This window comes from Cupressus sempervirens, chromosome 5 (genome assembly GCF_028749045.1).
Source record: "Cupressus sempervirens isolate cs-2001-9-10 chromosome 5, ASM2874904v1, whole genome shotgun sequence".
Taxonomy (NCBI): domain Eukaryota; kingdom Viridiplantae; phylum Streptophyta; class Pinopsida; order Cupressales; family Cupressaceae; genus Cupressus; species Cupressus sempervirens.
The window spans coordinates 906,426,341-906,498,429 of NC_143122.1; positions in this window are offsets into that span (position 1 = coordinate 906,426,341).

The following is a 72,089-nucleotide window of genomic DNA, read 5'->3' on the forward strand; positions in this document are numbered from 1 at the left end:
AAGACTTCATAAAATTGGAAAATAATTACCCTTCATAGCTTCTCCTTTCTTCACCAACATCCCTCAAATCTGACATACCTCTAGGTTGAATTTGAGTAACAATCTCAAAAGGTATTTTTCTAGTAATCTTATTCATAAAATTATTATATGTAAACTCAATTGGTTCCAATACGTTATCCCAATGAATCATCTTATCTCCAACTAAGCATGTCAACAAATTACCCAAGATTCTATTCACAACCTATGTCTGTGGATGGAATGTAGGACTAAACCTTAACTTAGTATCCATCTTCTTCCACAAAGTCCTCCAAAAGTAACCAAAAAATATGCTGTCTATGTCTTAATACTTCTTGGTAATCCATGCAATCTAACAATGTATTTGAATAAAATATCATTAACATACACAACATCTAATGTATTCTCACATGGTATGAAATGTATCATCTTAGAAAATCTATCCATAATAACAAATATGGAATCATACCCTCTTGTTGTCTTCGGTAATCCAAGGAAAACATCCATACTAATGTCACTCCAAGGTTTATCAAGAATAGAAATTGGTGTATAAAATCTAGTATTTTGACTTTCTCCTTTTGCAACTTGAACAATTCCACAACTCCTTACAAACTTATGAAGATCCTTATAAATATGTTCTCAATAATACTTATCCTTAAGGAAACTCAATGTCTTATCAATTTCAAACTATCCAACCAATCCATAACAATGATTTTCCTTAGTCAAATTAACTCTCATATAACTTCTTGGTATACACAACTAAATTCCTTTGAACACCATATCTTCTTGAATGAAATAATCATCATACTTACTCAATTGATTTGATAGATTTTATTCTCTACACTCTCTCCATGCCATAAAAAATTAGGGTTGGTATCATATAACTCCTTCATCTCATCAAAACCAAGAATTTCAACCTTCATCTCAATCAACAAAGAACATCTTATGCTCAATGCATCTACAACTTAGTTAGTGACTCCACTTTTATGCTTTATCACAAATATGAAACTCTGCAAATATTCAACCCACTTCATATGTCTCTAATTCAACATATGCTAAATTCCCAAATATTGTAAATCTTTATGATCAATATACAACACAAACTCTTTAGAAAACAAATAACGTCTCCACATTTTCAAGACTTGAACATTAGCATAAAAATATTGATCCTACATAGAATACTTCTTTTTAGCATCATTCAACTTCTCAATAAAGAAAGCAACAAGTTTACCTTCTTGACTCAACATAGCTCCTATTGCACTACCACTTACATCAAACTCAATTTGAAATACCTTATAAAATTAGGCAAAGCCAATACATGTAACTTATCAACCTTTTGTTTCAAAGTCTCAAGAATCTTTTCATTTCCATGTGTCCACTTGAAATCCTTTTTATGTCCCTTCACCATCTTATTCATAACATTAAAAATAGAATTGAAATTATTTATAAACTTTATGTAGAAACTAACAAACTTTGAAATGATCTTACCTCACCCACATTCTTGGGTGTAGGTCACTCCAAAATTACTTTAACCTTGTTAGGATACATTCTCAAACCATCACCTAGAATCACAAATGCCAAATTCACTATATCATCCTGCATAAATGAACACTTTTCCAAATTAATCAACAACTTCTCCTCTTTCAATCTCTACAATACATTCCTAACATGCTAAAGATTTTCTTCCTTAGTCTTACTAAATATCAAAATATCATCCAAGTAAGAAATCAAAAACTTACCCAAAAATATCTTTAAGACCTCATTCATCAACCTTATGAAAGTATTAGATGCATTAGTCAAACCAAAGGACATTAGCAACCACTCATACAAACCATCTTTTATTTTGAAATAAATCTTTTGTTCATCACCTTATCTGATTCTGATATGATGATAACCACGCTTTAGATTAATCTTGGTAAAATGCTTTGCTCCACTCAAATAATCCATTATATCATTCATCTTCAGCATAGGAAACCTATATTTTACCATGGTCTTGTTAATAACTCAAGAATTAGTAAATATTATTCATTCTCCATTCTTCTTAGGTTTCAATATATTAGGTATAGTACATAGACTCAAGCTTTTCCTGGTCAAACCTTTTTGCAATAACTCTTGCACTTGTCTATTAAGTTCTTCATCCTCTATAGGTGTTAATCTATATGGTTCTTTATTTTGAAAACCATCTCTAGGAATTAGATCCATATAATGACTTATACTTCTTATTGGTAGTAAACCATAATGTATATCTTCAACAATAATATCATTATACTCATTCAACAACCTTCCAATTTTTATTTGCACTGGGCTGAAACAATCAGTTTCTACTATCACTCATCCTCTACCATCTTCTAGTGCTTGACCATTACTACTACAACTTGGTCCTCCAGGAATTATAGTAAAATAAACTTGGTTCTTTTTCATCTCTTTCTCAAATTATTTCCCATTAACCATACAAAATCTAATAGTTGTACAATTTATTTCATTAGGAACTTCAATCAAAGGAAAAAAAATTTCCTCACCACATTCACCCGAAAGAGTGTATTGATCCAATCTACCATTATGCACAATATATCTATCATACTACCAAGGTCTACACAACACAATATGAAAACAATTCATAGGCATAACATCACATAATATTTCATCAAAATAGTTTCCAATCTTGAATTTCACAACACATTGTTCACTTACCAACAACTTATGCTCATCCTTTAGGATGTCTCAACCTCTGCATCTATAACATTTTAACCAGCTCCTTTGATGCCAAATTTGGTGAGTTGTCACTATTAATAGTCACTTTGCAATATTTTCCAACCATCTTTTATCTAGTCTTGAAAATACTTCTCCTTTGGATAGGTTACTCATTAGCCCTTTTATTACACATAGATATCCTTTCCATTAGGTTTTCTCTAATCTCAGGTCCACTTAGTGAACCCTTAACATATCCTTGAATCACAACATTTTTGTTACCTTGTCCATTCTCACCAAAGTATCTAGACTCAAAGGATTTATTTCCTTCTCTACCACATATGAAATAATTACCATGAAAAAAACCTCTAGAATAAGAATTGCATCTTCCTTGGTACTAACTAGTACCTCCTCGATAAGAACTAACACCCTTCCACTCTATCTTACCTTTCTCATTAGTTTTACATTCAAATTTCCCTTTAGCTTATGAATAATTATCATATCTACCACCTTCTCCATATGATCTAAACTACCTTTGTTCATGCTTCTTTGTCAAGATATCTTTAGCTTTCAAGGAATATTGATAGGCTTCTTCCACACTATCCAATTTCAAAAAACTTGTTTCGTCTTGATTCTAGATCTCAATCCATTCAGGTACCTTGTAACTTTCTCCACTTCATCATTCACATGTCCAAATTTGATGTCTAATCTATAGAATTCCTCAATGTATTTCTTCGAAGCCATATCTTTTTATCTCAAATTTTGCATCTTTCTCAACAAAATAAGTTGGTAATCAATAGGGAGGAACTTCTTCTTTACCTTGTTTACCATCAACATCCATGTTCCTACAAGATTGTAACCTCTACTAGTTATAGATAAGATTTGTAAATGTGCCACCTTACAACCAAAATTAATCATGGTTCTACATGATCCAATTCCTCAAGGAAGAACCTCAAGCTCTGATACACCTTGACATAGGGAGGGATGAAAATCTAGGGCTAGAGGCACACCTAAGTATCCAATCACCTCGTCGAGTAAACATAATAGAAGCACACAAAAAAGAGCAACACCAAGGAGAGAAGAAAAAAAATTAACTTATAGATTCATACTATTATTAGTAAACATTCCTAACTATGAGGCCTTATAGGTTGCAACCAACAAGATTTATGAAATTCTAGACTCGAGATTTTTCACCAATCCTCCACCCCAACTCTTTCAATTTCCTTGACTTCATCCCACTCTCCCTCTTTTTAACCTAAACCTAAATACTCCTTTTTATACTTGCCAAAATTTCTTATAAAAGATTCTAGATCATTACATAATATAAGGACAACCTCAAAATGTTCTACACACATCCCAAGACTAGAACCTTACATTAAATTCATGACCCAAATTAAATACATGAGTCATCTCACACTAGGAACCAATCATATACAAAATCAAACAAAAAAGGAACTAGTATCAACATATGCCAGGTTCACTCAACACATGAAGGAAAACTCTGTTAGTTTGTGGTGACTAATCAAGGAAGCATTATACATACTTCATAAGAAATTTTGGACCATGACTGACATTGTGGCTGACATATGGCTGAAATGTGGCCGACATGTTGTAACCATAAAGTGGCATAAAATTACTTGTATAGAAGGGATTAGGGTTAGAAATTTTCATAAGGCATGATGTGAAAATTGGTTCTTGTAGTAGTATTGAGTTGTAAGGGATTACAGGTTGTAATCAGGTTGTAATCACTGGATCATAATAATATTAGACTTATTGTTTGGTGGACATAGCCCAAGGATTAGATGAACTATGTTAAATCTTGGTGTTTTGTGTTCTTTTCTATGTGATCTATTATTTTTTGATATTGGTTATATTTGCATGTAATTGTTATTTCTTTCTAAGGTTTAATCTTAACAAGTGGTATCAGAGCAAGGTTGTTTTTTAGTTATCCTCTATAGAAAAATCTCATGGTTGAGTGGGAGTGATGGATGACAAGGGTAAGATAAGGGTTGAAAAGTTTAATGGGCATAAATTTTAGTTATGGAAGATGAAAATAGAGGATTATCTCTATCAAAAGGATTTATGGAAGCTGTTGGAAGGAAAAATCAAGAATTAGGGATCTATGTCAAATGATGACTAGGATCTTTTAGATAGAAAGGCACTTGAAAATATTCTATTATGCTTGGTACCATCGGTGGCATTTAATATTACAAAAGTGAAGATAATGGAAGAGTTGATGGAAACCCTAAAGAAATTGTATGAAAAACCCTCTACTTCAAATAAAATATTTCTCATGAAGCATTTATTTAATATGAAAATGAAAAAAGGTGGATTTGTTATAGATCATTTAAATGAGTTTAATACTATTACTAGCTAGTTATCTTCTATGGGTATTAATTTTGATAAAGAAATTAGGGCTCTCTTGATTTTGTGTTCTTTTCTTGAAAGTTGGAATGGCTTGGTAATGGCTATGAGTAATTCTATTTCTAAATCTAATACCCTAAAGTATGATGATGTGATTAGTGTTATTTAAGTGAGGAAAATCATACAAAATCCTTAGGTGGGTCTACATCAAGAAGTGCTTTAAACACACAAAGAAGAGGCAAAATGAATGAGAGAGGAAACAATTCTCAAAATCATGAAAAATCAAGAGGCAAGCCAAAAGGGAGGAGGTCTCAATTGAGAGGACCAAATGACTGCTAGTATTGTGGGAAACTAGGGCATAAAAACAAAGATTGTTGGACTTGAAAGAAAAATGAAGGAGATAAACCAAATGGAGACAAGGAGGAAAATGTGATAAGTAAAAAATTTGAAGAGGATGCTTTGCTTCTGTCTTTAGAAAGTGTTGATGATTCCTTGGTTTTAGATTCTAGTGCCTCATTTCATGCTACACCTCATAGATGTTATTTCATTAATTATGTCCAAGGGGATTTTGGGCTTGTTTATTTGGGGGATAATGAAGCCTGTTAGATTTTTGGAAAGAGAAAAGTCATGATTAAGTTCCAGAATAGGAATCATTGCTACTGCATGAGGTAAGACATGTTTCAAGGTTGAGTAGGAAAATAATTTTAGCAAGGAAACTTGGTGATAAGGGTTGTATAGTTACTTTTAATGATAAAAAATGGAAGGTTTCAAAAGTTTCCCTTTTAGTAGCAAGAGTTGTGAAAGTAGGCACCTTATATCTTTGTACAAGTCATATTGTTCCTTCTACTTTAACTATTTCAAAGAGAAATGAATGTTCAGGAAGAGTTGTTGCAGTTGAGAAAGGAGAACAAATAGCCACTATAGGTTTTGATATAACATTGTGGCACAATAGACTTGGGCACACGAGTGAGAAATGTATGAAAGTACTTTATTTAAAGGAAGTTTTACCAGGTCTTAAATGTGTTAATATGGATTTATGTGAAAATTGTGTATGAAAAACAAAAGAGAGTGAGTTTTGTGAAGACTAGGAAGGAAAATAAAAGGGAGAAATTAGAGCTTGTGCGTACAAATATATGGGGACCATCTTAGGTATCTTCCCTCGGTGGCTCTCATTATTATGCTATGTTTATTGATGATGCAACTAAAAAAGTATGGGATGTTTGTTTTTCAAATAATTAAGAAATGGAAATGCTTGGTTGAAAATGAGACTAGTACAAAATTAAAATGTCTTAGATCTAATAAAAGTGGTGAGTACTGTAGTCATGAATTTGAAGTTTATTGCTCCATTAATGGTATTAATAGATAGAAAAATATTCCAAGAACTCCACATGAAAATGCAGTGGCTGAACACATGAACAAGACTATAATAAAGTGTGCAAGGAGCATGAGGTTACATGCTAGGGTGCCCTTACACATGTGGGTAGAGGTTGTCAATACTATTATATATTTGATTAATAGAGGTCCCTCTACTCCTTTGGGTTGTGGTATTTCAAAGGAAGCATGGATTGGTAAGCAGGTGAGTTATTCTTTTCTGAAGACCTTCAATTGTGAAGCTTTTGCTCATATAGATTCTAAAAATAGAACCAAGTTGGAAGCTAAGTCAAAGAAATGTGTTTTTTTTGGATATGGAATTAATGAATTTGGTTATAAGCTTTTCAATTTTGAAAATCATAAAACTGTAAGAAGTAGGGATGTCATATTCGATGAGAAAGTGTTGTACAAAGATCTATTGTAGCAACATGAGAAGAAAGAAGATGATTATGTAGTTTTGGATGATACTCCCAAAGGTAATGTTCCAGCTATTCCTCATGATGTGTAAAAACCACAACAACAAATACCACACACCAGTGAATATTAGATGGTCAACAAGGCTAATTAGACCTCTCACAATATTTTCTCCTTCCTTGTATTCTATTTTACTTACTGATGCTAGTGAACCTAAATGTTATGATGAAGCTGTGTAGGTGGATACTAAGATTTATTAGGAATCTACCATGAAAGATGAAATGGACTCTTTGTTGAAAAATAAGACATGAAATTTATGAAAAGTTCTTGTAGGTAAAAGGACTTTACAAAATAAATGAATTTGTAGGTTAAAAGAAGAAGATGAAGGTAAGAAAAGATTTAAAGCTAGGTTAGTTCTAGAAGGATTTGTACATAAAAAAGGCATTGAATTTTTATGAGATATTCTCTCCTGTTGTTAAAATGACTTCTATTTGTACTATTTTAAGTATTGTTGCTATTAATTTTTTTTATTTAGACTAGCTTGATGTTAAAACAACCTTCATGTTGATTTGGATGAAGAGATATATATGGCTCAGCCATAGGGATTTGAGGTCAAAGGTAAGGAGAACTTAGTGTGTAGATTGAAGAAAAGTTTATCTAGCTTAAAGCAAGCACCTTGGCAATGGTATCTAAAATTGGACAGTTTTATTCATGAGCATGGAGATAGTAGGTGTCATTTAGATCATTGTGTTTATTTTAAGAGATTGGATGATGATAGCTACATTATTTAATATTTATATGTTGATGATATGCTTGTAGCTAGGTCTAATATCGATCACATTAAGGGGCTAAAATGCTAGTTAGCACATGCATTTGCTATGAAGGATTTTGGGGTAGAAAAAAAATCCTTGGTATAAAAATTTGTAGAGATAGGAAGAACAAGAAATTAACACTATCTCAGGTTGATTATGTTGAGAAGTTGTTGCAATGTTTCTCTATGGAGAAAGCTAAAGTTGTTAGCACACCTTTACCTAGTCATTTGAAGTTGACTAAGGAGATGTGTCCAAAGATACAAGAAGAGGAGGATAAGATGTCAAAGGTACCCTATGCTTTAGTTATAGGAAGCTTGATGTATGCTATTGTATGTACTAAGCCAGAAATTACACATGTAGTGGGAGTTATTAGTAGGTATATGAGTCATCTAGAAATTGAGCATTGGAATATAGTCAAATGGATTCTAAAATATTTGAGAGGAACATCCAATAAGTGTTTACACTTTTGGGGCTCTACTACTAACTTATAGGGCTATGTTGACTCAAAGTTGCAGCTGATACTAATGCTAGGTGGAGTACTATAGTCTATGTATTTACTATTGGTGGGGTAGCCATGAGCTAGGTTTCTAGGTTATAGAAGGTTAATTCTTTATCCACTAAAGAGGTAGAGTACATTGCTTCTACAAAGGTAGCTAAGGAGATGATATGACTTCAGTTCATATTGGAAGAATTGGAACACCCTCAAAGGGATAATTATTTGTTTATAGATAGCTAGAGTGTCATTCATCTTGCAAACAATTCAACTCTACATTCAAAGACAAAACACATATAGTTGAAGTACCATTTCATTCGGTTAGTTTTGGATGATGGAAAATTAAAGTTGGATAAGATACATATAGATGATAATCTAGTGGATATGTTTACAAAGGTAGTAACAAGAGAGAAGCTAAGTTTCTCTTCAGCTTTGGTTGGTCTTCTAGACTGCACAGGAATAAAAGAACAACAAAGTCCAAGGTGGTTTGATCTAGTGGGAGCCCCATGTGGTAGCGGTATTACTACAAGATCAATCTTCAAGTGGGAGATTGTTGTCTAGTGTGGAGTTTAATTAGTCCCCAAGTGGGAGATTGTTAGTTTGTGGTGACTAATCAGAGAAGTACTGTACATACTTTATAAAAAAATTTGGACTGTGGCCAACATTGTGGTTGATATATGGCCGACATGTTGTAACCCTAAAGTGGCATAAAATTACTTGTATAAAAGGATTTAGGGTTAGGCATTTTCATAAGGTGTGATGCAAAAATTGGTTCTTGCAGTGGTATTGAGTAGTAACTGATTACAAATTGTAATCACTGGATTGTAATAATATTAGACTTGCTATTTGGTGGATGTAGCCTAGGGATTGGGTGAATTATGTTAAATCTTGGTGTCTTGTGTTCTTTTCTACGTGATCTATTATTTTATGATATAGGTTATATTTGTATGTAGTTTTTTTTTTCGTGAGGTTTAATCCTAACACACTCAGCCACCAAAGTACTCAACCAACACTAAACAACTTGTCCAACACTGAACTTGGTAGTAACTATAGCTCGACAATTATTGGACCTTGGCACTAATAAGAAAAATGAACAAAGATGAGCATGATATCAAGGCAACCTGTGATGCTCCTACACATCAAATATCATGCATCACCTTTAGATCATATGATGAAGGACAAAAAGTGATTTTTGTATGACAAATTGAAAACATTAATGACTCATGTCTAGTGGTAGGTGAATCATTTTAAAACTATTGTAACCCTAAAATTACAATTCCTTAATGTAAATAGATACATTCTAAGTTATTTGTGAAACTACTAAATCCTTTAAGCTTTTCTCATCTTGATGATGGATCGTAGAGTGTGATTCAAAATATTGATGATAAAAATACATACATAATCAAATCCTAGAAATTATATGACAACATCTATGGATTATAAAAATCTATTTCCAGAAACTTAGTGCTAATCAAGTACGTGATGAAAGATGACATGAACAAGTTGTAGATGGTGATTGAGTACATTGTAAAGAGCCTTTAATATACCATAAAGCACATTAAAGGAAACTTTTAGCATAAATAAGGTAAAACTAATTTATTTAGATACCTTGCATTCTTAAGAGTAACATGGAAAATTAAATCAACTTGGGCTAGTGATTGAGTGCAAAATGATTGTGTGGTTTAATCCATGCAATAATTAAAGTGAAAAAGGAAAATTAAAGAGTGAATCATGAGTATCCATTTACCATAACCCTAGTTTGTAACAATGGATTCAAGATCTGCATCTATGAAGAAGAAATCCAAGTCAAATGATGTGAAATTAATTAGAACTGAAGCATGCAAGAAGCCAAAGAAAACATTATATCTGAAAGATACATCATAGATGGATGAGGTAGGTGCATTATATTTCTTTCCATCTATGGTTTTACTAGTCAATGATATTTGTTCATTCTATCATTCTAAGATTATAGATATTTGTGATTATGAGCTAAGGGAAGAATATGAGTATCTATGTGATGATGGGAATTTGAATGATAAATTCAAACATTTTGAGAGTGTCTAACTCATGCCCTTTAATTCCTAAAGGTTTTTCAAAGAAGATTGGATTCAAATTGTGCTAAGTTGAGTACACAACATGAAGATGTGGCTGGATGAACTAATTTAGATTACACATGATTTTATTCACATGGTCATTGCCTATCTGATAATAGATAAGGTCAAAACCTTCTATACTACCTCCAAGGATAAAATTAAGTGGAATACAAAGGCTCAATTGGACTGTTGGTGTTTGAAAACTACTAGGTTGCAAATGACCTAGTACCAGGATGTAGAAGACAAAAATGAGCCTAAGGACTAGGTAGATCCCATATTCAATAGGATTTTCTTCAGATCTAGACCAACTTCAATAGAATCACAAGGAAACTCTATACTTTAAGCTCTGTATGGCCAAGATGGGTGCACCTTAGGGATGAAATGATTGGATAATTTCTTCAAAAATCCCTCACTTGCACTTTCATCTTCTGATATATGCCTTATAGAAAAAAATGGTCACAATTCTTCTTAGATTTATAAGAAATCCTTGATTACAACATCTAACTATAATTTAGAGGGACACTATTACAAATAAGCAATGAACAATAGTTTAATTCTTCATACGAAAAAGTAAAGATTAATTTTTTTTAAACTATGCTTTGTGCAACCATATGAACTTATCAATTTCCATCTAAATTGATGATCAATGCCTTATCCATTGTTAAATATAGTCACACCAGTAAAGACTTAACATATTCAATTGCATTACAATTGAGATTATCAATAGTTAACTATAAATTTCATTCTTATGAATATCCCTACCATACACCTAGAAACCCTATCAATTCAATGAAAGCATTTACTTAACTCCTTGAATTAAAAGAAATAAATGAAAATATATATAACCCATCCAAGCTTCATTAAACTAAAAGAACCCTATTCATTCATTCCCAAAATTTTAGACATATAAAATAGGAGACAAAATTCAAAGACACAGATGTTGCATAACATTCCTTTGTATTTATCTTCTTTGAAAATAAAACATTACTAGTGTAAACTCAAAACAACTCAAGATATGATAGTTTTTTATTCAAGGTTCATTTGTATTGTTAGATTTACAAAAATGTATACATCATAGAGTTGACACAAAGACTCTCTATATTGACTGCAAAATAATATATTACTAAAAATATACAGACTTCCAACATTCTTCTAGCCTTGAGAACTTGCTTATATAGTGTGAGATGCAACAAGCTACATGCATAGACAAAAAAGGAAATTTGTCCTTACAAACAAAAAGATTTTAAAAAGTACAAAAGTTGTCACTATCATAACAAGACAAAACTTTGGCACTTTCTTGTATCTTTGCAACATAAGGTCCTTGTCATTGATCTTTTTGTGGAAGGATTAATTTTGTTGTAACAACTACTTGGTGATGCACTACATTTGGTGATTGGCTCTATTGCATTTCTTATTCTTGCAGCTATGCGACTACACGGCTTACACTTGATGTATCAGGTTTTGTGATCTAGATGTTTATGAAAATTGATTGGTCCATTGCCATATCATTAGTTTGAACTACCATATCCATAGTTGTAACTGGTTGTTCTTCATCTATTCCCTCTATTTATACTTATACATCAACTAACTACACCATTTCAATAGCAAAAACTTTTTCTATGTTTTCTCCTTCAACTACTTCTTGCAACAACTATGTTGTTGGAGCATAATCAGCTACCCACTTGTTAAAAGGTGTATCATTAGGCCAATTGAAATTCAATATTTATTGCTCCTTTCTCAAGACACTTCTTCCAATTCTCCTTATTTCTTCAAAATCCTTTTTAAAATAATAAAAAATTAATTTTACTTGTACCACTTCCTCTAGAGTTTTGGAAAATCAAATATATTTTTTATCATTGAAAAATGTATTAAGCTTGATGCTCATTAATTCATTCAATTCTTTAGCCTATTCCTCCTTTTCTCTTATCTGACCCACACCCTTAAGTACATGTAGAAATAGATCAAAATTTTTACCAAGGTATTTCAGGAAACATATTTTTAATTTTTCTCTATAACAAATTTCTCTTGTGATCAAATTCAAAGAGATTAGTATCCTAGTTAGAAGTTCTTTCAACTCATTCATTAGAAAATCTAATCACATGACAAAAAAGGGTTGTGATGAGATCATCCCTACTAATCCATTTGTCCAAAATTGGCCTTAATGCTGCCTCATTATTTATTAACTCATTCAATATCTCTACTGATTTTGACAATTCTAAATAAAATAAGGGCCAATCTACTTTGTCCACTAGATACGAAATTGTATCCCTGATTCTATCTTCATGCTTAATGCCCAATTATACATGCAATGACCATCATTTTTCCTTTTCATCTTCAAGTTCCTCAACTATGTACATTTGTGGCTGTTAAGGGGTATGAGGAATTTCTACAATTGGGATGGTATTGAAAGGTGGTACTGGAGGAGGAGGATAAGCAATCCTAAGAAGACTAGGTTGTGTGTCTATGTTTCTTTTTCGAAATTGTTTCTCCATTTAAGAAATTGTACCATCCAATTGGTATATCTTCCTCATTCTTTCCTCATATGCATCTAATAACTTCCAAATCTATTATTTAATTCCAAGAACTTATTTTTATCCTTGGCAGCCACAACTCCAAAATCAGCCATTTCTTTGGTCATTTGGGCCACTTTGTCACTATCTACTTCTACTGCCTTATAAACCATGAGATTGCCTCTGTGCTCAAAGTTTGAGACTTCTTGAATCCTAGCCTTGTCTCTCTTTTGGAAATACCATATGACCAAATCTTGATGATCATCACTATATTTCAACCCTTTATGAGCTTGCCAAACTTCCTCCTCAATTTTCACTTGAGTGATTTTTTTCGTTCTAACTACATCCAAAACCATGCATTATTAATGCCCCATTCTAGTAATATCATGACCCCTGTATCCTTTAGCAGTTTCCTTCTCCTTGATGGGTTATTTGTTCAAACTCTTCTATGATGCTAGACTTGACGTCTTCTTCAATTTTAGATTCTTTCCTATCAAGTTGCTCTATTTTAATTTTCTTACACTTTGCCTCAAAATTGCTAATATTACTTCTCCACAAAAATTGAGTAAATGCTCTAGATTTTACAAATATTTCATCATCCAAAAACTTATTAGATGCCTATTCCATGATAGGGTCAATTTCTTAACCTTAAAAATATCCTATAGTAAGGGCTAATGATGGCATGGGAGGCTCTTTAGGTGATTCTTTCTCTTTTTCTACAATAGTTATAATAATATTCCTTTGATCTCCCATCTGCTTCAATTTCTCCCTTAAGGAGTCTTCATCATCTATTTAGATAGGGGTATGTGAGGGAGAATACTCTTCAATATTGGAAGAGGAACCTTGCTCTAACTTCCACTTCTCTGCAACAAGTGCAGTAGGTAGACTCTCTAATAGTTGTCTTTTATATAGAGGCATAATCTAAATATTTCTTGCTAAAACATGACCAACTCTCTGTTGCAATGTGTACTAGCCTGATTTTATGATTTCTCTGCTAGCCAACATATTTTCTATATGAATTGTCTTATCTAGATAAGTTTGGGTCAAAATTACTTTCTTTTTATCTAAGGTTTGCATAAACCCAACAAAATCTCTCATAAGTATATCCATTTTGGCACCCCAATATTTCTTATCATCAAGGGGATTATACTTTGGCTCAAAAGCATTAACAAATTCAAGAACCCTACTGCACACTTTCCATTTTTCTTTTCTAACCTCTTTCTCTTGTAGTGAAAACTGATTAATAATTATATCTTTAGGAAAATAAACAATATGTTAATGTGATTTAGCTCTTAAACATATCATAGAAGCCTTTAGGATCTATAAAACAAGAATGGGACTAGGCAATCTAGTATTTGTCTAAAAATTTTTCTAATTGCCTCCAACCCTTCTTGAAAAAAACAAAATTGTGGAGAACAATAATCTGAGGGAAGAAAGTACCTTTAGATCTTTCTAAAAGTTCATTTTCTTCTAACCCTCCTATTTTCCATAAGAATTTTGCAATCCCTACCTTTAAAGGTACTTGATATGGTAGCACATGTGGTTTCCTTAAGAAACCATACTCTCTGAACACAATAGAAACTAAAAATGGGATAATGTTTCCCCAATTATAGCTCACCTTTAGTCCTTTGGCATGATCCTTTAGTCTAGTTGATTCTAGCAAGGAATGAGGTATTCTAAGGTTATCTCCAAACAATGGAAGCCTTAGCTTGGAAGCAAAATATCTGTCAAATTTGACAAAACTAGCATCAATGAATTCCCAAGTCATATCTTTGCTCCACAAATGAGCATGCAACTTCTATTTCTCTAGCTCCATCTTCATCTCTTTGGAGAAAAAGGCAACACCCTTGTATAAACACATGTATATCAACATTAAGTACCAGTAGAATGGTTTTACAATTTTAGCCTTGTTTATGCCTATTAATCCATCATGGATTTCTTCTGTTAAATATGTAGCAAAATAAAAAAAATTGAGCTCATGCCATATTGCAATGTTTGAGCAATGATAAAAGCAATAAATCCTTGGATTCAATCTTGTTCATCCATTCCAAATATTTTGTAGTGAGAAAAATAGAATGCTTGAGCCCTAGGATTGAAATATTTCCTTAACAATGGCTCTAGGGTATTTGCAGTCACCAATGGAAATTCACCTATATTAATAAAATTTTTCTGCAATGAACCTCTCCTTAGGTACACCTTCTATGCATCATATCTTGCTTGAAAATCCTCCATATCAATTTTCACATGTACTACATGATTAGGGTTAAACCTAAAAAGTTCCATAATTAGCTCTTGTGAAACCCTAAAGAGATTATCACCAACATGATTATTGACCATCCTTGATACATGGTCATATTTTATTACTATCATTGCTAGTAAGTCATCATCAAAGAAAATACTTGGAACAACTAGCTTTCCAATATCAAACTCCCATACATTATTTAGAGGATCGAGTTTTCTCTACGAAAACCATTTGTGGAAAAGCTCTAAACATCTAGAAAATGTTTGGGCATCTCTAAACCCATTTTCCTTGTCATAGAAACCCTCCTTGACCAATAACCTAGGGTTTTTTAGAATTCATTTTTTTCCTTTAGCACACTCATTAGTAGATTGTGGTAATTGTTCAAGAAAATCATCATGCACAACTCTCAGCTAGTAATCTACCTTTCCTAAAAAATCACTTCATGGAGGTATCTTATCTATACTATCTCAATTACAACTACAATATCTCAATTAACCAAATTTTTTTAGCACTTAAGCAGACAAACTATTTGCTTCACTAAAAACTCCATTTGCAATAATTTGTAGCTTTAAGAAAATGTAATTTGCACTCTGAAAACTCTATTATGTGGTACTCAATAATAAGAGGAATTAAAATTTTTATGGTTGTTGTCTTAACACAAACTTGAATTGATCATAATTAATGCTTTAATGGTTATATTTCAACCTTCCCTACAAAATTTGAAAACTAGCCATTAATTTATGCAAAATTAGATGATCAAGCTTTAAATATATAAAAGCTGCATTATTTTTTTGAAAAGTTAGACACATGTCAACCTCTCACTTCCCCACATTAAATAAACTTTGAACATCTTTAAAATCTAAGGAACTAACAATCATTTATCATCTTTGATCAATGATCACTAGTAATCCTTGTTATTACTGTATTTACTTTAAAATTTTGAGTCCACTGATCCAAATCAGCATCCACCTTTGATTACACACTATACCTTTGGAAAATTAGGACAAAAAAATTTGGTACATTATCCAACTCAACATTACTTGGAAATCCACAAAGAGGCTAACCCCACCATGTCCACATGTCACAACTTCGCTTCCCCACTTTTGTTAAACTTCAAAGAGTTTTAGAATGTAGAGATGCAATAAGCATCAATCTTAATCTAATCGACAACTCAATAAAATTTACCTTCATCTATCCTTGTTAGCATTTCATACCATTTAGAGAATGCCAATCTTTCACTCTCTCTTATAATTCTTTTTGTAGTCCACTAACTGGAACTCGGTCCCACTTTGTACACATGGTAGCCTCTCTCTTCACTATATTAGTTAAATTAAGACATCTTTAGAATGTGGGGATGTGTTAGGCATCAATCTTCATATGATCAATGATTAGGAACTTGGATGATTCACTTCTTTAAGACCAAAGAAATGGTGGGACTCATTGGGATAGGTGTCATCACCTTGCTCCCCCACATTTTTAAAACCTTGCACAACTTTAGAATGTGAGGATACACCTATCATTGATTTTAATCTAATTGATGGACAATAAAATAAACTCACCAAAGGTTAAGTGTTTCAAAATAACATTCCATAAACTGATTGAAGCTAAACCCATGTTTAAGAAGGAATTACATGTTGGAAATATGAGGTAGGCAAGGCTATTGAGAAGGGAGGGTGAATCAGGAATCAATGAAACTTTGACTTATTTCACCAATTAATCCTTCATAAAATATTTTTTTTCTAATTACATGCATGAAATAATGAAAGTAGTAAAATATTCATAACACTTTGAAACAAGATATGGTGACCCTCAAACCTTCCAAAGAGAAAGTAAAACCATGGTGGGGATGATACCCACAAGCTTTATACCGTAGTATACAGTTGGCTAGTTAAGGCTTACAAATGATCACTTCTAATGATTTTCCATATTCGAAGCAATAAGGACTACTAGGTCCACCTTGTGAAAGGATTTACAAAATATACAATGAAGTTTGAAGCTCAGTAAAGAGATTTGTCAAAGAATATCAAGTCTACCTATTGGCCAAATTTACCTTCCCACCAAAATTGCCATATTTGAATTCAAATGTTAAATGGTCACGTCCCACCTTTAATATTAAATAATGTAATGGAAATACAAAATAAATAAACTAAAAACCTTATAATATTTTTATAGTTTCCTAAGTTTATTTTTTCAGCCCCTGCAACTTTCTCCAACTATTAAATCTCCCACAGATATATGGTAGTTTCGTTCCCACATTTTGGAATTCCCCAATGTTTAATAAATGCAAGGAAGTGAAATTTTTCCATGGGTCTAAGGTGGGGCCTTGCTTCTTTTTTGTGAGCCATATTTTGACTATGCTAACATGTCGATGTAAGATGGAATATGGTTAGAATTCTATTGATTATCAGTTTCCCATATTCTATATTTTGTTAGATTTTATGAAAATGTAGGGAAGAAAAGTTATGACACATGTCCTTGTGGGCTTAGGTGGAGAGTAGTGGTTTGCAACAATGATTAAGTTGTCAATTTCATAAAGCCATCATAGTCAAGTTTTAGAAGGTGGTGTGGTTATTTGAGAAATGGGGTAGTCAAACTTGTGAAGACCTTGTGAGGTGGAAAAAATAAATAATGCTATTGGTCCATGTAGCTCATCTTGGTTGCAAGACTTTGTTTGAATATTGACCTTGTTGATTTGTAAGTCAAAAATGAAGGAAAATTGGGTGTTCTTGCACAATCTAATCTTTTTGATCGATCACAACCACTCCAAAATAATGCTAGGTTTTAAAGGATGAAAATGACACTCTTCACACCCTTTGATCATCCATTTTGAGGAGTTTTAGCATTGATTGGCACTAATTCCATCACTTCAAGGTTTTCTCCAGTCATGGTTTCCATGATTTTCATATCTCTACAAGTGTATCAAATCAAATCAATTATTTGGATCATCTTGATTATTCTCTAAGCACTTTATGGAAGTGGTTGTGGAGTAACTTAGAAATATCTCAGTTATATCTAAGCTAAAAAGATAGATTTTGTAATTTTTTGTGAAAGGTTGATCTTTCTCTAATTCTCTAGTATTGCTTCTATGCATACTACTATAATTTCTCATGCCTCGGAGCCATTGTAATCCTTTATTAAGTCTCTTTTAACCATTAACACACTATGCAAGATTTTTTTTACCTATGGTTAATGCTCTTGTCTATATTATATGATTTTCATGATTATATCTATTTTTGCATTCAAATGATATTATGTGAAATTTCTTTCTATAGCATTCTTTTGTTGTTTGATCTACATGTGGTTGTTGAATTAAGAAAAGTCTGAATCTGTATCCTTTGAGGTTATAACTAGTTAACTATGCATTTATGGGTAGAGATAAGATCAAACACTCTATTTTGGTGCATCACCCCCTTAGGTAGGTAGATTTTCTTTCATACATTCCTTCTCCCTTTTCCTCTCCAAGTGTAGTTAGGTGCATCCTGATAGTAAAGGAAGCTAATCTTCTCTAGAGACTCAACCTCACAGTTCAAGCTCCACAACTTGGAGATTATTTCCATGTTTCACAAGGTTATCCTTAGGTAAAAACTTCAAACAAGGGTGCAAAATTTTGTGACAACAGTTTTTGGCACACCCAGTGGGACTCTGTAATAAGAAGACTTCAAGTCTACTAGTTTCAAGAAGAAGATAATTTCATGATTATGCTAAAGAGATAATACTAATATTTAGTATTCAAGCCTTCATGAGGCTCATTCTCAAGTACTTGGTGAATCCAAGCTTCAAATACATCTGGTTTCAGACCTAGTCGCAGTGATTCATTCCCAAAGCTGAAACAAAGGCATCTTCTAGAGGTAAGCTTTAGTATCAAGAGCTTTTATTTTTCAATCCTATAAGAAGGAATACTAGATTATCTTTATCACTAGTTAGGAGTACAGAGGAAATACATACCCCTGCAAGCTCAATCTCTACTTCTATTGTGAGATCTCAACCTAGAAATCCATCTGCTCACACTAAGAGACCACTTTCTTATATAGCTAGAGCTCATACCTTTGTCACCTTTAATGGTGGAAGTCCACTTTTATTAGCCCAAAGACATGAAATACCAATATCTACACTTAAAATTATACCTAAATTGACTATTGAAACTTCTATCTCTCCCTTAGAACACATTCAAGAGGTTGCAAATGTCTGCAATATCCATGGTATTACAGAAGATGATGTGGCTATTAGAATCTTAACTTCATCTTTAAAATGAAGAGCCCTACAATGGTACTGGGGTCTATCACATGGTTCTATAATGGATTGGGATGAGTGAGGAGTAGGACTATGTAAAAATTTTGAAGACAAAAGTGACTATTTGTCACTTTTAGAATAGCTAACTACCATAAAAAGATCCCCCCATGAATGTATGGCTGATTTCAACTACATATTTTAGAAGACATGTGATAGAATACCTACTTTAGTGAAGCCTACCCCTAGTATGCCTTTTTACATTACCTCACAGCTTTTAATAGCGATATTGCCACTACAATCCAAACCATGGGAGGAGATACCTTACTTGATGCTTATGAAATAGAAATAAGGGTAGAAAACACTTTGCTACAAGGAGGAAAGCTAGCTCCAAGGCCTCTTATGCCTTGCTTCCTTGATATCTCAAATTTACCAACCAACAATAGTCCCTATTCCCAACACTTCCATATCACAACCCCTTGCTCTAGCCCCTCAAGATTCCACATCATCAAATGGAATGGATGAAATCAAGGAGATGATGTAGGCTATGATGTTGAACATAGATAAAATATTGCAAGGCTGAGAGAAGAAGTTGGATGATAGCTTATCTATGATGCAGAAGGTGAGCAACAAATTGGTGACTTTGGAGAGACAAAAAGCTCAAGGTAATAAGGCTCCTCAACTTAAATATCAAACTTTGAATAATGGTAGGCCTCCAAATCATAATTATGGGAATACTTCTTTTTATTAGAGAGGAAAAACAATTATGCCTCTAATTCAAATGTAAATCAAAGTAGGTCCATAGTCCCTCAAAAGAATATGACTCAAGCCCAAGACTTTTGCTCCTCCTACAACTACTATTATGCCTATTGAATGTGTCAAAAGGATGAATTCTATTTAGCTTTGAAATTTAGGAGCTTGTAGTAGGATAGTCATATAATGAAAGCCAACCCAAGGATACCTCACATATGCAAAGAGAGGGCGGTTAACCCTTTATGAATCATCAAGTGGAGGAACATTGTAATGTAAACCAAGACTCCATTGCTTAGAATACTAGGGGTAAAAGGAGAGCTATTGAAGATGATACCCCTCCTCCTCCTAATTAAGCTTCAACATTAAATGTAGGACCTCACATACAAGTGGAAAATGACCAATCCAATGTTCCTCAACAACAAAGACAAAATAATAGAAGAGGAGATATTAATGGCCCTCAATTTATTCCAACTCAAACTCCTACACATGTAGCTCCAAAGGCTTCTACTAGAGCACCTAATGCCTCATTCAATTTGGTAGAGTAGATAAAGAAGAAAAATGTGAATTTTTCCACGTGGCATGCTCTTGCTACTATACCCATACAAAAGAGGCTGCTACAACAAGAATTGGAAAATATTGAACCAAAGGATCAACCACCTAGCATGGAAAGTGTCACAAGCCTAGTACAACCATCAAGGGAGGTAGAAATAAGTAAAAATGTTAGACCTCTTCCATTTTATGTTTCTATGATTTTAGGAGATAAACTAGTCCACAATTGCATGATTGATTTAGGGGCTAGTAGTTCAGTGATGCCTAAGTGTGTTGTTGATGCTTTAGGAATGAAATATGAGCCCATTGTTAGGGATGTTTTATAGCTAGATGGTAGTACTATCAATAATAAAGGGATCCTTAAGGATTTTTAAATGGCCTTGCATGCATGCCCTAGTTGTACTATGACTCAAGATATATCATTTGCTAAGGTCAAGCCACAGTTTTCTATTTGTCTTTCAAGAGACTTCACTGCACTTTTAGGTGATTACATATCTTCTAATTGATCATACATGATTTTTGGAATGAGACATGGAACCAAGGCTGAAATTAGAGTAGAGTCTCTAGCCCTCCATCATTTTGAGACCCACATCCTTAATCTCATCAATATGAATTACACTATCCTACAGATAGATGAGAATGACATAGTAAATGAGCCTGCCACTTCTCTAGAAAAGATACCTAATTTTCTCTTAGATGAATGGGCTAATGCATATCAATTTGATCCCATATTAGAAAGCCTTGAGATATGCCTTGGTACATATTGTGTATTAAAAAAGGATTCTCTTGTCCCTAACCTTATGAAGACCAAAAAAGATATGAGTGGGATATGAAGTATGTATTTTGATGGATCAAGAAACAAGAATAGATTAGGGGTAGGTGTGATTTTGATTTCTCCTGCACAAGTAAGGTACTACTTCTCCTTTATGCTCCAATTTAGTTCTACCAATAATGTGGCCAAGCATGAATCCTTGATTCAAAGTATTTACTTGCTCAAAAAGTAGAAATTCAAGCATCGAGTGTGATGGAGCCCAAAACTTGTGCAAAATTTAAAAGGCTCCATTTGTAAAATAATGAAGGAGAGGCTCATTGATATCAAAAGCATTATAATTTGAAGGATAGAACATGAATGCATATTTTAAAACACATTGGAGTAGGGATGCTATAATATTTGAGAATGTGGTTTAGATTATGATAAGTTGAGGTTCTTGATTTTGGGGCAAAGATCTAAATGTTTTCTTCATCAACATCTTTGGTTTCAATGGTATTGCTGGTGATTATAGAGAACAAATGAATCAAACATTATGAATACTTTACTTCACTTTATCTAATCCAAAGTCAAAGACTATATCACTAAAGGCATATTTTGTTACTTTATGCAATGAGAGATTGACATTTGAAAGAATGGAGTTATGATGAACCTCTTACATGATAACTAGCATCATTTCCAATTGTTGCTTCTAGAACTAATTGCTGCAATCAGATTGTTTCTGAAACTTGTTGTGTGTTGAGAGGCTCTGTTATTGATTGTCCAGGTAATGGATAGTGCAGGTTTAGAATTTTGGCATTGTTTCACAAGAGTCTTTGGATGGAGCAATGGAAGTAGATTCTTGTTAAGTTTCTCTATTAATTTATGGAAAAAATATTTTAACCAAAGAAGTGAGGGAATAGAAAAAAACATATAATATGTAGAATTCCAATACATTTACATTATCATCGATTGTTTATATACATGCTTGAAGGATTTAATGCTAATAAATATCACTCAATTACTATTATGCAAGATAAAACCCTAAGAGGAGCAAACAGATAGGGGGCAGTATTATAGACAACAATAAAGTCAAACCATCGACAGTTCCCTTAGAGGATTGCTACACGCTTGAACTAGCGATCATTACAAGGCTATGTTGATACATTGTTATTGGCAAAGCATTCACAAGATGGAGAACATTGATGGTTTTAATATTCATGACACTTTGAAGAAGGTCATGATGACAAATGAAGGTGTTGAGCAGTGATGTTGGAATTTGGTTGTGGAAACCTGAGCATAACATCAATACCATGAATAAGGTTTCGAGCAGGAAGGATATGTAGTGTGATTCCCCTTGAAGAATCTCACACTGAACTATGCATACAGGAGCATGATGAAGAGATCATCTTGGTTGAAAAGTATAGTAGGATTCAATTCAGAGTCCCATATTGCTCACATTAGATTTTGCATTTTATTCAGCAGTGAGATATTATAACTATCGAAAGGTTTTGGTATTGAGAAATCTTGTCAATGGAATTCGTGGGTTTTTTGGTAAGTATTGTTTCCATGATTTCCTTCACATATATACTTGTTGGTAACATTTTTGTATGTCATTGCAAGTATTCTTTCAAGCATGGAAGTCTTGAGATGTTTAATGCCAGGAAGAATGGATGTAAATGCCAAAGATAGGAAAAGTGGCATGCACCTGGGTAGATAGAGCAATAATCATACATTGTCTCAAGGTGTTCGGAAGGGGTGACTTTAAGTCCACATTTGTTTTATTTTATATATAGAAATTGAGTGCTATCATGTTAATTAAAATCTTCTATAAATAAGCAGCGGTTATGAGTTACCAAGAGGTGTGATGTTTGGAAAGTTAACTAACACCTCTTGGTTATCTATATATATGAGATGTAAAATTCAAACAAGAGAGACATTGAGGCTACTTTCATTGTAATCTAAATTTTTTTTTTTTATCAATACTATTGGAATCTTTCTTTCTAAAGGAGAAGTTGGAGATCTGAACAAAGCAAAGGAGATCCGAATTTTTGAGTATTATTTCTAGGCATTGTATGGATCGTATTGTGTTGGATAGAACATCAAAAGATTGAGTGTCTTCAACATGATTTGTCCAGCAATAAAATTAGTAAGAAATTTTGTTTGTTTTAGAGTTGAAATATATAGAACTCTTCCTTTATGGTTTTTTTGTCCACTTGTTCATAATTTACTGATTCGATAAGTACATTAAATTGTTCATTGCTATTCATATTTGACCAATACAAATAATGCAAGATATAATCTCTTTCCCATTATTTGTAGCTATTGTGTCCACATGATGGTTAAATCATAATAGAGTAATCTAAATATGATAAAGTGTGACAATTTGTGGCATCAAATTAATTAAGTTATTAACAAATATGATATCATCAATATTGTAAAGTTGTATGTAAGAAATGTATGTTTGACTCTATTACCCAATTAGAATTTGGCATTGATCATAAACCTGCTCATAAATTTTGATCCAATGTTGGCATTTCTCTATATTTTTTCTTTGAATATTTGATTTCATTTAGTAATTCATTTTAACTTTTCTATTTCAGAAAAATACCAATTTAATAAAGTAATCAAAGTCAAAAGACAGATAATTATTAATCATAATCTAGAAAGCCTCCTTGATTCTTGCTAGTTGAGGAGTTTGTTTTATTGCTATAATCCATTATAAATCATCTTGGATCCAAATTTTTTCATCTAGGATTTAGGTAAATAGGCCTTGGTCTAGTGGAACCAAAAACACAGAGGATTTGATTCAATCCTGTTACATTGGCCAAAATTAGTTAGATAATCAGCATCGAGCAAGCAAGGCTTGTAGGTTTCTAACTAATGATTTTGATAATAAATAGATTGGTGACTCTACTAGGGAAAGTTGCAAGTAAGGTTTACTTACTCCAAGACCAGTCTAGAGTTTCATTTAACCACTAGCCTTGTGGTGAGTTCTCTAATTTTGTTTCTTTCACTACAAGTGTAAACATATTAGTAAGCTTTCTTTTAGTATTTCCATTTGCTGTTTATAATTTTTAGATTCTAATATTCTGGTTTCTTATCAACATTTGAGTAAAATTTACAAGTCTTTCTTGAGATTTCCAGTTGTGTTCAAAAGTCTTAAGTTTTGACTTAATCTAAGTTGTCTACATTTCACATAAATACTTAAAGGGAACTAAAAAAAAAGTTCTTTTCTTATTTTCAGCAAATCGTTCTCAAGTTATTGGCATTAACTCTACTAAACAAAGAACCTAGATATTTATTTCTTTCTATTTAAGAGAAAGTGGCAACTTTATCTTGTTTGGATATTATATTTTGAGCATCAATTATTTGCTTTTGAAGAGTATGTGGGGTAGAAGATCAGTAAATCTCGAACCTAAAAGACTTGCACAACTAACTTTTGAGAAAAAGTCAAGAAATAAGAAAGGTAAAAATCAAAAGGCAAAATTGTTTTACACATGACATAGAAACTTCTAGGAAAGGACCAACAAACAACCTGAAATAGGTGAATCAAGTCATAACAATCCCGAAAAAGATGAGGAAAATTGTAACCCATTCAAAGATGAGGAAAATTGTAACCCATTCTTTCACATTCCTAGAGTTGATGAAGAGCCTAAATGCAAGATAATTCATATTGAGGATGATCACGAACAGGAACAAATAATGCAATGGGATATGATAATAAAAAAGATGGCTGAAACTACAAATGGTAATAGTGCAATATTGGCAAAAACATTAAAAATGCAGCCAAATGATATCCTTGTAAAAATAGGAATATAAAAAGATCTTATCACATACTCACTTAAAGCTTGTAATGAACAACAGTCTGATAGATGGAGGGAAGAAAAGTTAGATCAAAATACACCACCTAAGTATAACCCACCTCACAAAAAAAATCTAGAGGCACAATTTGCTACTAGTCATGACAATCCTTTATATGAGAATAGAAGAGATAGAAATCAAAATAATAATATTAACAAACATAAGAATCAATGGGCATGGAATAATGGGCAACATAATAGAGGAATTCAGAAAAATGGTGGAAACATTAGACAACCTTATGGGCTGAATCAAAATAAAAATAATCAAAACATCCAAGGACATGTGAGGCAAAATCAGGGTAATAGAAATCAAGTAATAAGGCAACCTATGGCAATTAAAAGATATAGACAACTTGATTTCAATAGGATTCGAGGATATCCAAATCCTATATCTAATGACTTCAGAAATGCTATCCCAAAATTTTCAGGAAGTGGAATAGAATTAACTGAAAGACATGTTATTAATTTAAAGAATGTGATTGAACATTTTTAGGAAGATCATGAAGATGTATTCATGAAACTATTTGTTCAATCATTAACTGAGGATGCTGCAAAATGGTATAGAAGTTTGCTAGATGGATCCATTTCTGGATGGTGTAATTTTGTTGATTAGTTTATTGAGCAATTTGGTGATCACAATGATACATCCTTTGCATCACATGAATCCACAAGCATTTAAAAGAACTCAAATTAAATACTATTAGAATTCAACAAAAGGTTTAACAAAGTTCTCAACAGGATTTCGAGGGAAACTAGGCCAGTGGATTCATTTTTGATTGATTTTTACTTAAGTTCTTTTGATAGTAAAACTCACTATGAAATAAGATCTCAAAGACCTTTATTGGCCCAAGCTTTCAAAATTGCCATGACAATTAAAAATGACAGAAAAGTAGCCGAAAGGATCAACAAGAGGGATGATCCAAAATTATACAATCCTAAAAACCCTAAGAGGGATGAACTAAAATAAATAATGGATATGTTAAGGGAAATAAAGGTTAAAATGAATAGAAATGAGAGACCACCCTTCCATAGAAATGATAGGGTAAGACTCCATGATGTGCCCTACAACACAAATTGGAAAGATGGGAAACCTGAAAGACCAAGTTATGCTAAGGACACCCTCAACCCTTTAAAGAAAGTCAACATCATTGATAATGGCCCATGGTGTGATGCTTGTAGGTTACCCCATGATCCTAAACATTGTATTGTTGCACAAGTTGTTTTTGAGGATGAAAATAAGGAAAAATGAAGAGAAACATATAGTCAACACTATATCATCCAAACCATTATGGGGAATATATGAAGATGACTCTACAGATGAAGGCCAAAATGTTTATTGTTATTACAAGGGCTCTAACCAGTATCATTGTGCTCAACAGGTGTTTTTAGATGAGGAGGATACACCTACTTTTTATAGATTAATGGTAGAAGAAAGAAGAGCTTATAATATTGCAGCAATTGAGCATGCTAAACACACTTACCAAATGAGGAATAAAGACAATAATGCTTACCGAGGAATTCCTATTGGTATATTTGCAAGAAATCAGCAGCAAATTGAAGCATCTAAAAAGCCCGGTAATCAAACTCAAGCCAGGAAAAAAGAAGGTAATCAATCCTATAGGATGACCAAGCAACTAGTCATACAAACTAATGGTAAGAAAATATTTGATTGTCATAGTTTTATGAGTCATTCTTTATCTAAATTAAAAATCACCATGCCTCTAATGGAAATGATGAAATTTTTTGATTACAGGGATGAGACTTTGAAGATATTATCTAGTGTGCAAGATATTAATAATAAGGATGATGTTAAAAATAGCGAAGAGTCACCTATTGTATATTTAGGGACAACATTAAATAAAAATTCAAATCAAGTAGACCCATTTTATTTAACAGTGTTGATAAATAATAAATTGGTAAAGAATTGTATGATTGATTTTGGCACAGCAGTCACTATCATGTTTGCTGATGTAATGAAAGAAATAGGTCTTAAAGTTGAAACTCATTTTGGTAAATTCTATGGCATGGATAATAGATCTATACCTATGGATGGAATTATTAAAAATTTTGAATTTTGTTTTCCATCATTTTTGCATATATCATATAGAACTGACATTACAATAGTCGAGATATTAGAAATTTTTGGTATGTTGTTATCTTGGAAATGATCGAATCTGGTTGGAGGTCAAGTGTAGTTGGATTTGTATTATGCTACCATAACTATGGGGGGCAAGGAAATTAGAATTGATAGGGAACCCCAGTCATACTATTTGGTTGAGGATTATAGTTCAGATCCTGAAATTAACTTTTTCCATTCTGATATGGACAACTTCCAAGTAAGCATAACTAAACCTACCTCTAAAGTTGTTAATCCAATTTCAACCTATGTAAAAGAAGATTTTAGTGACTTTTGGTAAAAAAAAATTGATGGTGCTTGTAGTAAGGAAGGAAATGGGGCTGGCATTATTTTTATTTCACCATCAGGTAAAACTTTTAAATTTTCTTTCTTATTAAATTTTGAATGTACTAATAACATTGCTGAATATGAGGCCTTAATTATTGGTCTTGGTATTGCAAAGGTATATGGGATTAAAATGCTTGCTATCTTCGAGGATTTAGATCTAATTTTTTCACAAACTAGGCATAAATTTTCAACTAGGAACCCAAGGTTAAAACAATATCAAAATTATGTGTGGGCTTTGCTAGAATTCTTTGATGCCTTTTTAATTAAATGGGTTGATAAATCAACTAATTACCTAGCTGATATAATGGCTAACCTTGCTATTAGTTAGATAGATATCCCATTTGATGAGCTTATTTAGGTTGAAATGAAAAATAGATCTTTGATACCAGATAATGTGCAAAACTGGCAAGTTTTTAAGGATGATAAGGACATTATTAAATTTTTAACTTGTTAGGAAGATTATGAAAATACATTCATTGATTGGAATGGGTGTGTAGAAGAAAAATATGGTAAGGAAACATTGTTTGGAAAGGAAATAATGTAATTAAAAACAAATAAAATACTTAAGGGTTTAGTTTCTTTAGAGAAAATTTTTGATGAAAAGGAAAGTACAAAGAATACTAAATCTGCTAAAATCCAAAATAATATTGAGGAAATAAATCTAGGAAGTGAAATTTCTCCTAAAAAGGTTTATATAAGAAAGAAATTGTCATAAAAAATAAGGGTTGACCTAATTGCTTTGTTAAGAAAATATAGGCATGTCTTTGCCTCGAGTTATGATGAGCTTAAAGCATATGGAGAAGATTTGTTTCAGCATGAAATACCTCTAAAACTTGATGCCAAACCATTTAGACAAAGACAACATCCAATAAATCCAACCCTAGCTCCAAAATGAAAGATGAACTCATTAAATTAAGAGATGTTGGAATTATGAAACCTATAAGGCACTCTATGTGGGTTTCAAATTTAGTCCTAGTAAGAGAAAAGAATGGTGATATACAATTATGTATAGATTTCAGAAATTTGAATGTATCTTCTCTTAAGGATAATTATGTGTTGCCTAGTATGGAAATTTTATTACAAAAGGTAACTGGTAATGAATTATTATCTATGATGGATGGATTCTTAGATTATAATCAAGTCAAAGTTAAAGAATTTGAATAGAATAAGAAGGCTTTCACAACACCTTAGGGTACTTATGTCTATGCTAGGATGCCTTTTGGGCTAACAAATGTGGGAGCTACCTTTCAAAGGGAAACGAATGTTGCTTTCAATGGATTAATTGACTTAATCATGGTTTTTTACCAAGATGAACTTACTGCTTATTCTAAGAAAGCAGAAGACCATTGTAAGCATTTAGAAAAGATTTTCATAAGAGCCCTTGAATTTGGAATTTCTTTGAATCTTGAAGAAATGTCAATTTGGGGTTACTGAAGGAAAACTATTAGGCTATATTGTCTCTAAGGAAGGGGTAAGGATTGATCTAGAAAGGGTAGTAGCTACTGATAATATTCAGATACCTAAAACAACTAAGGCAATCCAATCTTTCTTTGGACAAATCAACTTTGTGAGAAGATTTGTTTCTAATTTTTCTAAAATCGTTAAACCTATCACTAAGATGCTTAAGAAAGGAGCAAAGATTTCATGGGATAATGAGGCCATAGGAGCATTTTCTAAGATAAAGTAATCTATAAAAGAATCCTTGGTTCTAAAATCTCTTGACTTTAAGAAGTCATTCCAATTATTTTTGTTTGCTTCTTACCATACCATAGTTGCAGTTATGTTACAAAAGAATGATGAGGGGCATGAACAACCAATTGCATTCTTTAGCAAGATTTTACAAGAAGCTGAGATAAACTATAACATAAGTGAAAAATAGGCTTATGCTCTTGTTAAGGCAGTTAAATCCTATCGACCTTATTTAGTCAGAGTTGAGGTTATTGCTTATGTGCCAAATGCTGCCATTAAGGAAATATTTAGACAATCTAAAACTACTGGGAGACAATTTCATTGGATAAATCAAATCCAAGAGTTCAATATAGATATTCAAATCATGAAATTGGTTAGAGGCCAGGGACTAGCTAAGCTTATGGCAGAGTCAAATTTAGAGGTCATGTAAGTTAACCAAATTGATGATGAACATACTAAAGTTAGTATTGGGAGATTCCCTTGGTACATAGATATAGTTTATTATTTATAGCATACTAAATGTAGAGATGATTTGAATGAAAATAAAAAAAGAACTATTAAGTTACAAGCTACGAAATATGTTTTAATTTAGGGAGACATATATTGGAAAAATTAGGATGGGGTTCTATTTTTTTGTTTAGATGTTGCCCAATCATTAGTTATTCTCAAAGAAATGCATGAAGGGGTTTGTGGTGCTCATTTCTCAGCCAGGACTACAAAACATAAGATACTACGAGCATGTTATCACTAGCCTCAACTTTTTAAAGATTTCCATGCCTATGTTAGAAGCTGTGAAGTTTGTCAAAAATTCTTAGGTAAGTTGAAGTATGATGGTGTGCTACCCTTAAGGAAATTGCAAGTAGAGAAACCTTTCCAAATGTGGGGAATTGATTTGATAGGAGAGATTAGTGATAAGTCAAGTTGTGGACATAGCTGGATTTTAGTAGCCAATGATTACTTTACCAAATGGGTGGAAGTTATACCCTCTCAAAAATCAACAAGTAAAGTGGTTATTAAGTTTCTTACTAAGAACATCTTGACTAGGTTCAGAGTGCCTCAAAATATCATAGCAGACAATGGTATGTGTTTTAGATCTAATGAATTTACTGAGTTTTGTAGGAAATATGGCATTGTAGTTTCATACTCATATCCATATTATCCCCAAGGAAATGGACAAGTGGAGTCCAACAACAAAAAAATCTTAAAGATTATTAGAAGAATGTTGGGTAACAACAAGCGCACTTGGGACTCGAAGCTTAATCTAGCACTGTGGGCAGATAGAATCATGATAAAGAAGTTAATAGGTTTCTCTCCTTTCAATCTAGTTTATGGGAAAGAAGAAAAGCTTATCTTGAATAATTTATTGCTTTTTTACAAATTAATTACTAAGGAACAATTAGAAGATATCAATTTTATGGAAAATAGGCTAAATGCATTGATTGAGCTAGATGAGATGAGAAGGTTAGCATAGGAGAAAAATATAAGTAAGCAAAAATAGGTTAAGTTCTTTCATGAAAAGAAATCTTCTAAATGATCTTTTAAGGTAGGTGATTGGGTTTTAAAATGGAATGCTAAGGATCAGGATAAAGGAAAACATGGCAAGTTTGAGGCTTTGTGGCTCAGACCATTTATTATTTCTGATAAAGCTGGAGAACAATCTTATTTTTTGTAGGACACATAGGGTTGTATACAAGATTTTCTAGTCCATGGATAGTACCTCAAGCCTTTCTTTCAATAAAAGTGAAAGGGAAGTTATTCCCTTTTCTTTATTTTCTTTATTTTCATTCATTTCTTTTATTTTATTTTTTATAATTTTGTTTGCTTTATTTCATAAACTGACTGCTCCTAATCTTTTGGTAGGTCTGGTCCTCTAGAGAAAGCTGAAATCTTGCTATACCCGTAAAAGGTATATGTCCCCAAAAAGAGCCACTAATGGAACCCAAAACTTGTGAAAATTTTAAAAGGCTTCATTTGTAAAATAATGAAGGAGAGGCTCATTGATATCAAAAGCATTATAATTCAAAGGATAGATCCTGAATGGATATTTTAAAACACATTCAAGCAAGTATGCTAGAATATTTGAGAACATGGTTCAGATTATGATAAGTTGAGGTTCTTGATTTTGGGGCAAAGATCTAAATGGTGGCTTCATCAACTTCTTTGGTTTCAATGGTATTACTAGTGATCTTAGTGAATGAATGAATCCAAAGTATTACTTTATTTCATTTTATCTAATCCAAAGTAAAATACTATATCACTAAAGGCATTTTTTTTACTTTATGCAATGAGAGATTGACATTTAAAAGAATGGATTTATGATGAACCTCTTAAATGATAACCAACATCATTTCCAATTGATGCTTCTAGAACTGATTGCTACAATCAGGTTTGAGAGATTTCTTTTGAACCTTGTTGTGTGTTGAGAGGCTCCGTTATTGATTAACCAGGTAATGGACAATGCGAGTTCAAAATTTTGGAATTATTTCACAAGAGTCTTTGGGTGGACCAGTGGAAACATATTCTTGTTAAGTGTCTCTGTTAATTTATGGAAAAAGTATTTTAACCAAAGAATTGAGGGAATAGAAATAACATATAATGTGTAGAACTCCAATACATTTATGTTATCATCGATCATTTATATATATGCTTCAAGGATTTAATGCTAATAAATAACACTTAGCTACTATTATGCAAGATAAAACCTTGAGAGGAGCAAATGGATAGGGGGCAGTATTATAGATAGCAATAAAGTCAAACCATCGACAGTTCCCTTAGAGGATTGCTACATGCTCGAGCCAGCGAGCATTACAAGGCTATGTTGATATGTTTTTATTGGCAAAGACTTTGAAGAAGGTCACAGCAACAAATGAATATGTTGAGCGATAATGTTGGAATCTGGTTGTGGAAGCCTGAGCATAATACCAATACCATGAATGAGGTTTTGAGTAGGAAGGATATGCAGTGTGATTCCCCTTAAAGAATCTCACACTAAATTATGTGTACAGGAGCATGATGAAGAGATCATCGTAGTTGAAAAGTCTGGTAGGATCAAATTTAGAGTCCCATATTTCTTACATCAAATTTTTTGTTTTATTGAACAATGAGATATTATAACTATCGAAAGGTTTTGGTATTGAGAAATCTTGTCAACAACATTCACGAGTTTTCTAGTAAGTATTGTTTCCATGATTTACTTCACATATATACTTGTTGGTAACATTTTTGTATGTCATTGTAGGTATGCTTTCAAGCATGGAAGTCTTGAGATATTTAATGATAGGAAAAATGGATGTAAATGCCAAAGATAGGAAAAGTGGCATGCACCTAGGCAGACAGAACAACAATCATATGTTGTCTCATAGTGTTTGACAGGGGTCACATTAAGTTTGCATTTGTTTTATTTGCTATATAGAAATTGAGTGCTATCATGTCAATTAAAATCTTATGTAAATAAGCAATGATTATGAGTTACTAAGAGGTGTGATGTTTGGAAAGTTAACTAATAGCTTTTGGTTACCTATATATGAGATGTAAAATTCAAACAAGAGAGACATTGCGGCTGCTTTCATTGTAATCTGCAAAATCTTTTTTCATGAATACTATTGGAATCTTTCTTTCTAAAGGAGAAGTTGGAGATCTGAACAAAGCGAAGGAGATCCTATTTTTTGAGTATTATTTCCAAGCATTGTATGGATCATATTATGTTGGATAAATCATAAAACGATTGAGTGTCTTCAACACCATTTGTCTAGCAATAAAATTAGTAAGAAATTTTGCTTGTTTTAGAATTCAAATATATAGAACTCATCCTTTATGGTTTTTTTGTCCACTTGTTTATAATTTACTGATTCAATAAGTACATTAAATTTTTCATTACTCTTCAGATTTGACCAATACAAAGAATGCATGACATAATCTCTTTCCCATTATTTGTAGCGATTGTGTCCAGATGATGGTTAAATTATAATAGATTAATCTGAATATGCTAAAGTGTGACAATTTGTGGCATTAAATTAATTAAGTTATTAACAAATATTATATCATCAATATTGTAAACTTGTATGTAAGTAATGTATGTTTGACTCTATTACCCAATTAGAATTTGGCACTAATCATAAACCTACTCATAAATTTTGATCTAATGCTAACATTTCTCTATATTTTTCTTTGAAGATTTGATTTCATTTGGTAATTCATTTTAACTTTTCTATTTTAGAAAAACACCAATTTAGTAAAGTAATTAAAGTCAGAATATAGATAATTATTAATCACAATCTAGAAAGTCTCCTTGATTCTTGCCAGTTGATGAGTTTGTTTTATTGCTATAATTTTCTATAAATCATCTTGGATATGAGTTTTGTCATCCAAGATTTAGGTAAACAAGCCTTGGTCTAGCGGAACCAAAAGTGCAAAAGATTTGATTCAATCCTATTACATTGGCCAAAATTAGTTAGATACCCAGCATCGAGCAGGCAAGGTTCGTAAGTTTCTAACTAACGATTTTGATAACCAACAGAGTGTATATGGAGATAGTGAGGTAGTGGTCAATCAGGTAAGAAATTAGAATATCACTAAGAATGGTTCACTCAAGTCTTACAAATATAGAGTATGGGATTTTCTTGAAGGTTTCAATGCATTTAATATTTGGAGCATCCCTAGGAAGGAGAATAGATATGATAATAGACTTGCAATCATTGGTGCATCTTATGATGTGCCAAGGAATGATGTGCATGTTTAGGGAGAAGGAGAAGAAACAAATCAAAGTGGTAGTTAGGCCTGCTATTCTAGAAAAAAAAATACCACTTGGCAAGTTTTTGAATTTGATGCACAAAATGTAAGTTTCTTGCATAATAAAGCATAATTCTTAGAGAGTAATCAATCTAGGTTTCTTGACTACTATGGGGATCAAATCATCAATCTTAGCTCCAATGAGTTGCCTAAGGGTCTCATTACCTTAGAGAATGTCTTCAACCTTGATGACCAAGCAAGAAACAAAAGCATGAACCTAGCTACTGAGAAAGATGATTATACACTAGTTGTGGTTGCTTTACACATGGGGAAGGTATGCTCTAAAATTGAGCAACATAATTTTATTCATCTATGTTAAGAATTTAATGATATATTTTCTTGGGCATATGATGATTTAAAGGGTTTTGACCCTAGTTTGTTTTAGCATACCATAGACTTAATTGAAAATGTCAAACTAGTAAAAAAAAAAAATAGGCCAATGAATCCTAAGATTGAATAATTAATGAGAAAAGAGTTTTCCAAGCTAATTGAGACTAATATAATGTTCCCTATCAAGCACTCATCATGAGTAGCAAACCTTATCCCTATTAGGAAAAATAATGGAGAAATTAGATTATGTGTGGATATTAGGTATCTTAATCAAGCTTCCCTTAAAGATCATCACCCTCTCCCTTCCATGGAACAAATATTGTCTAAGGTTAGTGGTTCAATGAGGTTCTCATTTCTTGATGGATTCTCTAGTTACAATCAATTTTTGGTCAAAGAGTATGATAGATACGAGACTGCATTCACCACCAAATGGGGCACCTATGCTTATAGAAAAATGCCTTTTGGGCTAACAAATGCAGGTGCCACATTTCAAAAGGCAATGGAGATGACCTTCAAAAACATGATTGAAAGGTTTGTGTTGGTCTACCTTGATGATATCACAATATATAAAAAAAAAGTAGCATATCATTTTGGTCATCTCAAACAAGTGTTCATAAGATATAGAGAGTTTGGAGTATCTTTGAATCCAAGAAAATGTATCTTTGCTACTAATAAAGGGAAATTGTTAGGACACATTTTATTTAGGGATGGTTTAACCATTAATCTAGAAAGAATGAAGGCAATACTTTCTCTCTCCCTTCCTAGTCATAAGAAAGGTCTACAAAGTTTTCTTGGTAGGATAATTTTTGTGAGGAGATTTATCCCTAATTTAACTACTATGGTGAAACCTCTTATGACCACGCTTAACAAGAATATGGTCTTTTCATGGACCAAGGAAGGGAAGGTGAGTTTTGAAGAGATTAAAGAAGCCATTTCCTCAGCCTCTACTCTCATCAATCTGAAATTTGGGAAGGATTTCATTCTTTATACCTTAGGTGGTGAGTCAAGCATCTTTGCTATCTTGACTCAAGAAAATGATAATAATGAGGAGCAACATATTTCTTTCTTTAGTGAAGGGCTTAAGGAATATGAAGGAAAATATAGTTATGTAGAGAAGAAAGCCCTTGTAGTCATAAGATCTTTAAAGAAATTTAGATACCTTCTATCTTATAATAAGATCCATTTGTTAGTATTCCATGCCAATGTGAAGGACTTTATTTTGAGAAAAGATATTAGTGAGAAGAGAGTAGGTTGCATCACTAAGGTAATGGAGTATGATGTGGACATCTAGATTACCAAGTTGATGAGAGGGAAAAAATTGTGCAAACTGATGATCTCATCTTAGGAGTCAGATGAGGAAGTTGCTATGGTATTGACAAAACAAGAAGAAGCAAGAAATGATAATCCAAGGAGTTGGATAGACAACATGAAGACCTTCTTAATAGGAAATGGATATCCTCAAGAATCGGATAGAACTAAAAGGAGAAAATATAAGTTGTAGTCAATTTCTTATGCTATAGTGGATGGTACCCTATTTAGGATGGATTTCAATAGAGCTCTATTGAGATGTAGTGATACAAATCAAGCTGAAAGAATGATCAAAGAACTTCATGATGGTCTTGATGGTGGCCACTTTTTAGCAAGGGCGACTACAATGAAGATCATGAGAGCTTGTTACTACTAGCCGTTATTGTTCCATGATTGTCATAAGTATGTGAGGAAGTGTTAAAAATGTAAAAATTTATTTTTAGGTAAAAAAAGGCTTATAGCTCTACCACTTCATCCCATTTAGGTAGATTAGCCTTTTTCTCAATGGAGATTGTATTTCATAGGCCCTATAAATCCACCTTCTAGCTCTAGTCACAAATGGATTCTATCTACTATAGATACTTCACTAGATGGATAGAAGTAGTTTCATTGAAGGATGCCACAAAATCTTTAGTTGTTGAATTCCTTGATGGAGTTATAACCAAATTTGGTGCCTCTTCAACCATTATTTTAGATAATACAAAATTTTTTGTTGGAGCTCATATTTGTGCATGTGTGATTGATCATAATATCTACTAGAGAACATCCTCAAACTACTATCCTCACAGCAATGGATTGGTTGATTCATCTAACAAAAACCTAATCAAGATTATGAAAAGGACTATTAAGAACAACTAAAGGTGTTGGCCCCAAAATTTGAAGACAACACTATGGGCTAATAGGATAACATCTAAGAGGGTAATTAGAAATTCACCCTTTATGTTGGTATATGGTAGGGAAGTAAGGCTTCCAATTTTTTTAGAATTCCCATCTCTAGAACTAGCTAATCAGTTGGAGCTAATTGAAAATGATGCTTTGTTTATAAGAATGGCAAAACTAATGGATTTGGAAGAGAAAAGAAATCAGGCCATACAAAGCCTAGAAGCACATCAACAACAAATGAAAAAGAGCTTTGATATGAAGCCTAAGGTCAAAATTTTTAGAGAGAGTGACCTTGTGCTCAAGTGGGATGCAGATAGGGAAAAACCATGGAGGCACTCAAAATTTGATGCACTATGGAGTGGTCCCTATGTGGTTATCAGTTGCAAATAGTAAAATGTTTTTCAATTAAGTAGGCCTAGTAGTGAAATTCTACCTACTCCAATTAATGGAATATATCTCAAGTCCTGTTTCTATTAAAAGATGAGTATTCATGTATATAGTAAGATTAGTTTCCTTCCTATGGTTTCTTATTTTCCAAGAAGTGCTCAATGACATGTGTTTTTTTTGTGAAGGTTGCAAAAGATTTTGATTCTTGGTTTAGGTTGAAGAAAAGCAGTTTTTGGGTTCCTAGGCATGTTTTCTATGATTTTAGGGTTTTTACTAGGTGGATCTTTATAATTTCTATGACCCTATAGCCCAATAGATGTACAAACTATTACTCTGTGCATATCAAGCTTGCATCCCCCCTGAGTTACCAGAATTGTTGGCCAAATTTGCCTTCCTACCAAAATTGCCATATTTGAATTCAAATGTTAAATAGTTACATCCCACCTTTAATATTAAACAATTCCGTGGAAATATAAAATAAATTAAATAAAAAACTTATAATATTTCTGTGTTTTCCTAAGTTTATTTTTTTAGCCCCCACAACTTTCTCTAATTGTTAGATCTCCCATAGATCTATGGTAGTCACTTTCCCACATTTTATAATTGCCTAGTGTTTAATGAATACAAAGAAGTAACCTTTTTCCATGCATCTAGGGTGGGGCCTTGCTTATTGTTTGTGGGCCATCTTTTGATAGTGCTGACATGTTGATGTGAGTTGGCATACTACTAGAATTCTATTGATTGTCGCTTTTCCATATTCTATATTTTGTCAGATTTTTTGACAATGTGGGTAAGTGACATTATGACACATGTTCTTATGGGCCCAAGTGGAGAATAGTGGTTTGAAATTATGGTTAAGTTGGTGGTTTCATAAAGCCATCGTAGTGAAGTTTTAGAAGGTGGCACAATTAGTCAGCCAATGTGGCAATCAAAATTGTGAAGAACTTGCAAGGTGGCAAAAAAAAATAATGTTATTAGTCCATGTGGCTCATCTTGGTTCTAGGTCTTTGTTTGACTACTGACCTTTCTTATTTGTAAGCTAGAAATGGAGAAAAATTGGGTTTTCTTACACAATCTAATCTTTCTAATCAATCTCAATTAGTCCATATTAATGCTAGGTTTTAAATGATGTAAAGGAGAGTCTTCCTACCATTTGATCATCCATTTTGAGGAGTTTTAGCATTGATAGGCATTATTTCCATCACTTAAAGGTTTTCTCTAGTTAGGGTTTCCATGATTTTCATGCCTCTACAAGTGTACAAAATCAAATATATTGTTTGGATCGTCTTGATTGTTCTCTGAGCACTTAATGGTAGTGGTTGTGGAGTAACTTCAATTAGAAATGTCTCAGTTGTGCCTGAGCTATGAAGATAGATTTTGTAATTTTTGTAAAAGGTTGGTCTTTCTCTGATTCTCTAGTATTGCTTCTATGCATAGTACTATAAATTCTCATGTCTTTGAGCCATTGTAATTCTCTACTGAATCTCTTTTAGCCATTAACACACTTTGCAAGATTTCTTTGCCTCTAGTTAATATTCTTGTCTATATTCTACAATTTGCATGATTGTATCTATCTTTGGATTCAAATGATATTAAGTGAAGTTTCTTCCTATAACATTCTTTTATTGTCTAATCTACATGTGGTTATTGAATCAAGCAAAGTATGAATCTATATTCTTTGAGGTTATAGTTGGTTAACTATGCATTTATGGGTAGAGATAAGATCAAACACTCTATTTTGGTGCATCACCCCTTAGGTTAGAGTAGGTAGATTTTCTTTCATGCATTCCTTCTCCCTTTTCCTCTCCAATAGTAGTTAGGTACACCCTGATGGTAAAGGAAGTTGGCCTTCTCTAGAGACTCAACCTTATAGTTCAAGTCTCACAACTTGGAGGTTATTTACATGTTTCACAAGGTTTTCCTTAGGTAAAAACTTTGGACAAGGGTGAAAACTTTTGTGATAAAGCTACCCTATTAAAAAGATTTGACTAATGCACCTGTTAGGATGAACCAATTTTTGATCTCTCATCTACAACTCTGATTTACTAGTTGAGATTCCTTTGAAATGTAAGGATCACCTTGCTATGATAGATAAATATTTTTTGTCCCTTATACTTCTTGTAGCATTCTTAATTCACACTTATTGTCTTTATATTTTCTTCATGCTTCCTTCTTATTCGGATGTGATACAATATATTACATATATGCTAATCCAAAATACAAGTCATCGAAGTTGGCTACAACATAAATTACCATCAAGATCACAAAGTTGGCTCAACTAATGGCACTCAAGTTTTGAAGACAAACTGGTGAGGTTTTGATTCATGGCAACTATTATCAACACTCAACATTGTCATGCACTTAGTAAATGTAGAAGCTTGGTTCATACTAATCACTTCTAAGTAGCTTGAACTCGATCAACACTTATGACTTGGTCAACACTATAAAACTCAACCTATAAAATAAATCACTTGATTGACACTACATGACTTAGTCAACACTATCACTATGAGCTTGATAGATAGTGGAGAACATGATTGACACTATGCAACTTGGTTAATACTATGAAGTTTGGTTAGCACTATCATCGATTAACCTAGTAGATACTGCTCGACATAAACTAAATGTAGATTATTAAACTCTATAGTAAGTGTAGAACTTGGTAGTAACTAGATTACTTAGTTAAAACTACAAAATACAAGATAAGTTTTGGTAACAACTTAACAAATTGACTAGGTTGGAGTCACTAATAGAAAAACTTGACCTTAATGTCAACAATCTCCCACTTTGGCATTAGTGATAAATACACTTATCAATCCAAAATTAAATACTCAAAATTTTTAGGTTAAAACATTATTTTTATCCCCATCTCATTTCTTTAACTCTATAACATACTCTATTTTTGAGATTTTTCATAATTACTTTTTAATTTGTAATTTTTTTTTATTATCTATACATGTATTTGTATAATATTATGCTCCTCCCCCATACATATATCACATATATACGTCATGTTATACATTTCCCAATAATTTTAATATATACATTCATCTTATATTATACTTCTCCTCCTTATATATATATATATATATATATATATATATATATATATATATATGTATGTATGTATGTATGTATGTATGTATGTATGTATGTATTACTTCTCCCCCTTTTTAACATAAATTCCAAAGGTGTATACTACATGTTGATGAAAAAATGTGACAAGAAGTTAGAATGTAGCTTCAAAATCAATGCCATTTTCTTGTCCCAATTTTCCTATAATAACTTTATTGCATGAAATGCAATATGAACTTTTGTTGATAATTTCATAATGTGATAATCTATGAAGTTATTATTGTGGATGAGTGCCTTGACATGTACAATGTGCTTCTATAATGTATCCATGCTTGGGAGAATCATGCCTTGGATGTTTGCAAGTGTGGCTTTTATCCTAGCTTCTTCTCTTAATAATTTTTCTTTCAAATTTGTCAAATATTTGATCTTTAAATAATGAGTAGAACTATAGCTTGGGTCAAGTGTCCACTAGTGTGCACTTTCTTTCAAGTCTTTATCTATCTTATATAATTTATCTTTGATTCCTTGGGTGAAGATAGATGTATCACAAAAGTTACTAAATAAAGAAGTTACATTATTTGTAGAGGTTTCTAATGAACTGAGAATAGTAGACAATTCTACTTGATTTATTGCAATTTTCTACGCCACTTGTTCTAATACCTTGGTCTCAATTTTTCTATTTTCTCTTTGTAGTAACTTTTCTTGTCCATTTAGATCTTCATTGAATTTATGGAAAAATTCTACTAATTCAATCAAAATAGGTTGTGAACTATCAACCTTGATACTTAGTGCATTTACAAATATGCTTTTAAATATTCAAGCACTTGGTTTTCCCTACTCTTCTCTTCTCTAAGATTCTATTGCTTATCTCTCTTTTGCAATAATCCACCCATGATGTTCATCTAATTAGGATTCAGAGTAGAGATATCCCAATTTAGGATAACTATATATCCTCATCTAGATCAATATCTTCTTCTTTACCTTTATCCTTATTTGAAACTTTAATACTCAGTAAGGAATTATTCTCGACTATCCTTATACTTGCTATATGCACACTTGGAATAGTAACAATAGTAGAAATAGAGGGGCTAGAAAAAAAAGTAGATATGGCACTAATAGTAGAAATACCCTATTGTTGCATTGTCAAATCTGATGATGGTGGCACTTTTTGCTTGGTAGATGAATTTTTGATCACTCTAGTCAATATGGTACTCACCTAAATAGGTGAAAATATTGGTTGGGTGCTTGGTGTTGTAGTGGTTTCCACAACCAACTTGACATAATCTTTCTTAGAGCTTAATGGCTTTAAAGATGTTCTTAGAGAGTGAGGAAAGGAGGCCATTACTACTATTGCAATCTTCTTTGGGTTAGCTTCCTCAATACTCTAAATCTTAGGGAGATTCTCCTTTGTAACTTGTTCTTCCTCCTCATCATCCATATTTACATCACATTTTGTTTCCACATTTTCTTCATTATCATTGCCATCATCTTCCTTGTTATCTTCATCATCTTTATCACTAACATGAACAAAAAAGTCACTTAGTTGATGTAGGTTGTAAATTTTCTTCCATGTGGTAGTGGTAGATTTTACCACAGATTCTATGTCTTTCATTAGCACAAGACATGTATTGAATTTAAGAGTGAGCTTTTCTTCATTTTTTTTCATGGATTTTTTTCACCTCTTTGTCACTAAGACTCAAAATGAATTACTTCAAAGTCTATTCAAATATATCTTTTTCAGTCTTATTTGCATGTTCCCATTTGGGTTTGATTGCTTTCATAAGCTCATTTGAAATTTGATGTACAAGTTGATTAGGAGAGTACTTCCATTTACCCAATTTTGTCATCATCATGTCTTCAACTTGCTTTTTCTCATATGAATTCATGGTTTCATATCTAAGAGATTTGAAGATTTCCATTCCAAATCCTCTTTCTATTTCATTTAATTTTTCTTTAAATGTAGGTGGAGCTTTTTGAAAATAATTTCCTCGTCATCCTCCTCACCTAACTTCAGTTTCTTCATATTTTAATGCTCTTCTTGTGAATACAACAATAGATGACTTAGTAGATTTGGTTATTATAACCTTAGGTTTCTTCCTTATACGCTCTTCTTCCTCAAATTTTATTTCTTCTACTTCATCATTTGCTTCATGTTCTTCCACATCATCTCCTTTTCCTCTAATCAATAGAAGAGTAGAACTTGCTTGCCTTAGTTTTGCTATCCTCTTCTTTCCTTTTTTAAATTCTTGAGGAAACTTAATTTCAAGTTCTATTCTTGCCTTGGATTCTTTGTAAGTACCAAAATATCTGGCCTTGGGATCCATAGGTTCATTCAGTAGTGCCTCAATGATATCCTTGGTCTCATCAATGTTAACCTCATAGTTTAGAGACTTAACCCACACCACTCTAGGTCTGATTGTTTGAATGTACATTTTTTCATAGTCTACCATGAAACAAATATCATCTTTGTAGTCTTTTGCAAGTCTCTTTAGTATTATATATTTTTAATTCATATTTTCCTTGAATGAATCAAAATTGTTGTCCATGATACTAACAAAGTTTTCATCCCTTTCTGCTATGTATTTATTAATCTAATATAAAATTGGTACATCTTTTCTCCATATGATTGAACCTTTAGAAGGGAATTTTTTTTGTGCATAGAAGAATAAACAAGTTAAGAGTGAACCAAACTTAAACAAATTGCTTTTTGGAAGTTCTAATGCTCTCTATGTTCTTGTTGAACTTATTCAACATTAACTCAGTAAGGTCAAGGGATATGTTGTTCTTCATTACCTTGAGAGCCAGATCAATTGCCTCACATGACACACTATTGAGATGACTAGAGTTGTAGATCTTATAAGTGATCAAATGAATTCCAAATTTTAGTTCCATGTTAGTTACATTTCTGATCTTCATTCCTCTTCCATCCCACTTGGCAAGAGCCTTGTTTTCCAGTTCTACTCAACTTAGGGTTTTAGTAGTCTTGGCTTTGTTCAACATTGGGAGCCCTATGATTCTATGAATCATTTTATTTATGATTTGAATAGGCTTCTCCAACCATAACTTCCCATTGTGTGCACATTTAAGGATAAATCTTATCCATTTTATTTGAAAATCTCAAGGCATAAATGAAATGTGTGTTAAACCCTTGGTCTCCAAATGTTGATGCTTGGGTTTCAACACACCATTCACACATAAATTTTATAGAGTCTCATCCATCTCTAGGGTTACAAGTTCTTATATCAAAAAAGGAAAATATGAATGGATATCATGAATGATTAATACCATGGATAGAATTTGTGATTGAGCTCTAGTTGGGTCAAGTAGTTCTGTAATTGTTGGACTCAACTTGAGGTCTTGTGCCTTCTAATTGATTCCTTGAACCAAAATTTCAAATTCTTTCCTAGTTTTGTTGCTAGAAGATGCCATACAATGTATGGTTTATGAAACACAAATATCTTCAACAAAAAACACATAGATCACTTGGAATCATACAAAATTTCTCTTTGTAAATAGCTCTCCAAAATTCACAGTGATAAATGAATCAATTTCCTTCTTTTTAAATTTTTTTCAATTTTCAAATGCCATAAATTCTTTGTACATTTTCTTATTTGGTGATAGATTGTCTTCCACTCTGTTCAACCTTAATGCTCAACAAATTCATTCATAGCTTGGTGGTCTCATCATTACTTAGTGTCCATACAATATTTCAGTGTATCCTGACCTCTAACAGGGTCTTGAGACCTGACCTAGATCTATAAGATCTTGAATTTCCACAATCACTCAGTGATACCTTTTCATCTTGAATGCTAATATGGATCTCTTCTTCTAGCTGGTTAGAACTGATGTGAGATGTCTATTTTGGAGTCCTAGTTCTAGTTATTCCCATAGGCAATTCAAGTTGAGATGCTTGAGTCACCCAACTCTTGAGTGACATCTACTTCATGATTCAAACTTGCATTCTTAGGAGATTTTAGAATCCACTGCTACTTCATCTACTTTCTAATATTATCAACTCTAGATTTCTTTTCATCTTCAATTCTTCCAGTATTCATATAGTTCTTGGCAATGTATTTGAGTTATGTACAAATAAAACATCTTCTAGTGGTTTCTCTTTTCCTCATGTGATGTTTCACACAATTTTATCTAATGTGCCCAAATTCTCTACAATAGTGTCATCTACACGATGCATTGTAGTCCCATCCAAATATAGTTTTTACAATTTGTTCTACTAGATTCAATATCTTGGTTTTGCATTCAAAAGATATGTTTCCTTTTTTCTTGCACTTGTGACATTTACCTTCAAAATTAGGTTTCTCCTTGCATTTTCTTGCTCTATGGCCATGCTTATTGCAATTGTAGTATTTTCCATTGATTTTTTCTATACCATTACTCCAAAATTTGTTTGATGCATGACCTAACTTACCAAAATGGTTGCAAGTAGCCCTTTGATTCTTTTTAGCTCCTTTCTTGGATGATTCACCTTCTTTTGTGTATCCTATTCCAACTTTTCCTTTGTGTCTATACTGACATTTCTCATTCAATTGATTCATGTTTTCTTGAGATTTCAACATTCTTTCATTGGTTTGGTTTTTAGTATTTAGATCATTCTATAGTCATTCATTCTCTATTTTTAGATTCATGATTTCTTCATTTGCATTAGTCAGTTGATCAAGGAAGTTTGTTTGCTGAAGGGATAAGATGCTGAATTTCATTATTCTTTCCTTCTATCTCTTCTTTGGCTTTATCTTTTTCTTCCATCCCTTCATATAGTCTTACTATCTAGACTTCTTGATCCCTTTTCAAATTTCTAACTTCTTTGTGAAGATTTGAATTCTTTTCTAATTATAGGTCTTTGATTGCTTCATCAACTTCACCTAGTTTTTTTTCTAGATAGATATCTTCAATTCTTTCTTCAGTGTAGAAATTGTCATTCATTCATACTATAAGATCTTTTCTTCTTTTCAATGATTGAAAGAGTTTCTCCTTTGTTTTCTTTATTTGACCAATGACTAATTCTAACTCCAACTTTTCATTGTCAATAGCCTTATCTAGATTGTATACCTCCATTGCCTCTGATCTTTGCTCAAGCTGCTAAACTTCTTATTTGAGAACCACAATTCTTTGATACCAATTGTTGGAAATATGAGATAGGCAAGGTTATTGAGAGGTAGGGGTGAATTAGGAACCAATAAAAAATCAACTTATTTCACCAATTAATCCTTCATAAAATATTTTGATCTAATTGCATGCATGAAAGAATGAAAGCAATAAAACATTCACAACACCTTAACATAAGACATGGTGACCCAAAAACCTTTCAAATAGAAAGTAAAAATGGGGTGGGGATGATACCCACAAGCTTTAGTAATGTAGTATAAATTTGGTTAGTTAGGGCTTACAAATGATCACTTCTAATGATCGGTAACCCTGTTAGGAGAAATAAGGACTACTAGGTTCACCTTGTGAAAGGATTTACAAAACATAAAATGAAGTATGCACTCATTAAAGAGATTTGTCAAAGAATGTTGAGTCTACCTTGTTAAAGGATTTGAATGATGCACCTATTAGGATGAACCAATGGATGATCTCTAATCTAAAACTTTGATTTGCTAGTTGAGATTTCTTTGAAATGTAAATATCACCTTGGTGTGATCGATAAATCTTTGTTGTCCCTTATACTTCTTGTAGCCTTTTTAATTCACACTTTTGCTCTTTATATTTGCTTCATACTTTCTTCTTTTTTGGATGTGATACTATATATATATATATATATATATATATACACCAATCCAAAAAAAAATTCATCAAAGTCAACTACAACATAAATTTCCATCATGATCACAAAGCTAGCTCAACTGTTGGCACTTAGGTTCTGAAGACAAAATTGATGAGGTTCTGATACATGACAACTATTGTCAAAACTCGACATCATCATGCACTTGGTAGAAATAGAAGCTTGGTTTATACTAATCACTTCCAAGTAGTTTGAACTTGGTCAGCACTTGTGACTTGGTGAACATTGCAAAACTTGGCATATAAACTGAATTACTTTTTTGACACTACATGGCTCTGTCAATACTAACACTGTGAGCTCAGTAGATAGTAGAGAACATAGTTGACACTATGAAACTTTGTTAATACTATAAAGCTTGGTTAGCACTATCACTGATCAATTAGGTAGATATTGCTTGGTGTGAACTAAATGTAGATTTTTAAACTTGGTAGCAATTGTAGTACTTGGTAGTAATTGAATTACTTGGTTAACACTGCAAACTACAAGATAAGCTTGGTAGTAGCTTAACCACTTTCTAAGTGTGAGTCACTAATAAAAAAATTGACCTTAATGTCAATTTTTATTGATAGGTTAAAACATTTTAATGAAAAATTAAAATACTACATGAAAACCATATAGTAAAAGGATTTTTTTAAAACATATTTAGGGCTTATTAAAATATTTCTCGCGTGCATTTGAAAATATGAACAAATGCAACCCCATTTTTGAGACTTAGGGCACAAACAACACTAGGGTAACAAAATTTATGGATTTTCTTCAGGGCATAACAAACTAAAAGACATACGATCCCTAATTCTTCAATGGATAACTATATTTTCAATTGTAATTTTGCAAAATTTTAAAAATGTGAAAAACCAAGCCAACAATGTCTTTGCTTGCGGATGATAAATATAACAGATTCATGTGAGGGCTTAGAATCACTGGAAGAAGTAGAACACATTTTTGACAAAAAGGACAACTCAAAGAGAAATGACACACACAAATACACAGGAAAAAATACTAAACATGGGCTTTACAAGACTCACAGAATGTATAGAAAAACCCTAGGCTACTGTTTATGGAAAACTTTAGGTATTTTAACAAAAATACCTCTTCAATAACTTTCCATGAACTAGAAACTCAAGAATATCACCTAAAAGCCACTTTAAGATATAAGAGTGTTCTCCCCATGTAGAATCCACTAGTTAATTACCCAACTAGAAAGGATCAAATTTTCCATGTTTGCCTTTGTCCTCAATTCTAGCATTCCACATTAAACCCAAATATTTAGGTTCAAATTTCTTAGCCACTACTTTTCTATTATTCAAAATCTTTGTTTGTAACTATAATTTGATATTTTTGGTAGAGGTTTCTCTCCTAGTCTAATTCAAACCTACAAACTCATCCATCCTCTCCTACATATCATCAATACCATCATCATCATACATCTGGATGTAGTTGTAAAGGCCTATTGGATTATTTTGAGGCATCCTTAATTGGATTCCATACACAAGGTCAAAAGGTGAAACACCTATTTCTTTCTTCACTACGACTCTATCAGCCCACATTGCCAGGTGTAGCTTAGAATCCCATGCCTTGTTGTTATCATCCAAAGTACTCTTATTTATAGACTCATCTTGCCCATTTCCCTGTGGATGATAGGGTGATGATGTTGATCTGGTAATACCATACTTGTCACAAAATTTGATGAAATCTTCTGATCTAAAACATATAGCATTGTTAGTCATAATTTTTTGAGGACACCCAAACTTTGTTATGATGTTGTTCGGTAAAAAATTATTAACTACTTTACTAGTAACATTTCTAGTAGAAATAGCCTCCACCCATTTTTAAAAGTAGTCAATTGCCACCAAGATCTATGAACAATCAATGCTAGACTTAGTAGATATTTCACCTATGAAATCCATGACCCATTGTTGAAAAGGTACCTATACTTCTACTAATTCTAGAGGAGTGTTGCCAAAAAATTTTAATTTTCCTACAAATCTTTGGTATGAGTCACACTTTTTGACTAAAATTTGTGCATCTTTAAAATACTAGTCACTAGAATCCTACTCTCATTAATTTTTAGGAAGTAGTCTCTTCCATATAATCACCCTCACATACCCCTGAATGCATATTATTTAACACCTTCTCATATTCCTTGTGATCAATACATTTCAAGAGTATCCCTTCAAAATTTCTCTACCATAGACTTCCATTAACAATTATATACGTAATGGAATGTAATTTTGTAGTTCTCCTTTAACTATCTATTAGGTAGGATGGAGCTTCCATGTGCTGCAAATAATATATTACATTTTTGTACTAGTCACAATGGTCCATATTAGAGGTGCTTGATCGAATGTCTTCACTTACTAGGTTTATTTGATTGGCATCCAGTTTTGACTAAGCCATTAATTTTTTCAATCCCTGGCCTCTCACTAACTTAGTGATTTGAATGTCAATATCAAATTCCTAAATTGTATTGATCCATCTACATCTTTTGCTAGACACTTCCTGTTGAGAAAATATATCTTTGACTACTACACTAGGAACAAATGCAATAATAGTAGCACCTAATAAATAACATCTAAAATTTTTAATAGCTTTGACTAAAGAAGAAGCCTTCTTTTCATTTATTTCATGCTTCATTATTTTAGGCTAAAGGGACTTACTAAAAAATTCAATTGGTTGTTCATATGCCTCTTCATTCTTTTTCAGCAAGACTGTTGCAACAATGTTGGAAGATGCAAAAGAAAAAAAAAATGCATTGGCTTTGCATAATATGGTGTCCTAAGAACTAGTGTATTTTTTATAGCACTCTTGATTTCTTCAAAATATTCTATAGGCTCACCCTCCCAACTAATGGTTGCTCCATTCTAGAGCATCTTGGAGATTTCCTTGCTAATCTTAACAAAATTGGTAACAAATCTTCTTAGGAAACTCACTTGGCCAAAGAATGGCTATATTCCTTTAGCATTCTTAGTCCTAGGGACTTTATCAAATTTTGCCACTCTCTCAAGCTCAATTTTCACTCCATCCTTTTATACTATGTGACCCAATGATTTACCCTCTATCACTCCAAAAGTGCACTTCTTAGGGTTTAGAGAAACACCATACTTGAAAGATTTGATAAAAATCTTTTCTACTTGTTTTTAATGGTCCTCAACCCTTTTTAAGTATGTAGTTAGATCATCCTAGTATACAACCATGTATTTATCAATGTACTTCTTGAATGAAACATACATAGCTCTTTGGAATGTTACTCCTGCATTGATCTGGCCAAAAGGTATCCTTACATACACATATGTTACCCAAGGAGTAGTGAAGGCTATTTTAAATTGTTCCTTTTCATCAACAATAAATTGGTTGTATCTTGAGAAACCATCCATTATGGGAATTAGTTCTAAACCAATATCTTATTATAGTATGGCCTCCATACTAGGAAATCCATAATTATCCTTTAAGGATGCAATATTTAGATTCCTAAAATCGACACATAGCATAATGTCTCCATTTTTATTCTTTATAGGAACCAAATTTGACACCCATTAGGAATGTATGATTGTTATGATAATCCCCTCATCCCTAAACTCCATAAGTTCCTTTTGCATTTTAGGGGCTAAAGTAGGATTAATTGGTCTCTAGTTTTGCCTAAAAGGATTGACATTCTCTTTGAGGTATATGACATGCTGAAACAAATCCTCACTATAAGCCTTTAGGTCATCATATGACCATGCAAAAGCATGTCTAAATTTCCTAAGAAAATTAATCAAAGGCTTTCTAATTTCAAGAGATAATTTTTTACCAATAAATACCTTTTTAGGAGCCTTAGAAGTACCAATATTTATCTCTTCAAGTTCTTATGGATTCTGATTTATGACTTCTAGATGCACTCTATCTTGGTTATCAAAGATACTTTCGAAGACTACAAGTCCCTTTGGCACTTTTTTGGTCTTTAGTTGCTAGATTTCTTGGCCAAAGATTGTTTCTTTTCCATCTACTATTTCAACTACAACATTGTAGTCTAGTTCTTGACCATGATACTTATCTTTATTTAGCAAGAAATTTAGAATGTCTTTATCATCATCAAATACTTTCCATTTTTCCACATTTTCAAGAATTTATGGTCTATTCTACATTTCAATCTTTGACACACCAATGAATGATATATTATGTCATATGGCTTAATAGCTACATTATCTAATAGGGCAGCCATATTGTTATTATTTCTATCCATTAAATAAAATAACAAAGGCATCAAAAGATTCTATTTGGTCCCAAAAAAAAATTTTGTACTATTTCAGTCTTTTTTTCTTGGAATCATATGTCTCCTTAACTTGAGAAACAACTAATTCATAGTCACCAATAAAATGCAATTTCTTAATTTCATGGCTTGCTACAACTTTTAATCCTAGTAAAAGTGCTTCATACTCTACAATGTTATTGGTACATGTAAAATTTAGAATAAATGAATATCTAAATGTGTTTTCCTTTGGAGATATAAATACTACCCCAACTCCTCATCCTTCCTTAGAAATTGCTCCATTAAAATACATAGTCCATAAGTTTTGTGAGTTCAAACAATATGTTTGTTGGAAATATTCTTAAAAATGCTAATTTACTAAGAGGGGAGGGGTGAATCAATAACTTCTAAAACTTCAATAATTTTAAATCTTAATCCAATAGTCCAATTAGCATTTAATTCTTCACATATAATCTGATCTAATTTCTTGCATAAGAAACTAAAAACATGAAAGCATTCATAACACTATGACAAAAGATTTGGTGACCCAAAAACCTTCCAAATAGAAAGTAAAATTGGAGTGGGGATAATACCCACAAGCTTTAGTACTGTAGTATAAAGTTGACCTGTTAAGGCTTACATTAATCACTTTTGATGATCTACCCTATTAAGAGCAATAAGGACTACTAGGTCCACCTTGTGAAAGGATTTACAAACATAGAATGAAGTATGCATTCGGTAAAGAGATTTACAAAAGACTATTAGGTCTACCTTGTTAAAGGATTTGAATGATCTACTTGTTAGAATGAAAAAGTAATTGATCTCTGATTTGCAACTTGGTTTCTTGAATGAGATTCCTTTAAGTGTATAAATCACCTTGCTGTGATAGATGAATCTTTTTTGCTCCTTATATTGTTGTAGCCTTTGTAATTCACACTTTTTGCTCTTCTTCTTAAGATTACACTACATATGCATTGCTGCTACTTTAATTGGATGTGATACAATAAATTATATATATATATATATATATCCCAATCAAATTATACAAATTACAAAGTTGGCCACAATACAAGATTATGAAAATATTAAAAAGTCATCTCAAGTGTAGACACTAGGGGTCTAAAGAATGACTTAGTGAAGTTTTGATACTCAACATCCACTATCAATTCTTGGCATCATCATGCAATTGATAAACATAGAAGCTTGGTCCATACTGATCACTTCCAAGTAGTCTTGAACTCGATATGCATTGATGACTTGGTAGATACTATGAAACTTGTCATATAAACTGAGTCTCTTGGTTTACATTGTATGACTTGGTAAACACTATCTCCTTGAGCTTGGTATAAACTAAGTCACTTGGGTTACACTAAGTAGCTCGATTAACATTGGACTTGTATCACATAAACTGTGAACTCGGTAAGCACTGAATAGTGTAATTCACATTGGTAAACTTGGCATACACTGAGATGCACTATTTACACTATTGATTTTCACTCTAACTCTAACTGTTTGGTAAACACTAGAATTTGTCCAAAAGACTCAATAGCAACTGTAGAACTCGACAAAAACTAAATTTATTGGCAAACATTGTTAACTGTATGATAATCTTGGTAGATACTTACAATTTGAATAAGTTTATGTCACTACTAAAAAAATTTACTGATATGTCAACAATCTCCCCCTTTGGCATTAGTGACAAAAACACTTATCAACCAAAACTAATTTCAAAAAGTTTCTAGCATACCTTTATCCATCACCTAGTGATTCTTAGCTTGGTAGAGTATACTATTTTCGAGATTTTTCAAAATTGATTTTGTAAGATATATATCTATACATGGTAAGGTTATTTTATATAGTATACTATACATCTTTTTGTTGTATACAACATATACTTACTGTACATATCTTTCTCCCCGATTGCTTTTACAACTTTTACATTTTCTCCCCCATAAGTTTTTACATCTTTGTCCACCTATCTCATATCTTCTTATTTACATGTTAATGCCAAAATGGGATAAAAAAAAAATTAATGTACATTGAGTATGATTGTCAAGGTTTTATCCCAATTATCTTGCAAGACCATACATGTGTGAAGTGCAATCTGCACTTCTGCTAACAACTTTATCATATGGTCTGCTATGGAGAAGTTGTTGTCATGGATGAGAGTTTTAGAATGTGAAATGTGTTTTTGCAGTACATCCATGTTGGGAAGAATCATATGATATATATCTACTAATGTAGATCTGATCCTTTCTTTTTCTCTAACCAATTCTACTTGCATATATGTCAAAAACCTTATCTTCTTGAAGTGTGCAAAACTTGAACTAGAGTTAAGTTGCAACTGTTGAGTGCTTTCCTTAAGGTCTTCATCTATCTTGGAAAATTTGTCCTTTATTTCCTTGGTAAAATTAGAAACATCACATAGCTTACCAAAAAGTGATGATACATTTTACAAGATGTTTCTAGAGAGCCCAAAATTGTAGAGAGTTCTACTTGATAAATTTCAATTTGTTGAGTAATTTGCTCCAACACTTTATCCTCAAACTTCTTTTCTGCCTTCTGTACTAACTTATCCTATCCATTTGTATCTTCATTAAACTTTTGGACTACCTCTACTAGTTGATACAAAATTGGCTATGAAGAATCAACCTCAATGCCTATGGCCTCTCCCAAAATGTTCTTTGCATCCTCAATAATTTTGAATTCTTTATCCCTTTCCTCTCTTAATCTCTACTACTTGTCTTTCTTCTGGAGGAGTTCACCAAATGTTTGCATTTGGTCTAGAGTGAGCTTGGAAATGTCCCAATTTGGGATTACAATTTCCTCATCTAGGTCTATTTATTCCTTCATTTCTTTTCCTTTACCCAAGAATTTTGTGCTTGGTTGCGCCTTGGTTTCAACTGTCCTTGCACTTATTGCTTGTGTGCCCATAATAGATATAATTGTAGACATAATGGGAGTACCTATAAAAATTGATACTACACTTATTGAAAGAATACTAACAAAAATACCTAAAGAGTCCAAAACTGTTGTGATCAAAACTAATGTAGCCAACTCGGTACAAGAGGGAAGAGTTTGCATCTTGGTAGATGAAGTGGAGGTCACTTGATTCAATGATGTGCTAAGATGAATAGGAGCAAAGAGTGATTGGACATTTGGGTTATCACTATGCTTGATGTTGTCACTAGTTTTCTTGGAGAGTGAGGAAGTGAGGCAAATATTGCTACAACTATCTTAACTGGATCAGTTTCCTCATCATCTTGTGTTGCTTCCTTGGTAGCCTCTTTCTCTTGTTCCTCTTCATCTTCTATGTTATCAAAATGAGTTGCTTCTTCAACATTTCCTTCTTCAACTTTCTCTTCTTTATCATCATCATCTTTTACGTCAATAGGAAAATCACTCAGTTTATGAAGATGATAAACATTTTTCCAAGTTTTAGTTGCATTCCTCACAACATGTTAAATATCTTTCATCAAAATTAGACAAGTTTTGAATTTTAGAGTCAATCTTTCTTCATTTTTCTTCAGTGACTCTTTTACCTCTACATATGATATGCTTGGTATAAGCTACCTCAGATTTTTCCCATGGATGTCTTTGACAGTTTATATGGAAAATTACCATCTTGGCTTTGTTTTCTCCATCAAAACATTAGGAATATGAGAAGTAAACTAGTGTGGTGAGTATTTCCATTTACCCATTTTGTCCATCACCAAATCTTCTATTTGCTTCTATTCTTCAACTATTCTAATTTCATACTTTAATGCCTTAAAGTTTGTTATACTGGCTCTAGCTTCTAGATCTCTCAATCCATCTTGGAAGGTGGGTGGAGGTTCTTTGAATATAATGTCTCCTCCTTCCTTGTCAGCTTTTTTTTTGGAGGATCTTCTTGTAAATACTATAGTGGATGGCTTTGGTGGCTTGGTGATAATTACATTTCCCTTCTTCTTTAATGGTTCTTCTTCCTCAGATTCTTCCTCATATTCACCTTTTCCTTTAGTCAATAAAAGGGTAGAACTTATTTTTAGTTTAGCAATTCTTTCCTTTCCTTTGTTAACCACTTAAGGGAGCTTTATTTCTAGTTCTATCCAGGCTTTTTCTTAATCATATGTACCAAAATATGTAGCCTTAAGATCAACTAGTTCATTAACAAGTGTCTTGATGATATCTTTAGTTTCATCAATATTGACCTCTTATCCAAGAGGTTTCACCCATGCCTAGATGTATACTGTCACTATCCACCATGAAACATACACATCCTTATTATCTTCAACAAGTTTATGAGGAATTCAGTATCTATTGTTCATTTTCTCCTTTAATGCATCAAAATATTATCCATAATACTATTGTAGTACTCACCCATCTCAGCGATAGACTCATTAATTTGATAAAGCATTGGCACATCTTTTCTCCAAACAACAGTGCCTTTTGAAGGTAATTTTTTTGAATATAAAACTATAAACATGTTAATAGGGAGAAAAACTTACACAGGTTATTATTTAACATCCTAATGCTTTCAATGTTTTTGTTGAACTATTTCAATAGTAGCTTGACAAGGTCAAAAGATAGATTGTTCTTTACTACCTTGTATGCAAGGTCAACTACTTCACACAACACATTATTTAACATGCTCGAGTTTTAAATCTTGTGTGTAATAATATGGATTCCAAATTCCAACTCCATGTCCATGAAACTGCTAATATTCATTCCTCTACCATCCCATTCTACTAGGGTTTTGGTTGTTTTAGCTTTGGCTAACATTGGGAGACCAGTGATTCAATGAATCATCTTTTTTGTGATCAATACTAGTTGCTCTAGCCATAACTGCCCATTATGCACCTGACTAAGGATAAACATAATCCATTTTACTTTTAATTCATGGGGCATGTGAGGGATGTGATTTAACCCTTTAGTTTCTAGGTGTTGGTGCTCAGGTTTCAAAAGTTCATTTACACATAGTTTATATAGGGCTTCATCCATTTCTAAAGTGCTAATCTCTTGAATAACACATTTAAAGTGAGTGCAAATATCATTGATCAATAGTACCTTTGGAGAGATTTGAGATTGTTCTCTACTCAAATCTAGGGTTTTGGCGATTGTAGAAGTGAGCTTGAAGTTTGGGGCCTTCTATTTGCCATGAGCTAGTATGTCTAAACCTTTGCCTTGCTGCTACTAGATGCCATATTCACTTGGTAAGGTTTGAGAGAATTCAAAAAAAAATTTTGATAATTTACTCAAAATTTCTTCGATGCTCTAAAGATCATACTTCGCAAAAGCTCTAAAAAATTTGATGGTAAAAATGACTTCAATTCCATTCCTTTTATCAAATTTCACCATAAATTTTTAGTACAAAAGGTAGATTGATTGACATCATGTTGATAGATTGTCATCCACTTCTTTGCTTTAAACACTTGGTGAAGTCTTTATGACTTAGTAACCATATGCATCTTAGTTACTCCTGACCTTGCTCAGTAAAGTCTATGACCTAATCTCACTCAGTAGAGAAGGTAACTCGGTAGACACTAGTACCCTTTTACTTGGTGATCCCTTTGTATCTTGAGTACAAATTTGGATCATTTTGTCCTTTCAACTAGAACTAATTTTGATGTCTTCTTTGATAGCCTAGTTCTAGTTCTCCCTTGAGAACTTAAGTAGAAATGGTAGAGTTACCCAATTTTTGAGTTACTTGATCACCATTGCTTGGACTTGTATTCTCAAGAGACTTTGAAACCCATTGTTGTCTCATCTATCATTGGATGTTATTATCCATTGCCTTCTTTTTATCTTCTATTCTACTAGTATTCATACAATTCTTGGCAAGATGACCAAGTTCTATACAAGTAAAACATCTTTTAGTGGTATCTCTTTTCCTCATATGATGTTTTCACAATTCATTCCAATGTGTCCAAATTCTCTACAATAATAACATCTACACCAAATTTTGTAGTCCTAACCAAATATTGCTTTCACAATTTGCTCTACTAGATTCAATGTCTTGGTTTTTCATTCTGATGACTTGTGTCCATGTTTCTTACATTCATGACATTTACCTTCAAATCTTGGTTTCTCTTTGCATTCATTAGCCTTATGACTATGTTGATTGCAATTGTAGCACTTTCCATTGAATTTTTCTTTTCCATTGCTCCAACATTTTTTTGAAGTATGACCTATCTTACCATAGTGATTGCAAGTAGGTCTTTAATTCTTTTGAGCTTCTTGTAGGAAACAGAGATTCAATATGGATCGTAGATCCACATCTAACCCTAAGTCTTCGAATGTCTTTATAAGAAAGACTAAGTCTCATTGTATGAAGATGGATGATGGTATTTAAGGAAAAATATTTTTAGAGTGAAGAATATAAGATCTCAGAGGATCAAGATTAGAGAAAGTAGATCAAGTGCCTATATTCAGCAATCAAAGGATTGTAAACTATCAGGTTTATTACACCTAATACTCTCTAGCAATTATATTAGAAAGGAAACCCTATGGTGATAGGTTAGCTTAAGATCTATTTTATAGATCCTTTAAATAGGTGATTAAATCCTTTAACAAGGTAACACTTCTTGTAAAGTGTTTGTAAATCCTTTAACCGGGTCACTATTGATACAGTGTAAAGCCTTTAACAGGGCAGACCATTAGAAGTGGTTAAACATTATTGCTGCAGTAGATTTTGTGGGCATCATCCCCACCCTAGTTTTACCTTCTTATTCTTGGAGGGTTTTTGAGTTACCAAAATTTATAGTGTTATGTGGTGATGCACATGTGTTTTTCATAATTGCTTAATGTTGATATGCGCCTCCGCCCCCCCCCCCCCCCCGCCCCCCTCAAAAGAATTCTTTCCATTAAGATATTCCAACAATTGGTATTAGAGAAGCAAGGTTCTCACAAGAAGAAGTCTAACAGCTTGGAGAAAAAGGTCTAAATATGGAAGTCTTCAAACTTGGAAAGATTATTGACAATCAAGTGATTGATGTGCAACTGGCTCTACACAAAGTAGAGGAAGTAAGGGAGGAACTAAGAAAATCCTTGAAAAGAAGAAAGGATATAGCCATAGCTGAAAATGATACAAACTACAAGGAGATAGATACCACAAAATGATTTGCCAATGGAGACACTAAAGAGTTTGATGCAGCAATAGCAGAATTGATGGAGAAAAATAAAGTTCAAGTATAAGAGATAAGACCTCTCAAGATGGAACATGAATCATAGGCCATAATGTTATGTGAAATCACTAAACAAAAGAAAAGAGCAATCGAGGATAAAGTCATGATGGAAGATGATAAAAGAAATCTTGCAAATAGACTTGAAGAAAAATGTACTGAATTAACAAGGATGTCAAACATGCAGATGGATACACTTGCCCAAATGATGAACCTTCATCATGAACTCAATATGAAAGATATTGAGATCTCTACTCTGAAGATGCAAAATGAAAAAATGGTGAATGAATTGAATAGAGAAAAAGAGGTAGCAGAGAATCTAAAAAAGTCAAGTGAAGCCATCAAGTACTTTGAACAATTGATGAAATTTCCCAGATCAACCCATGATACATCAGGACTTGGATACAACAACACTAAAATTGGGGAATCATCAAAGAATGTTGAGCAAAAAGGTGACAAAGGTAAGGATTCTAAACCTATTTGTCATTACTGTAATAAAAAGGGGCATACTACTAATATCTGCAAGAGTAGAAGATTCAATCAGCAAAACACACCCAAGAGAAAGAATTACTATCACAAGTGCAACATGCAAGGACATATGACACAAGATTGCAAATATAAAGTCACAAGGACACAAAGATTTGATGGACATTTTCGTAATCGTAAGAAGTATGGACATAGAGCATTTGAATGCAGATCAAAGCCTATGTGGGCATCAAATCAACTAGCAAAAACAAAAGGAAATGAAAGTCAGTACCATTGGGATTACAACACCAGGTATAGCTGTCATTATTGTCAGGAATATGGACATATACCCCAGAACTGCACAAGAACACATTTCAAAGGGAACTATAAAAGATGGTTGAACCAAACCACATGTTTTAGTTGCTTGAAAACTGGTCATATCAACAGAAATTGTCCTACAAGGTCAAATGCACCAAAGATTGAAGTAAACAAGGGCAAAGAAAAGATTGATGTGAAACACATTAGAATAAACATGAAGAAAACATGGAAGAAAAAGAATGAATCAATTTCATCCAATGAAAGGGTCACTTCACCCACAAGGTCAAGTGATCATTTCTCATTCAATTAAACACAAGAAAGAGACTAGAGGGCTGATACATATAAGAAAGTATCATACATCAGCCCTAAACCATGAAGAAGCAATGCAAAGAAAATATAAGCATGAAACAAGATGCCAAGACAAAGTGTTAAATGATAATGACGAGCTATCTTTGGATGTTGAATAAAACTCCAATACATGTTGAGTTCCTAATAGTGACCGAGTTGATAGCTGATGCCGAGTTGAGTAACTCCTATGGAAGTCAAGTGAAGTGGAAATATAGTGCAAGCCAAGTAACATCAAAAATCCTTCAGAGGTTGAGTTTGCAATTGAGCATTTAATGCGATGGAAATAGGGTATATTATCGCGATTTCAATCATTTTTCTTCATCGTGATCAAGAAGCAAAGAAAAGAAAGAGAGCAGAGTGACTTCATAACAATGAATCCAACATTCTAAGAAGATTGCAACCCCTTACAATGCATTTTCATCAATCTTGAGGTATTTTCATTTGTGCCGAGCTATGCAGTTTTCATATTTCTATGAAAAAGAAAACCTAGTTTGCATAAATGGCTTCAAGTTCTAAGAAAACCTAGGACAAAGAGTTGTTTGAAGTCCAATTAGTATCTAATGAGGTTAGGCAGCCTGATTTTTTCCCTATCCCTAAAATTTCATACAAAAATGATCCCACTGGAACCCTTTCTTGCATACCCCCAAATGTTGTTTTGGTTCAAGATGTAAGGAGATGCTATAATTGTAAGATAGGAGCCATAGTAGACATGGAAATAAGAGAAGCCTATGCAAAGTTGTGTGTCAATGGAGTCTTGAAAGATGAATACAAAATTGCTGAAAAGAAGGGTTTAACATGAGTTTTGAGTTTTCCTACCATATTTAAAATAGAATGGATCATACTTGTGTTGAGAAAAATTCATGATGGTAGTCTATGGTTAGAAGATGTCCCTGTCAAAATCACAAAAGGAATCATTCATAGGGTAACTAGATATCCTACCCTAGATCGGTTCAAGACCTTGAGAAGTGAATCCAAGGAGGTTATAGAAAAGAACACAAGTGCTCAGTGGAACAAAAGAGGAATGACAATTCACACCATTCAGGATCCTCTAGATGAGTTTGTTGTAAGAGTTATTGCCCACAAATTCTATCAATCCAGTAGACTCAATAGTGTGCCATGTATTGCAGTAGATGTAGGCTACAAATTGGTGAAAAAGGATCATATTTATGATCTTTTAGAATTTCAACTACAACAAATTAAATGAAAACCTAGTAGCCATAAGAAGGACAAAGGGTGCTCAATGCAAATTTGGAGCAATTCTAGTTTTTGTATTCTTTTATGTTTAGAGTGAATTTCCCTCTTTTAGAAAAGTTACATGGAGAAGTGATAGAACTATTATATCTCAAATTAATGAATATATAGAACAAATGGGAGACAATTTTGATACCCTGATGACAAGCTATTTTGAGGATTTTAAGAAATCCATGAAGCAAAGGGTGAGAATACCGGTTTCCTTAGTGGAAAAACATATTAATGATATATGCTTCTTAGTTGATATTGACTTCACTTATATCCAAGAAGCAATTCCAAGGGTGAGATGGCTAAGGCCATTTGGTTATGAGATCAACATAGATGAAGCATCTGCAACAATAACAGCATTATTGGCAGAAGAGACAGATAAGAGTGCCCCAAAAACCAACAACTAGAGCTGCAACGAGGGCCTCCACACAAAAAGCTAAAGAGAAAGCCACAAAGAAGAAAACAATCAAGAAGACACAAGAAGAGCCAAGGAAAAGAAGAAAATATGTGGCTCAACCTGATATTGATGAAGAAGATCAATTTGAAAAGGTAAGCCATTTTTCAGTTGATACATTATGTAAAAAGATTGTAAATGGAGACTTAAGCAACATAAAAAAAGTTGATTTCAATAAATTAACTAAATATGAACAAAATAGAATAGAAGAATCAATGTATGGAATGATGGAATAGTTCAAGTATACTCCTCTTGAACTAGATGGACAATTGCCAAATGAACTGTCTAAAATTGTAGAAGACAGATGGCATTTTTGTTTGAAAATGGAGAAGGAGATGAGAGAATCAACCCTAGCAGGCATACTACCTCATTTGTCTAAGGAGCATATAGAGAAAGTAGTCAAAAGGCATAATACTAGGTTTACACCTAAGTACAGGGCATTCTTCATTCTCCAAAACAAAATGGAAGAAATTGTACAAAGAATAGAAAAATCATGGAAGAACTTGTACAAAAAGATTGAAGATTTTCTTGAATAAGAATACAAGGAAGAAGCCATTGCTCCACCAGAAGAAAGAAGAAAAAGGAGAGAAGAGAAGATAGAAGTAGAGCAAGGTAGAGAAGAAAAGAAGGAAGAAGAAAAGAAATAAGAAGAAGATAAGAAGGAAGAAGAAAAGAAAGAAACAGAGGAGGAGACACAAAAGCAAGATGAAACGACAATAGTTGAGCAAGAGCAGCAACAAGACCAGAGTGTGCAAGACACACAATTGCCACCTTCTAGCCCTCCTCATGTACCCATCACACCTGCAAAAATTGTAATAGTACAAGATGTTCCTAACACTTCTGCTTAGAACATCAATCCATTAACTGCAGAGGATCTCAAAAGAATCCTTGACCAATCCATGCAACAAGAAAGATTATGTGCAGATCCAGTATTGGTCAGTATGGATGAATTACAAAACCTAGTAGAAAACATAATTAGAGATAAGGTGAATCCACAAGAACCATCTTCCATCATCTCTACAGCTACTAGTGGTCAACTTCAAATGCCAACAGTTATTTCATCAGGCATAGTTGACACAACAATACAAAAGCCAAGTGCAGCAGTAGACAAAGAAATAGAACAAATAGGATAGACTATTACATCTGATCCTATAGCACAAACTCAAGGTGCACTTCCTAAAATTACAATAATTGATCAAGGTAGACATCAGGAGGAGAAAATAGAGGAAACCCCTAAAGAGAAGGAGGCAATACAAACATTGATAAAATTGCCTACCTCAGGGACTCCTTCACAAAAGCCATTGCAAGCATCAACACTAGGATCCAGTTCTACACAATTTGCAAGGGTACTTCACTATGGAGACCCTGAACTAGATGAGGAGATAGTCATACCAAGTTATGACTCAAAAACAATAAATATTGATCAAATCAATGAGGTGCATGAAGAATTAAACAGAAGAAAGAGGCAAGAGATACTCAAGAAGGAGTATCAACAAAAACAAACTTTACATGAAATTAAAGATATATTGATGGATGCCTTCAGTACTCAGTCACCAGATGAGTCCAAGCATATCATGGAACAATTATCAGATGTTGTTGACCAGGTGACAAATGCAGACCAAAAGACAAATACAAAACTTATGGAATGGTCTGAAAGAAAATTTCAAGGGAAATTTAATGAGAAAATATCTAGTGAAATAGCACTTTCACAGATTGAATTGGCAAAGGTCATAGACAAAGTGAAAAAGGTACTTGAGAATATATTCTTATTGTACAAAAATTTGTGTGAATTTTCATACTTCACACAAGAGACAAGCCAAAAGATAATGAGCATGGAGAGGAATTTGAATATTTCAAGCATGCAGCTACCAAAAGATCCAACTCAAAGTGAGAAGCATTTTGCTCAAACACTTCACACTCAGAAAGAAATAGCTATATTAATAGTAGAAGAGGCCACCATTAAGGAAAAATTTATACAACTCCAATCCTCCATTACCCCACATTTAGAAGTACTTCATAAAGAGCAAGTCTATGCTAAATTTGTTCTCAAGAAAGATCCAAATCTTTCTACTTTAGAAGGACTTATTCACCTTGCTGTTGAGACTACCATCCAACACAATTCATTGGAAATTGTTTTGCATAATTGGGATGCAACTCTTAGGATGATTATGGAGGTAAACAACACATTTTTTGCGAAATATGGTCTTAACCCTTAAAACCCTTTGACATAAGTGTCAAAAAGGGGGAGACAAGATGAAAAAGGGAAGACAAGATGAATGAGGGAGACAAAGAGACAAGTTAGCAAGGGGAGAGACAAGTTAATAGGGGGAAACAAGATAAAATGGGAGCATGATATACAACATAAAATTTTGGTTACCAAGATAGCATAGATAATGGCACAATCAACCCAGGGGGAGTTACAATAATTTTGAGATATATATTGTACATTAAAAAAATTTGATCAAGGTTTTTTAAAACCTGAATGTACTCATAAGGTTAGTTAAGTGTTTTTGTCACTCATGTCAAAGGGGGAGATTGTTAGTCTCAAAATGGTTTTGACATTTGAGTGTCATCACACTTAACCATTTTCTACATTAGAATTGAGCACACTATGAATGTCGAGCCACAACATAAGCTGAGTCAAGAAATCCAATAGATTTTGAGTGATCTTCAGGTGTCAAGTAGCCTTCAGGTGTCGAGTGAGGATTAGGTGTTGAGTGAAGATCAAGTGCCAAATGACTTTTGGTGCCGAGCATGATACAAGTGCTGAGTGATATTTGAGTGCTGATTCATAGACGATGCTGAGCAATATAGAAATACAATAGGAGCCAATTAAGCTAGTTTGTTACATGTGCCGAGCATCTGGGATCAATAAGTGTCGAGTAACACAAAATACACATATGAGTCTGTAACTTTACAAATGCAGATGTAAACCATTTTCATGGCTGACATATGACGAATCTTGAAGGATTAAATGATAAGATCAAATATTTTATATTTCCTATGCAATCTACATGCAGCCAATAAGAAAAATGGAGAAGGTATGCAACCAATAATAAAAGTGCAAGGAATGAGCAGGAAATAGAGATTCAATATGGATCATAGATCCACATCTAACCCTAAGTCTTTGAATGTCTTTATAAGGAAGACTAAGTCTCATTGTATGAAGATGGATGATGGTATGTAAGGAAAACTATTTTTAGAGTGAAAAATATCAGATCTCAGAGGATCAAGATTAGAGAAAGTAGATCAAGTGCCTGTATTCAACAATTGAAGGATTATAAACTATCAGGTTTATTACACCTAATTCTCTCTAGCAATTGTATTAGAAAGGAAACCCTATGGTGATAGGTTAGCTTAATAGCTATTTTTTAGATCCTTTAAATAGGTGATTAAATCCTTTAATAGGGTAACATGTCTTGTAAAGTGTTTGTAAATCCTTTAACTAGGTCACTATTGATACAGTGTAAAGCCTTTAACAAGGCAGACCATCAGAAGTGGTTAAACATTATTGTTGCAGTAAATTTTGTGGGTATCATGCCCACCCCAGTTTTACCTTCTTATTCTTGGAGAGTTTGTGGGTTACCAAAATTTATAGTGTTATGTGGTGATGCACATGTTTTTTTCATAATCGCTTAATGTTGATATGCATTCATGTACATTTCAATATTATGTTATTAAGGATTTGTGAAAAATAGGTTAAAAGCTAGTACTTCTGATTCACCCCCCCCTGTCAAAAGCATTCTTTCCATTAAGATATTCCAACAATCCTTATACTACTATAGGCTTTTCAATTCACGCTTTTTTCTCTTCTTCTTCAGATTACATTACATATGAATCATTGCTACTTTCATTAGATGTGATAAAATACATTTTATATATACCAATCTAATTATACAAATTACAAAGTTGGCCACAATACAAGTTTACACAAATATTACAAAGTCAACTCAAGTGTAGACACTCGAGCTCTGAAGACTGACTTGGTGAAGTTCTGATACTTGACATCCACTATCAATGGTTGGCATCATCATGCACTCAGTAGATGTAGAAGTCCGGTCCATACTAATCATTTCCAAGTAGTCTTGAATTTAGTTTGCACTAATGACTCAGTAGATACTATGAAACTCATCACATAAACTAAGTCTCTTGGTTTACATTTTATGACTTAGTAAACACTATCTCCCTAAGCTCGGTATAAATTGAGTCACTTGGTTAACACTGAGTAGCTCAGTTAACACTAGACTTGCATCAAACAAACTACAAACTCAGTAAGTGTTGAATAGCTCAATTTGTATTGGAAAACTTGGCATACACTAAGATGCATGATTTACACTAATGATTTTCACTATAATTATAACTAGTCGGTAAACACTGGAATTTGTCCAAAAGACTTGGTAGCAAGTGTAAAACTTGGAAACAACTAAAATTCTTGGGAAACACTATTAATTGTGCAATAAGCTTGGTCAATACTTGCAATTTGAATAAGTGTATGTCACTAATACAAAATTGATTGATATGTCAACACAAGTTACTTCTTATGTAATCAATGGTTGTGGTTTGTCAATTTCTTGAATGACCAATTTAGCTCTAAATGCATTAACCTCAATATCTAGTTAAAATGTAGCATCTTTATGAACATTATCTTCATATACATAAGTAACCTTTGGTTCTCTATCAATCTTGATATCTTTGTCTCCTATATGAAAAGAAGCATATGACAAGTCAAACTGCAAGCTACCTCCCATTGCAACACTCCACTTTCTAGAGAGTAGCATTCCATAATGGGGAGGAATATCAACTACAAGGACTATCATGGTCATTTCAACATCAAGATAGGTAGCTATTCTAAAAGGTAATGCATTAATTGTACCTATGATAGGCACTTCTCTTGCATCCATTTCTCTACACTTACCTGTTTGGTATCTACTTCCAAACCAAGGGCTTCCATAACTTTAAAAGGTATAATAGTGTTTGATTCTCCTGAGTCAATCATGATTTTTAAAAAAAAATTTCCATTTATGACCAAACTAAGAAAGAAAGGATCAATTTTTTGTAGGTATGCTATAGATGAATTGTCTAAATACTTATGGGGTATTTGGGACATGACTCTTTTATCTTCTATTATGAGTGGTGTTTTTTGCATGACTATGGATTATGGTTCAACAACATTAGTTATTTCACCCAACCAAGAAAGAGCCTTATAATTATGTTCCTCTATTCTAAACATTTCAGACAAGGGAACTTTGATAGAAACTTGAGATAGCATGGATATCATGTTAACAAGATCATAAATGATAGGTTTAATAGAAATACCTAAAGTTTTCAGTATGTGAGTAGTAGGTTCTGCCACTTTCTTGATGACATCAGGATTTACTTTCTTTTCTAGCATATTTACCTTGATAGTTTCAACTCCTTGAAACTATACCTTCTTTTTGAACTCCCACTTCTTAGTCTTACTATCCTTGACTTTAATTGTCACTATATTATCCTTTTTATTGTCACCATTCATTTTATGAGTGATATATTTAATGAATATTCCATATGGATTACCAATATGATTGTTGATAGTTATGTTTCTCAGATTGTAATTACTATGTACTTGGGCTATCATCTCTGTAGTGATCCTATCAATCTCTTGTTTGGATAGTTTTCTCAAGTTTATGTGATCTACACCTGAAAATGTATTACATACCTTGTCCTCATCATGATCTTTATCATCTAAAAAAAATTATTGATGGTGTAACTAATAGGCACTTCTTTGATTTCCAATATCATGATCAGAATCTTCTGAATCAGACTCCTCACCATCATCACATAAATTGATCATATTACAACCGACATTATCATGACTCTTTTCGTCCTCCCCTTCTTCACTTTGTGCATGTTGATTTGCAGCAAAGGACTAAGAAACTTCATAATAGTCAAGGGAATGAAGGAACTAGCATACAATACACCAAGGCATATCATCTATCATGTTCATAGAATTCCTTTATAATAGATCTAGTGTATCCTTCTCTTTATGATTCTTAACAAGATTGCGGATTGGTTTGCCATCCCTCCACTAAGTGGTATAAGGATAGAATTGTAGTATAGGTTGCTTTTATCATAATGGGTGTTGAATTGAGACTTACCACTAATACCTTGTTTATTTGCATGATTAATTTTAGGATTCATATTCTTGAGCAGGTTCACGACTTGACCCATTCTATCCTCCTCAAGTTTCCTACCTATAATAGGCTGTTAGAATTGCTTTAGAATAACTAAGAGGGGGTGGGGGGTGAATTAGTTATTCAAGGTCCAAATGTCCTATTCAAACTTTTCTTCAAGTGTAGTGAACCAATTCAATCATTTATTTATCCAAGCTTTAACTTATCTAATTAGCAAGTTATTGTAAATCAACATGCAAGTATAACACTCAAGAAATCAACACATGACATAATGATTTACGTGGAAACCCAATTTGGGAAAAACCACCAGTAACATGCTACTCAATTCTCACCCTTCTGAAGCAATTCCCTGTGAAAGGCCTTCCCTGTCAAAGGCTTACAACACACTATTAAATGTGACCTTGTTAAAGGATTTAACCACCCTGTTAAAAGTGGGCCTAGTTAGAGGACTTTAGAACCTTCACTTGGAATGCCACCCTATTAAAGGATTTACAAATGGCTATTAGGCGAACCTAAGTCCATAGGATTTTCAGATCTAATAAAATTGCTAGAGAGCATTAGAAAAACTTGACCTAATTACAACATACAACTTATCTTGCAGATCTTAGATCACTTCTCAGCTCATACCCTGGGTTGGTCTTCTATCTCTGCAACTCTTAACTTCTTGCCTTATCTTTTAATCTTTGTCTCCTTGAGTGTCCATACTCAATGTACCAATGCAATCATCTTTTCATGTCCACTTGTAGAAGTAGAGTCTTTGTGTTCTTCCTTCTCCTAGATGTCTCACTCTTGACACCTTGTCAACCACTTCGCAGATTTGGCACTTCTATATCAACATTATCAGCAACGCCTTGCTTCTTGGTCTATGACTTCTTAAATAGAAGTCTTGGAGTTCTTTTTCCTTCTCAATTCTTCCATTTTTTCAATTTAAATTCGCATGGATTAGGTAGGATACATTGTATCCAACCCATATTCTATTTCCTCTAGAAACTTCTTAACTAATCCTTTAAAATTCACCCAAAAAATGGTTTACATAAGTTTCTGTGCCAAAAACTCATCATCCTTATCCTCCAATTCATTCACAAAATTCAATGTAACCACTAAGTCATCTTGGATTTGGTGAATCTTTGTTATTTGAAATAATGTAGTAGCTCAACACTATTGAAGTATTGGTGCTTGACACATATTATGTTACTCAGCATCAATTATGTTTTTCTTGATGCTCAACACATACTATGTTACTCGGCATCAACTATGATTTTCTTGATGCTCAGTACATATTATGTTACTTGACACTTGAAGATTAGTCAGCACACACTATAAATGTCTATTACTCACCTTCTACTAAGAATTTTCTTGACTTCAACTCATTTTCTCAGTACCCACTAAAGATTTTAGTCTAAGCTTTGCAGTCATCCTTGTTATAGCTTCTTCCTCCAATGTTTCTAAGTGTGGCCAACCTCTGTATCTATGAGTATGTAATTAGTACATTACTTATCCATTTTCTTAACTGATCCTTGCAATTCATTTCAACATAATAACTCAACCTTTCCCTTAGGTGCTCTTGTCACATCTTGTTGATCTAATCCTCTTCTTCTATAAATAGCAAGTTTGATATCAATGGAAAAACAATGATTGAAAACATTCTTTTACAACAATCTCCCTCTTTGATCTTCAACAATAGTGAGCTTTTAAATCAAATTTCCAAACATCTCCCTCATTGGCATTGATGAAAAACCAAACTAATCAACCATCAGACTAAACTATTCCACTAAAAACTTACCAGATTAGAATAGTAAGTCAAAGCGCCAAAAAGTAAATTCTAACACTTTTACAACAATCTCCTTGTACTATTTTGATTTCTTCATTTCACTTCTCTCACTTTTTTGTTGTATCCTTTATCTTTATCTTTCTTCTTCTATATTATTCATCTTCTACTATTCTAATCAACCTCTGAAATCTCCCTCTACTTCTTTGATCCTTTATTTTTAATAGTTGTTCACTTCTCCCTCTTTGAAAACAATGCCAAAGACATATTAGCATCTTAATATGTAGATATATCTCTTACAGGTTCATTTAATATCTCCTTCTATCATCTTGCTTGTGACTAATTTGAAGTTTTCAACACTTCTACTACTTTAGGCATGGATCCCAAAGTAAGCATCCTCTACATCAACGTGTATAATTTTTAACATTCTACTTATTTTATGTAGGGCATACTTTCTTTTTGGTTCAAGTAACCTTAGATAGGGGTATCACCCCTAACTTACCTCTAAGGTACTCAAAAGCATTTTTATGTAGTGCTTTTGTGAAGATATCAGCAATCTATTCCTTTGAGATGACATATTCCATCTTCACTTGTTTGTCTTCCACTAGTTCTCTTACATAGTGATACTTGATTGCAATGTGATTAGTTTTAGCATGCATTACTAGATTCTTTGATATATTTATAGCACTTGTATTATCACAATAAAGTGTCAAAAGTTCAATTACCTCTTCCTTCATACCTTGCAGCAAATGTTTGATCCACACAATATTGGTGCAGTTTATAGTAGCTACCACATATTTAGCTTCAGTAGTAGACTGTGAGGTGCAACTTTTCTTTTTACTTGTCCATGTGATCAACCTCTTTCCTAAGAAAAGTGCTCCTCCACTAGTGCTTTTTCTATCATCAATGTTACCCTCCCCAATCTACATTAGTGTAAGCTTTCAATTCAAACTTCTCATTACTCTTGTAGTATAGACCAAAGTCATCAGTTCCTTTCAAGTATCTCAATATTCTCTTTACTACTATTAAATGATTTTCTCTTAGATCAGCAAAAAATCTTTCTACTATTCCAATAGCTAATGCAATGTCAGGTATACTATATACAATATATTGTAACTTTCCAATCATTGACCTATACAATGTCTAATTTACTTTATTAGATTAATCATTCTTGGATAGCTTATGTCTAGTTTCCATTTGTGTGCTAACTGGTTTTGAGTCTTCTAGCCCAAATTTTTTGAGTGCTTCCTTGATGTATTTGGATTGAGTCACAAATATGCCATGCTTCAACTGATTTACTTGTAATCCAACAAAGAATTTGATTTCTCCAGACATTGACATTTCAAATTCATGCTTCATTTGATCAGAATTTTTTTTGCATAAAACATTTTTTCCTCCAAATATTATATCATCAACAAAGATTTTTGATATCAAAATGTCTTTACCTTCCTCAACTTTGATGTACAGGTTGCTATTATCATCTATTCTTTCAAATCCTATCTTCACAAGATATTTGTGCAACATTTCATACCGTTCTCTAGGTGCTTGCATCAATCCATACAATGCTTTATGTAGCTTGTAGACTATGTCCATGTTCTTTTCATTGAAAAATCCCTCTGGTTGTTCTATATAGACTTCCTCTTTTATTATACCATTTAGAAAAGCTGACTTCACATCCATCTAGTAGACTTTGAAATCTTTATATGCAGCATATGCAAGTAATGTTCTTACTCCATCCATTCTTGCAATAGGGTCAAATGTCTCTCCATAATCCAATCCTTCTTCTTATGCATAGCCTTTGCAAACTAATATGGCTTTGTTTCTTGTTATTTCACCATTCTCATCAAGTTTGTTTTTGAACACCCAAATGGTACCAATCACGTTCTTAGTAGCTACTTTGGGAATTAAAGACCAAGTTTTTTTCTTCTCAATCTAATCTATCTCTTCTTTCATGGCTTTATATTAGTCATCATCTTGTAGTGCATCTTTTACTATTGTTGGTTCAACCTTGCTTAATAGACATGATTCATTCTTGAGTCTATTCCTTGTCATTGGTCTAGCATCCTTATCACCAATGATTTGATCTACAAGGTGATGTCTTCTTACATACTTAGCTAATATTGGTTTAGTCCTTCTTTCCATATTTGATCCTTCAGCTTCAGAGTCGTCTCATTCTTCTACATCTGGTATTTCATCATTTCTTCATTGCATACTATTTTCAAAATCAAAATGTGCATTTTCCACATTCTATAGCTCAGCTTCTGAATGCAACTCTGCGTTCACTAGTTGAGACTCGGCAGATACTGAGGTTTGTTGTTGATTCCCAATTTGATTTGTAACATTGTCTTCAACTATCATTTCTTTGTAGAAGTATACAAAGGATCTATAATCCTCTACTTTCTTTGATTTACCAACTTGAACTTCTGCATGCTCATCAAAATTTACATTTGCACTCTCCACAACTTTGTTAGTGTTAGTAAGAAAACACTTAAATGCCTTGCTTTTAGTGGAGTATCCAAGAAATATGCCTTCATCACTTTTTGCATCAAACCTACCATTTATAGTGTCTTTTATAATATAGCATTTACAACCAAACACTTTGAAATGTTTAACATTGGGTGAATGACCATACCACAATTCAAAGGGTGTTGTATTTGTACCTTTCTTGACTTGAACTCTATTTAGTGTGTAGATTGCAGTACTTATAGCTTCTCTCTAGTACTTAAGTGCAACAATTTCCTCCATCATTAAGGTTCTAGCACAGTCAATCACTAAACTATTTCTCCTTTCAGTAATACCATTCTGTGGTGGAGTTCTTGGTTCTGACATTTTCCTTTTGATACCTCTGTCATTGCAAAATGTTTCAAACTCTCTTGATGTGAACTCACCTTCTCTATCTATCCTTAAGCATTTCAAATTATTTCCTATTTCCTTCTCAACTCTAGCCAAATACCACTTAAAAATTTGAAATGCATTAGATTTTGCTTTAAGAACATAGTGGTCATCATCTTGTAATAATCATCTACAAATAGCATTACGTATCTATCTCCTAGGTAGCTTTATACTTCTATTGGACCACATAAGTCTATATGAACTAACTCTAGAACTTCATTGGAAGTGTATGCTTTGCTTTTGAAACTTGATTTAGTCATCTTCCCTAGTTAACATTGTTTACACATTGTGTTTTTACGTTTCTTCAACTTGGACAACCCTCTGACTTTGTTCTTCCTAGTAATGCTGATCAGATTATCAAAATTAACATGACACAACCTTTTATGCCACAACCACACATCATCAAGTTTAACAATAAGACATGCTGCTTCTTCCATATCTAGGTAAAATAGATTACTCCTAGTTTGTTCACCTTTTCCTATAAGATTTCTATCAATATCATAGATCTTGGTAGTTTTGTTTCCAAATTCCACTTTGCAACCTACATTGTCTAACTAAGATACACTCAACAAGTTGTAGTTCAATCCTTCAACATAGTATGCATTATCACATGAAATTTTCTCTATAAGTTTGATAGAGCCTTTTCCTTTGATTTGACATTGGGCATCATTACCAAATCTAACACTATTTCCATCCTATTGAGTAAAGGTAATGAACTTACTTTTATCTCCTATCATGTGATGTGAGCATCCACTATCTATGATCCACTTGTCATTCTTGTTCACATAGGTAACCAATGTTTTTGCTTCATCTTCATCTTTGTCCGATTCATCCTTCATGCCTACATAGACTACTTAATCATCATTTTCATCAGAATCTTCTTCAACAATGTAGCATCTCTTACCTTTTTCTTTATAGTCCTTACTATCATCTTCTTTCTCGTTCTTGTACTTATTTCCTTCTTTGTAATTCTTCTTCTATGTACATCTTGTAGCAATATGACCTACTTCATTACAATTGAAACATATGATAGGGAGCTTACCTTTGAATTTTCCTTTTCCCCTATGAAATATCCTAGCTAGAAGTTCTTCTAACTATTCGACATCTTCCTCATCTATGCTGCTATCATTGGATGCATATTTTACTTTTCTTCTCCTTTTGCATGGTGTGTCCTCCTTAGTATCT